At 43.0% G+C, this 72,089-nt stretch overlaps 4 protein-coding genes and 2 long non-coding RNA genes across 7 annotated transcripts; 2 read left to right on the plus strand and 4 right to left on the minus strand.

The window, feature by feature from the left end:
• The first annotated feature begins 5,832 nt into the window (after positions 1–5,832).
• Positions 5,833–21,953, plus strand: LOC311143273. Of its 2 annotated transcripts, XR_014614403.1 has the most exons (4): positions 5,833–5,912; positions 6,146–6,211; positions 21,303–21,435; positions 21,888–21,953. It is a non-coding gene; the product is annotated as an uncharacterized lncRNA (long non-coding RNA). The 2 variants fall into 2 exon arrangements; XR_014614404.1 differs by lacking the exons at positions 21,303–21,435; positions 21,888–21,953 and adding an exon at positions 6,326–6,455.
• On the minus strand, positions 10,864–12,219 carry LOC311144049 (histone H2A-like; the record flags this gene model as incomplete). The annotated part of the gene is made up of 2 exons (XM_084179985.1): positions 10,864–11,245; positions 11,837–12,219. 2 exons carry the CDS (start codon positions 12,217–12,219, stop codon positions 10,888–10,890), a joined length of 741 nt encoding a protein of 246 aa, XP_084036111.1. The 3' UTR covers positions 10,864–10,887.
• On the minus strand, positions 13,027–13,650 carry LOC311143508 (histone H1-like; the record flags this gene model as incomplete). Its single annotated transcript, XM_084179334.1, has 1 exon — positions 13,027–13,650. One exon carries the CDS (start codon positions 13,648–13,650, stop codon positions 13,027–13,029), a length of 624 nt encoding a protein of 207 aa, XP_084035460.1.
• Positions 17,716–18,090, minus strand: LOC311143569 (histone H2B; the record flags this gene model as incomplete). The annotated part of the gene is made up of 1 exon (XM_084179421.1): positions 17,716–18,090. The coding sequence occupies one exon, from the start codon at positions 18,088–18,090 to the stop codon at positions 17,716–17,718; it is 375 nt and encodes a 124-aa protein (XP_084035547.1).
• Positions 18,738–19,028, minus strand: LOC311143360 (histone H4-like; the record flags this gene model as incomplete). Its single annotated transcript, XM_084179201.1, has 1 exon — positions 18,738–19,028. The coding sequence occupies one exon, from the start codon at positions 19,026–19,028 to the stop codon at positions 18,738–18,740; it is 291 nt and encodes a 96-aa protein (XP_084035327.1).
• Positions 21,954–46,269: 24,316 nt separating the features above from the next.
• LOC311143697 lies at positions 46,270–50,099 on the plus strand. The gene is made up of 3 exons (XR_014614436.1): positions 46,270–46,353; positions 46,730–46,785; positions 48,357–50,099. It is a non-coding gene; the product is annotated as an uncharacterized lncRNA (long non-coding RNA).
• The last annotated feature ends 21,990 nt before the right edge of the window (positions 50,100–72,089 follow it).

The raw sequence follows: 72,089 nt of genomic DNA on the forward strand, positions 1-72,089 counted from the left end.
CTGTACTTCCAGTGCTGCATGAAAACCCATGATTTTGGACCCTGTTTTCATGCGAAATGGCTAAAAGAAATGTTTCACGTTTGTTACACTCAAACAGTGTCTCCTGTCATATGCTGAACTGGTCGCATTGTGGATTTGGGTTAAAACATGATTTTGGACAATGTTCATGGAACTCAGCTTAAAACGTACTTACAGACTTTAAAACCCTTGCATATTGTGGATCGCGCCTATACTTCCAGTGCTGCATGAAAACCCATGATTTTGGACCCTGTTTTCATGCGAAATGGCTAAAAGAAATGTTTCACGTTTGTTACACTCAAACAGTGTCTCCTGTCATATGCTGAACTGGTCGCATTGTGGATTTGGGTTAAAACATGATTTTGGACAATGTTCATGGAACTCAGCTTAAAACGTACTTGCAGACTTGAAAACCCTTGCATATTGTAGATCGCGCCTGTACTTCCAGTGCTGCATGAAAACCCATGATTTTGGACCCTGTTTTCATGCGAAATGGCTAAAAGAAATGTTTCACGTTTGTTACACTCAAACAGTGTCTCCTGTCATATGCTGAACTGGTCGCATTGTGGATTTGGCCTAAAACATGATTTTGGACAATGTTCATGGAACTCAGCTTAAAACGTACTTGCAGACTTGAAAACCCTTGCCTATTGTAGAGCGCGCCTGTCCTTGCAGTGCTGAACGAAAACCCATGATTTTGGACCCTGTTTTCATGCGAAATGCCTAAAATAATTGATTCACGTTTGTTACACTCCAACAGTGTCTCCTGTCATATGCTGAACTGGTCGCATTGTGGATTTGGCCTAAAACATGATTTTGGACAATGCTCATGGAACTCAGCTTAAAACGTACTTGCAGACTTGAAAACCCTTGCCTATTGTACAGCGCGCCTGTACTTCCAGTGCTGAACGAAAACCAATGATTTTGGACCCTGTTTTCATGCGAAATGGCTAAAATAATTGTTTCACGTTTGTTACACTCAAACAGTGTCTCCTGTCATATGCTGAACTGGTCGCATTGTGGATTTGGGTTAAAACATGATTTTGGACAATGTTAATGGAACTCAGCTTAAAACGTACTTGCAGACTTGAAAACCCTTGCCCTCCTGTCATATGCTGAACTGGTCGCATTGTGGATTTGGCCTATAACATGATTTTAGAAAATATTCATTGAAAAAAGCTTTTAAAAAAATCACATTTGAAAACTCTTGTATGTTGTATTCTACATATGTCCTACTAGTGCTGAACGTAAAAAAAATTGTTTAGACCCTTTTCATGCAAAATGTATAAAAATATTTTTCTTGTTTGTTATAAAGAACTTTGTATCCCTTCATATGCCGTACTAGTTGCATTGTGGATTTTGCCTAAAACATGATTTTAGACAATATTCATTGAAAAAAGCTTTTAAAACAATCACATTTGAAAAAAATATTTTAGACCCTTTTCATGCAAAATGTATAAAAAAATATTTTTCTTGTTTGTTATAAAGAACTTTGTATCCCTTCATATGCCGAACTAGTTGCATTGTGGATTTTGCCTAAAACATGATTTTAGAAAATATTCATTGAAAAAAGCTTTTTTTAAAATTACATTTGAAAACCCTTGTATGTTGAATTCTACATATGTCCTTCTAGTGCTGAACGATCAAAAAATATTTTAGACCCTTTTCATGCAAAATGTATAATAAATATTTTTCTCTTTTGTTATAAAGAACTTTGTATCCCTTCATATGCCGAACTAGTTGCATTGTGGATTTTGCATAAAACATGATTTAAAAAAATATTCATTGAAAAAAGCTTTTTAAAAAATCACATTTAAAAAAAATATTTTAGACCCTTTTCATGCAAAATGTATAAAAAATATTTTTCTTGTTTGTTATAAAGAACTTTGTATCCCTTCATATGCCAAACTAGTTCCATTTTGGATTTTGACTAAAACATGATTTTAGACAATGTTCATTGAAAAAAGCTTTTTAAAAAATTACATTTGAAAACCCTTGTATGTTGTATTCTACATATGTCCTTCTAGTGCTGAACGTTAAAAAATATTTTAGACCCTTTTCATGCAAAATGTATGAAAAAATTGTTCTTGTTTGTTATAAAGAACTTTGTATCCCTTCATATGCCGAACTAGTTGCATTGTGGATTTTGCCTAAAACATGATTTTAGACAATATTCATTGAAAAAAGCTTTAAAAAAAATCACATAAAAAAAATATTTTAGATCCTTTTCATGCAAAATGTATAATAAATATTTTTCTTGTTTGTTATAAAGAACTTTTTATCCCTTCATGTGCCGAACTAGTTGCATTGTGGATTTTGCCTAAAACATGATTTTAGAAAATATTCATTGAAAAAAGCATTTAAAAAAATCACATTTGAAAACTCTTGTATGTTGTATTCTACATATGTCCTTCTAGTGCTGAACGTTAAAAAAATATTTTAGACCCTTTTCATGCAAAATGTATAAAAAATATTTTTCTCGTTTTTTATAAAAAAAACGTTGTATCCCTTCATATGCCGAACTAGTTGCATTGTGGATTTTGCCTAAAACATGATTTTAGAAAATATTCATTGAAAAAAGCTTTTTAAAAAATCACATTTGAAAACCCTTGTATGTTGTACTCTACATCTGTCCTTATAGTGCTGAACGTTAAATAAATATTTTAGACCCTTTTCATGCAAAATGTATAATAAATATTTTTCTCTTTTGTTATAAAGAACTTTGTATCCCTTCATATGCCGAACTAGTTGCATTGTGGATTTTGCCTAAAACATGATTTTAGAAAATGTTAATGGAAAAAAACATTTTTTTTAAAATTACATTTGAAAACCCTTGTATGTTGAATTCTACATATGTCCTTCTAGTGCTGAACGATCAAAAAATATTTTAGACCCTTTTCATGCAAAATGTATAATAAATATTTTTCTCTTTTGTTATAAAGAACTTTGTATCCCTTCATATGCCGAACTAGTTGCATTGTGGATTTTGCATAAAACATGATTTAAAAAAATATTCATTGAAAAAAGCTTTAAAAAAAATCACATTTAAAAAAAATATTTTTGACCCTTTTCATGCAAAATGTATAAAAAATATTTTTCTTGTTTGTTATAAAGAACTTTGTATCCCTTCATATGCCGAAGTAGTTCCATTGTGGATTTTGACTAAAACATGATTTTAGACAATATTCATTGAAAAATGCTTTTAAAAAAATCGACTGGTGGACTGACTGTTCTCAATGTGTGTGATGTAAATGTGGATGTGTATGATGATGCCAAAACAAACATTTTCATCCTGGATGGACAATGATAGTGGGGAAAAAAAGTATTTAGTCAGCCACCAATTGTGCAAGTTCTCCCACTTAAAAAGATGAGTGAGGCCAGTAATTTTCATCATAGGTACACGTCAACTATGACAGACAAATTGAGGAGAAAAAAATCCAGAAAATCACATTGTAGGATTTTTAATGAATTTATTTGCAAATTATGGTTGAAAATAAGTATTTGGTCACCTACAAACAAGCAAGATTTCTGGTTCTCACAGACCTGTAACTTCTTCTTTAAGAGGCTCCTCTGTCCTCCACTCGTTACCTGTATTAATGGCACCTGTTTGAACTTGTTGTCAGTATAAAAGACCTGTCCACAACCTCAAACAGTCACACTCCAAACTCCACTATGGCCAAGACCAAAGAGCTGTCAAAGGACACCAGAAACAAAATTGTAGACCTGCACCAGGCTGGGAAGACTGAATCTGCAATAGGTAAGCAGCTTGTTTTGAAGAAATCAACTGTGGGAGCAATTATTAGGAAATGGAAGACATACAAGACCACTGATAATCTCCCTCGATCTGGGGCTCCACGCAAGACCTCACCCCGTGGGGTCAAAATGATCACAAGAACGGTGAGCAAAAATCCCAGAACCACACGGGGGGACCTAGTGAATGACCTGCAGAGAGCTGGGACCAAAGTAACAAAGCCTACCATCAGTAACACACTACGCCGCCAGGGACTCAAATCCTGCAGTGCCAGATGTTTGACCTGTGTCATTGCCAACAAAGGGTATATAACAAAGTATTGAGTAACTTTTGTAATTGACCAAATACTTGTTTTCCACCATAATTTGCAAATAAATTCATTAAAAATCCCACAATGTGATTTTCTGGAAAAAAAAATCTCATTTTGTCTGTCATAGTTGACGTGTACCTATGATGAAAATTACAGGCCTCTCATCTTTTTAAGTGGGAGAACTTGCACAATTGGTGGCTGACTAAATACGTTTCCCCCCCCACTGTATATATTCTATTCTATTCTATTGTAGGTTTCGGCACCCAGGGGAAACAATCCCGCCACTGGGGAAGCGATGGTGGGAAATGTTCAGGAGGAGGCACATGATCCTGAGCATGAGGAGGCCGGACACCCAGGACAGGGGGAGTGCTGAGTGTGCCACACGTCCGACGACGGACACCTTCTTCGCTTCTTATGAGAAGCACTTGGAGGAGAGTGGGTTGAGGGAGAAACCCAGACAAATCTATAACTGCGATGAGTCTGGGTTTCGTAGCGACCAGAGCAGGCACAAAGTGCTGGCTCCCCGGGGCGCAAAACACGTGTACCAGCAGGCTCCTGGGACCAAGGAGCACATCACAGTGCTGGCCTGCTTCAACGCAGCTGGGGAGGACGTTTCCCCGGTGGCCACTACACACTGGGAGGCCCCCCCCCAAGCCTTGGCTAGCAGTGGCTACATTGACGGGGACCTGTTCAGGAAGAGGTTTCTGCACTTCTTTAAGCATGCAGTGAAGGAGCGCCTTCTCCTCTTCGATGGGCACAAGAGCCACATGGACCCGGAGGTGCTCGCGGCGGCACTAAGGGAAGGGGTTATACTTCTTTGTCTTCCACCACACTGCACCCGTGTCCTGCAGCCGCTGGACGTGGCATACTTTGGCCCTTTAAAGGCTGAGTTCTCCGAGGTAGCTGGAGACCTTAGCCATTTTGACCACTCCTACATGGTAAACAAATCAGACTTTGCCAGAGTATTCCGCTACTCGTACCAGCGATGCAAGGACATGCGCTATGTGGTGGAAGGGTTTAAGAAGTGTGCCCTCTTCCCTTCTTGACCCTTCAGCCATTAAAGGGTCCCGTTTAATGTTGTCTCGGTCCCTACTGAGTCCCACCACCGCCTCTCCTGGAACCAGCAGCACTGTGCCATCTGTCAGCGCCTCCTCCCCAGCGACCGCAGGAGGACCCTCAGCCGCATCTCCAGTCCCAGTCCCTGCTCCAGTCCCAGGCCTAGCTCTAGAAGAGCACCCCCTAATAGAGGGTGGGCTGATAGCGAAGGACCTGGGGCACATCCTTACTGTCCTGAAGTATCGGCTGGACCGATACAGAAGAGTCGCTGTGGTCGCCACGTGCCTCACCGGGGAGGAATACACGCGCCGGTGGCAGGAGAGGGGTGAGAAGGAGAGGGGAAAGAGCGTCGGGCAGCCCTCAGAACACAGAGGGCACAGGAGAGGGCTGCCGTGGATGAGACCATTGGCGCCATCGCCTCTGCAGGACCCCCTGCTGGAACCACTCCTGACAGCTGTATCACCACTGCCAGTGCCTCCCGGTGTGCAACACCTGTAGGAGCCGCCGGAGTCCCCAGCTGCAGAAGGCCACGTGCCTACTCTCCCGGCCACACCGTCGTCGGCCCCTCAACCCCACCGTTACAAACACCGGCTCCTCCAAGCCATCGTCGGCGGTTTTGTCCACCGCCACCGCGATGCACACCCCCACCCTGTCTGTCACCACCAACACGGCCTCCTCTGGACCAACTGCCTCCTCAGACTCCCCTGGTCACACCACCGTAGCGGCCTCGTCTGGTGTCCCTGGCCCCCTGCAATTTGAATACCGCCACCTCCACAGGTAAACGCGTGTTAAATTACGTAAAAATGACTGTTTGTTATCTGTTTTATACAACAGCAATGTAAACAACAGAATCTATCTTTACATATCTACAGTGCATAGCACCAGCCCTCAAGTCATCTCCACCTCCTCCAAAACCTCTGCGGCTTCCTCCAGAGGTGTTGGTGTAAAAAAGTGGAAAAGGGTTTTCATGAAACATGCTCTGTCTAACAGTACTTTTTCTCAAACTGCAGCACAGAAAAGGAAGAGAAAAGCTCCACCGGTCACGTCGGTCACGCCACCCATGGCACCGCTCTCAGGTACTTCATCTGTTTTTCTCTCTCTCTCTCAGTTGTATCAATTACTATTGTTGCTGAAGAACTTCTACATTTTGTAAAACCATATTAATCCATTTGTATTATTTGGTATAAAAGAAGACCACCTGCTGTGCTCGCTGCGGGGAGCGTGATCCGCCTGCAAGCTCCTCTCAGGAGTGTAGATCCGAGGTGCCATGGTTGTGCTGTGACTTCTGTCAGCACTGGTTCCACTGCAGGTGTGTGCAGTGGGATCAAGAGGTAGCGGTGTAGCTGGAATATTATTGTGATTTTTGTGACAATATAGGGATGGAGGTCGAGATTTAATTGTTTGTGTTCATATGAAATTATTTATTTGTACAAAAAAAGAAAAGTCTAAAATGTAATATATATATATATATATATATATATATATATATATATATATATATATATATATATTTATGGAACCACTCTTGTGTAGTTCTTCCTTTACTCTCCAAGTGCATCTCTGCAACAAACTCCAAGTGTTTTCATTGTTTATGTCAATGCACATAACTGAAAATAAAGGTTTATTTGATGTAAATTATTAATACTCATATTTTAGAATTCAACTGTTATCTACTTTCTCAAAACATAAGATGAATCTGTAAAACAAATGATGAGACATTATTTGGTTATAACACTGAATATGTAGGTGATGGACCATTTTTTAATCGTCCTCAAGAGGGCGCACCGGGCCACGCAATGAAAAGTGGACAGGAAAATCATTCTTTTTTACTGGAAGCCTAGCCAACTAGTCAAACACTTCCGGTACGCGGGCGGTGTGTCTCTTGAACAAAATTGAACGGATATATCTTGTAATGGAACTGAATAGTAAGGTGGCCAACAACTGGGGCCCGAATGGCGATAATACGTGACGTTTTTTTTCTCAAAACCGCTCATCAAAAAGCTGAAAATAGTATTTCCACTGAAATGTCAAACTTGCTAATTGCTAACCCGTTAGCTAACATTTTGACACCACCAAAAATCACCTAACATTGATGGCTTGATCACAAGATAACACTGTTGAAGGTAATGCATTATTTAAACGCTGTTGAATATGCCGATAATACGGCATCCCACGCTACGTTTCCTCGTCCTCTTTTTTGTGTCATACTACCTTTAGCTAGTAGGTAGCTAGCTAACATAAGGGCGCTTGTGCTAGCTAGGTTACTTTCTAAGCTAAGCTAACGTTAGCTAATTTAGGTTTGTCTGCCCATGTTTATTAGCGCAAACTAGCTAGTAGCGTATCAACCGTGTGTCAGCCCTTGATTGCTAACGTACGTTAGCTAAAAGCTAGCTGCTGTAATGGCTATGGAAATAATCAATTTTGTCACAATTCGTAGCCACTTGTTGTAGTTGCAGGGTCTTGGGTTAAAGGGAAAATGACCAAAGTAATATAGGTGGCGTCCATCAGCAGTGCTCGTGAACAGAGAAATGTTATAGGAACAAACGAGTAAAAGTGTTTAGATTATTGGGATTGTTCAATGTTTTGGCATTGTAGTTTGAAAAATATCTCACAGTGCAAACACAAGCTATTTGAGCCTCCATTTCCGTAGGTATCCATGGTCCAGGTATTCAGGACTGGTCATTCAACTGAGACTGCTCTTCTCTGTGTCACGGAGGCTCTCCGCACTGCTAAAGCTAACTCTCTCTCCTCTGCTCTTGTCCTTCTAGACCTGTCTGCTGCCTTTGATACTGTGAACCATCAGATCCTCCTCTCCACCCTCTCCGAGCTGGGCATCTCCGGCGCGGCTCACTCCTGGATTGCGTCCTACCTGACCGGTCGCTCCTACCAAGTGGCGTGGCGAGAAGCTGTCTCCGCACCACGTGCTCTCACCACTGGTGTCCCCCAGGGCTCAGTTCTAGGCCCTCTCCTTTTCTCCCTATACACCAAGTCACTTGGCTCTGTCATATCCTCACATGGCCTCTCCTATCATTGCTACGCTGACGATACACAACTAATCTTCTCCTTTCCCCCTTCTGATAACCAGGTGGCGAATCGCATCTCTGCATGTCTGGCAGACATATCAGTATGGATGACGGATCACCACCTCAAGCTGAACCCTGGCAAGACGGAGCTGCTCTTCCTCCCGGGGAAGGACTGCCCGTTCCATGATCTCGCCATCACGGTTGACAACTCCGCTGTGTCCTCCTCCCAGAGTGCGAAGAGCCTAGGCGTGACCCTGGACAACACCCTGTCGTTCTCCGCCAACATCAAGGCGGTGACCCGCTCCTGCAGGTTCATGCTCTACAACATTCGGAGAGTACGACCCTGCCTTACACAGGAAGCGGCACAGGTCCTAATCCAGGCACTTGTCATCTCCCGTCTGGAATACTGCAACTCGCTGTTGGCTGGCCTCCCTGCCTGTGCCATTAAACCCCTACAACTCATCCAGAATGCCGCAGCCCGTCTGGTGTTCAACCTTCCCAAGTTCTCTCACGTCACCCCCCTCCTCCGCACACTCCACTGGCTTCCAGTTGAAGCTCGCATCCGCTACAAGACCATGGTGCTTGCCTATGGAGCAGTGAGGGGAACGGCACCTCTGTACCTTCGGGCTCTGATCAGTCCCTACACCCAAACGAGGGCACTGCGTTCATCCACCTCTGGCCTGCTGGCTCCCCTACCTCTGCGGAAGCATAGTTCCCGCTCAGCCCAGTCAAAACTGTTCGCTGCTCTGGCACCCCAATGGTGGAACAAGCTCCCTCACGACGCCAGGACAGCAGAGTCACTCACCACCTTCCGGAGACATTTGAAACCCCACCTCTTTAAGGAATACCTGGGATAGGATAAAGTAATCCTTCTACCCCCCCCCCCCCCCCAAAAAAAATTTTGTAAAGTGGTTATCCCACTGGCTATAGGGTGAACGCACCAATTGGTGAGTCGCTCTGGATAAGAGCGTCTGCTAAATGACGTAAATGTGCCCTTGAGCAAGGCACTTAACCCTAATTGCTCCTGTAAGTCGCTCTGGATAAGAGCGTCTGCTAAATGACTAAAATGTAAATGTAAAAATGTTACTATGAGAATATTTTGTTCCCCGTGACGTCTATGGGGTTGAAGCTCCATTGTATCTCTCGTAAGTAATGGTTCTGCCCACAGAGATCCTATACTAGTTAGTGTTGTAGTTCCTATTTCTACGGTTTTGCCTACCTGCAGCAATCAGGATTTACCTGCAGTGTTGATTGCAAATCCGTAATTTCTCATCTCATAATAACAGATGTTTTGCAAACCGTTGATGTTTAAATAAATGGATTCCCGGTGTCCGGATAACTTTTCTCTTAAGGGATCTGATTGAGTGAATCCAAAGTAAAAATGTGAACATTTTTCTGACTTGGTCTAAATACATAATAGTGATAATGAATCATTCAGGTAAAACAACACAATGTCTATTTGAGTTGAATCAACGTAATATAATAATTTTTTACCTCTATCATCTTTACTCTATGTATTGGACCACATCTAAACAACTTACTCAAGCTTATCTACTCATAAAAACAAGCAAAAAGATCTACTCAATAATATGACGTGTGCTTTTGTTGACTGTAATAGCTTGAGTACATTCCACAAAGTCATTTTTTACAGTGTATCTAAAGACACGTTTGTTGTGGTGATGCACTTTTTCTTTGACGTTGAACTTGCATTGAACAGACAAATCCATTTCGTTACAACCCTTTTGTAGTATGACTTAGGAATATTTGTTGATGATCCTAATGTCTATGCTTGAATAGTGATTGGTTGTTGGTGAAATATTGCTGAGAACCCATCGTTTCCTGCCCTTTTTTCACTATTGAGCAATTTTGAAAAATTTGCTTTGCTATTGGATTCATAATGGTGACCTGGGACAAGTAATTAGTGAAAACCAGAGTTCAGCAGTTGCCATTAAAGCGATCGAACCAAGTCATCCAAATAGGCTAGTATTAGCCTAAAGCAGGGTTTCCCAAACTCGGGGGACGTTTTGGGAGTTTTTGCCCTAGCACTACACAGCTGCTTCAAATAATCAACTCATCATCATCAAGCTGGAGTATTAGAATCAGCTGTGGAGTGCTAGGGTAAAACGCAACAACGCGCACCCCTTGGGGACCCCAGGACCGCGTTTGGGAAACGCTGGCCTAAAGAGCAAATACAGAAAGGGAATCACCATGATGTGCAGTACCCACATTTAACCACAAGATGGCCTCCGTGCTCCACTGTAAAGTTTTGGCCTCTGCATGAGTCTCTCAGCAGCACTGCAACATGGGACTTTCAAAGTAAGTTGGCATGCAATGTTTTTTTCTGGACTGCATGCAAGGCTATTATTACACACAACTAATAGTGTCAATTATTCATCTGAACACAATTCTTGTTACTATTCGGCCTATATTATCACTCGTTTCTTTTCCCCCTCCTTTGTAAAGCATTTTACTGTGCTACTATAGTTCAAAGGAAGTGGATGATGCCAGATGGTTGTGTATATACACACACACACACACAAACATTGAAGCTAGACTTCAGGCAACTAAAAGGTGCAATACGTAGCTTTTAGACGTGTTAGTGAACAACATACATGGTGGCTAATGTAGAGGTGCGTGTATACATGGAACAATTGTGCCTTTTTGATGGAAATATGGAGGTGGCTCTTAAAAGAGCCTTTGGGGGATTTTCGAGTTCAGGTCATCCTCATTTATGCGCGCTCTCCGCGAATACGGCGGGCCAGCTGGATGTCCTTGGGCATGATGGTCACCCGCTTGGCGTGGATGGCGCACAGGTTGGTGTCCTCGAACAGGCCGACCAGGTAAGCCTCGCTAGCCTCCTGCAGGGCCATCACGGCGGAGCTCTGGAAGCGCAGGTCGGTCTTGAAGTCCTGGGCGATTTCTCGCACCAGTCGCTGTAAGGGCAGCTTGCGGATGAGTAGCTCAGTGGACTTCTGGTAACGACGGATCTCTCTCAGAGCCACGGTGCCGGGCCTGTAACGGTGAGGCTTCTTCACACCGCCGGTGGCCGGGGCACTCTTGCGAGCAGCCTTAGTGGCGAGCTGCTTCCTGGGGGCTTTGCCACCGGTGGATTTGCGAGCGGTTTGCTTGGTTCTGGCCATGGCGCTGCTCTGACAGTCGGGAGTATAGCCTCGAAATGCCTATGTGAAGTTTATAAAGCCGGCAGTGGCGCCTGCTGATTGGACACCATCTCCCCACCACCCCGATTGGCCCGTTGCGCAGGCCTCCTCCGTTGGCCATTGGACGGGAGGCCCGGCCTCTCCAAAATTCAAACTCCCGGTGCGCGCGCAATAGGATGCCGCCGGCCCTTTACGCGCAATAGGACGCCGCCGGCCCTTTATGCGCAATAGGACGCCGCCGGCCCTTTACGCAGAATAATAGTCGCCAAAGTCAAGAGTGACATCTTATAGGCACGTGTAATCTAATGCTAGCCTGCTATGGCAAACGAGGCCTAGTAGGTGTTGTTGTTCATGCAAGGCCTCATGTGGGCACAGAATGTCGAAATAGTTGTGTATACACCCACTCAATGTATTGCGGTCATAGAAAGGTACTTTGCGCTTTTGGAGAGCTAGGTGGTTGGCTCTTAAAAGAGCCTTTGGGGGTTGAGTAGTCAAGTTGAAGTCGCAGTAGCGATTTTACTTGGCTTTGACTGCCTTCTCGGTCTTCTTGGGGAGTAGCACTGCCTGGATGTTGGGCAGCACACCACCCTGAGCGATGGTCACACCGCCGAGCAGTTTGTTCAGCTCCTCGTCGTTACGGACGGCCAGCTGCAGATGACGGGAGATGATACGAGTCTTCTTGTTGTCACGGGCAGCGTTGCCGGCCAACTCCAGGATCTCAGCAGTCAGGTACTCGAGCACGGCGGCCAGGTAGACTTGTGCGCCAGCGCCCACACGCTCGGCGTAGTTGCCTTTGCGCAGCAGCCTGTGCACACGGCCCACGGGGAACTGGAGGCCGGCACGGGATGAACGGGTCTTTGCCTTCGCCCTGGCCTTGCCTCCGGTTTTGCCTCTTCCGCTCATATTGGTAGCTTGAGAAAGTCACAGAAAGTCTGAATGAGCCGCTCGCCACTCCGAGAGCCGTACTTATACCTCGCCACAAGAGGCAACGATTGGCCACCGGGCCAGTGTGGCCTTATCCAATTGGAGCGAGGGACAGACAGACAGCCCTAAGCCGGTTCCCACCCACAGGCAGCGAGTGAGAGGCTACTTTGTTTCCCTCCGACTTTGTTACTTTGTGTCATTTCGCGTGAGCGCCAAAATGTCCGAAATGAAATCCTCACATTATTTCTCTCCAAATGGGAAACAAACAGCTGGTGAGGGTGCACTCTTGAGTTTGAAATCGAAGCCACTATAGTATTGTTATTGTTATTACATGACACTTGTAACTCATCACAGCAGCCTGCCTCTGAACGGGAAAAGCCCAGTGGCTCATATATAAAAATGGCTGTTGAGGGTGCACTCGTGAGTTTGAATTCGAAGCCACTATAGTATTGTTATTTTTATTACATGGCACTTGTAACACATCACAGCAGCCTGCCTCTGAACGGGAATAGCCCAGTGGCTCATATATAAAAATGGCTGGTGAGGGTGCACTCGTGAGGTCGAATTTCTAAGCCATTTTGGCCCTCTATTAAATGCCTCTCCCTTCGCACACACCCAGAGTGGGACAATGTTGTGTGTGTAAAAGTAGCCTAGTGTGCGTAATTTCTTTTTCACGACAGGTAGTACATGGAAATCAATGCGCTTTCTATGGAAAGAGGTGGGTGGCTCTTAAAAGAGCCTTTTGTGGTACAACATGTGTCGAGTAGAACACTGTTTGTAATAGGTTTACTTCTTCTTGGGGGCTGCCTTCTTGGCCTTGGCTGCCTTGGGCTTGGCGGCTTTGGGCTTGGCTGCCTTTGTAGCCTTCTTGGGACTCTTGGCTGCCTTCTTGGCCGCTGCGGCGGGCTTCTTCACCTTCTTGGGGCTCTTGGCGGCCTTTGTGGGTGTAGCGGGCTTCTTGGCCTTCTTGGGGGACTTCTTTGCGGCGACGGCTTTCTTGGCTGCTACCTTCTTGGGCTTCTTCGCCGCGGCGGGCTTCTTGGCGGCCAACTTCTTTACTTTGGGGACTGCGGCTTTCTTGGCGGGCTTCTTCGCCTCGACGGCTTTCTTGTTGATCTTGAAGGAGCCGGATGCACCGGTGCCCTTGGTCTGGACCAGGGTGCCCTTGGTGACGAGGCTCTTGACTGCGATCTTGACGCGGGAGTTGTTCTTCTCCACGTCGTAGCCGCCTGCCGCCAGCGTCTTCTTGATCGCGGCCAGGGACACGCCGCTCCTCTCCTTGGAAGCGGTCACAGCCTTGACGATGAGCTTGCCTACGCTGGGTCCCACTTTCTTGGGCTTGGCTGCTGCCTTCTTCTTGGGTGCCTTGGCCGGCGCGGCGGCGGCGGGTGCTGGTGCGACGTCTGCCATGTCTATCTGTCGTTTGGTCCGGTACACACACACACACACACACACACACACACACACGGTCTGCGAGGAGTAGTTTGCTGTAGACGCTGCTCTGCGCTATTGAAGCTCCACACCGAGCAGGGGGCTGGCCTTAAACGCGACATGAGAACCATGTAGACTCAAGCCACCCAGCTCGGCTTCTCTGGGCTGGCCAAATGCTTTTTCACTTGTGTTTTCTGGTCGCCTATATCGGGCCAAAAGTCACCGACGGAGCCGTGTTTTTGGTCCAAAAGCGAACGGCCCAGCGAGCAAACTTGTCTCCGTTCAGAATAAAGTCAAGTGGGCCGCGGAAGGGCCGTGCATTTTGTTGCGACTCGCTCAAAACCTCACCGCTGGACTGTCGGGTGGAGCGGTGCGCACTGGTTTTCCTGTGCTATTTGTCTCCTAAATGGGCTAAAAGTGCATCCGATTGCGAGCAGCACTTGTTGTGAAGTGAGCCGAGATGTCTGGCAAGGGAATCAAATGGTTTGGGGTCCCCTGATTACATTTACATTTACATTTTAGTCATTTAGCAGACGCTCTTATCCAGAGCGACTTACAGGAGCAATTAGGGTTAAGTGCCTTGCTCAAGGGCACATTTACGTCATTTAGCAGACGCTCTTATCCAGAGCGACTTACAAATTCGTGAATTCACCCTATAGCCTGTGGGATAACCACCTTACAATTCATTTTTTATTTTTTATTTTTTATTTTTAATGTTTTTATTTTTATTTTATTTTTATATATATATATATATATATATATATATATATATTTTTTTTGGGGGGGGGGGGGGGGGGGTAGAAGGATTAATTTATCCTATCCCAGGTATTCCTTAAAGAGGTGGGGTTTCAAATGTCTCCGGAAGGTGGTGAGTGACTCCGCTGTCCTGGCGTCGTGAGGGAGCTTGTTCCACCATTGGGGTGCCAGAGCAGCGAACAGTTTTGACTGGGCTGAGCGGGAACTATGCTTCCGCAGAGGAAGGGGAGCCAGCAGGCCAGAGGTGGATGAACGCAATGCCCTCGGTTGGGTGTAGGGACTGATCAGAGCCTGAAGGTACGGAGGTGCCGTTCCCCTCACTGCTCCATAGGCAAGCACCATGGTCTTGTAACGGATGCGAGCTTCAACTGGAAGCCAGTGGAGTGTGCGGAGGAGGGGGGTGACGTGAGAGAACTTGGGAAGGTTGAACACCAGACGGGCTGCGGCATTCTGGATGAGTTGTAGGGGTTTAATGGCACAGGCAGGGAGGCCAGCCAACAGCGAGTTGCAGTAATCCAGACGGGAGATGACAAGTGCCTGGATTAGGACCTGTGCCGCTTCCTGTGTAAGGCAGGGTCGTACTCTCCGAATGTTGTAGAGCATGAACCTGCAGGATCGGGTCACCGCCTTGATGTTAGCGGAGAACGACAGGGTGTTGTCCAGGGTCACGCCAAGGCTCTTCGCACTCTGGGAGGAGGACACAACGGAGTTGTCAACCGTGATGGCGAGATCATGGAACGGGCAGTCCTTCCCCGGGAGGAAGAGCAGCTCCGTCTTGCCAGGGTTCAGCTTGAGGTGGTGATCCGTCATCCATACTGATATGTCTGCCAGACATGCAGAGATACGATTCGCCACCTGGTTATCAGAAGGGGGAAAGGAGAAGATTAGTTGTGTATCGTCAGCGTAGCAATGATAGGAGAGGCCATGTGAGGATATGACAGAGCCAAGTGACTTGGTGTATAGGGAGAATAGGAGAGGGCCTAGAACTGAGCCCTGGGGGACACCAGTGGTGAGAGCACGTGGTGCGGAGACAGCTTCTCGCCACGCCACTTGGTAGGAGCGACCGGTCAGGTAGGACGCAATCCAGGAGTGAGCCGCGCCGGAGATGCCCAGCTCGGAGAGGGTGGAGAGGAGGATCTGATGGTTCACAGTATCAAAGGCAGCAGACAGGTCTAGAAGGACAAGAGCAGAGGAGAGAGAGTTAGCTTTAGCAGTGCGGAGAGCCTCCGTGACACAGAGAAGAGCAGTCTCAGTTGAATGACCAGTCCTGAAACCTGACTGGTTTGGATCAAGAAGGTCATTCTGAGAGAGATAGCAAGAGAGTTGGCTAAAGACGGCACGCTCAATAGTTTTGGAAAGAAAAGAAAGAAGGGATACTGGTCTGTAGTTGTTGACATCAGTGGGATCGAGTGTTGGTTTTTTGAGAAGGGGTGCAACTCTCGCTCTCTTGAAGACGGAAGGGACATAGCCAGCGGTCAAGGATGAGTTGATCAGCGAGGTGAGGTAGGGGAGAAGGTCACCGGAGATGGTCTGGAGAAGAGAGGAGGGGATGGGGTCAAGCGGGCAGGTTGTTGGGCGGCCTGCAGTCACAAGTCGCAGGATTTTATCTGATGTGGACCAGGGTGTTTTAAAGAAGTGCTCTTTTGGGGACCTTAAAACACATGCACCCGTGAGGCCTGGCTGAGACTAGTGTTGTACTTCAAGTTTCAAGTTGTATTCGTCGTATGTACAGGATCCACATGGTATGAACTGTCCTACGACATGATTACTTGCACTGTGTGTGTATTAGTACTTTTTGTGCACTGGCAGTGTGTGTGTTGTTGTTGTATTTGTAGCCTACTATTTCTACACAGTGAGATTGTGTGTTGTCTTCCCCTCCCTTCTGGTAGGTAGGTAGGTTGGCTGTCTCTACTAATATATTGTTCACCTGCTTGACTCGGCAGCGTGACTCGGCTCGGTCTTTGTGTCTGTGGGTCTTGGTGTCTGGCTGGCGCTATGGAGGCTGGCGCCCCATGGGCTATGGCGCGTTGATATAGGCCTAGATAGAGGGAGTCTCTCTCTCTCTCTCTCTCTCTCTCAGTCTCTCTCTCTATCTCTCTCTCTCTCAGTCTCTCTCTCTCTCTATCTCTCTCTCTCTCAGTCTCTCTATCTCTCTCTTTCTCTCTCAGTCTCTCTCTGTCTCTCTCTCTCCGAGTGGGACAAGTGCTGCATATGTGGTTGGACTGGGAGAAGAATCACAGCAGGTGCATGTGGGTCAGAAGGCTGATTGCGGCCTCTTTTCTTTTCCCTGTTGTATAGGCTATCCCCAAGGTAGTCATTGGAATCCACTACTGCTCCAACGACTATCACACTCACTCACTCACTCACTTTGTTATACTGTGACTTGGCCTACAGACACATTCATATCCCCACTTTGTCACGTGGAAGCCACTGCCTTTTATCCTGTTGCCTCGTGAGTGTAGTAGGAAGGAAAATACACTACTTGACTCAAATGTACTACACTTCACATGGTCATTTTGAGTCATGTAGCAGACGCTCTTATCCAGAGCCACTTACAGTTAAGTGAGTGCGTACATTTTCATACTGGCCCCCCGTGGGAAACGAACCCGCAACCCTGGCGTTGCAAGCGCTGTGCTCTACCAACTGAGCTACAGGGGACTATATGGATGATGCGACCTTGACCGGAAATGACCCGTAGGCCAAAAGGGCTACGTTCATATAAATATATATATATATATAATTATATACATTCATTCATATTATTCACCACCTTTTTATTCTTGCCATTATCATTCTCGTTCACATCATTAGGGTATAGTCCAATGATGGAGCATCCATTCACTCCATCCGTGTCCTACCGATTCAGGAAGTCAACTCAAAATGACTATCCGCTCATTAGACGACAAAAGGCATTTCTTTCCAATCAAACCCAACAGACTGCCTTTTTGATTGATTTATTTACACCCTTTGTCAAATGGTGCCATTTTACATTGCCTTCACCTGGAATGGAGCCCGACAAACATGGGTTACTATTCAGCGCGCAAAGACACCAAAAAAGGCGCGCTAAACCCCTACGCTGGAACGGGCAGGGGAAATGATACAATGTAGCCGCTCTCCGAGCCGGCGCGCGCCGCCCATTAAACAATGATACAATGTAACAGCGGTCATACAATGTAATGCAGCCTACCTACGCATTCATTTGGTGGCGATGGAATTGCTTTTTTTACTGACAGAGTGGGTGGCTCTTAAAAGAGCCTTTGGGTTAGTAGAGCAGTCCAAATGCGCTGTTTACTTGGAGCTGGTGTACTTGGTTACGGCCTTGGTGCCCTCGGACACGGCGTGTTTGGCAAGTTCACCGGGGAGCAGCAGGCGCACTGCGGTCTGGATCTCCCTGGAGGTGATGGTAGAACGCTTGTTGTAGTGGGCCAGGCGAGAGGACTCTCCGGCGATACGCTCGAAGATGTCGTTCACAAAGGAGTTCATGATACCCATGGCCTTGGAGGAGATGCCGGTGTCGGGGTGGACCTGCTTCAGGACTTTGTACACGTAGATGGCGTAACTCTCCTTCCTGGACTTTCTGCGCTTCTTGCCGCCCTTCCCTGCGGTCTTGGTGACGGCTTTCTTGGAGCCCTTCTTGGGTGCTGACTTTGCTGGCTCGGGCATGATGATGTCTCGTTGCTTCTCAGAAACGAATGAGGGGGTGAAGGGCGCTTACCCGTCTTATGAAGAGGAAGCTAAGCAAAGTCAGCGGCCGTAGACACTCCCCTGCTTGCTCCCTCCCTCCCTCCCTCCTTCCCTCCTCTCTATAGCCTATGCTCTGTGACCGATGGGGAATTGTGTGTTTCAAAAGGGGGGCTTTAATAGGTGTCCAAATGGCACGATTGTTGTGCCAAATAATGCTGGTGATAGAATTGCCCACTTTGGCACCGTCAGACATAGGGCTCCCATTTTGGACTGTGTGTGTGTGTGCGCGCTGTCCCCCTCTTTTCGAGCCACGTCTACCGACTCGTGGTGGCTTTATGTTGTCCAAATTCCACCATTGCTTGACCCAAAATAATAACGTTCTTACACTTTGTCACTGTCAGATATAGGCCTCCCTCTGTGCGCTAAAACTGGACGGGACAATAGAATCCTCTAATTAATACTCCCTGTCCACTCGAAGTGGCTCATACTTTCTTACTAAATAGCATTACATTTAAAAAAATATATATAACACTATATGGAATGGGCCCATTTGAAGCGGATGTGGGTGGCTCTTAAAAGAGCCTTTGGGTTTGAGTCGGGGTGTTGAGGTTCCGAAGAGAGTGGGTTTAACCGCCAAAACCGTACAGGGTGCGTCCCACATCCATGGCGGTAATGGTCTTCCTCTTGGCGTGCTCGGTGTAGGTGACTGCGTCACGGATCACATTCTCCAGGAACACCTTCAGGACACCGCGGGTCTCCTCGTAGATCAGACCGGAAATACGCTTCACGCCGCCGCGGCGAGCCAGACGGCGGATAGTGGGTTTGGTGATTCCCTGGATGTTATCGCGGAGAACTTTGCGGTGACGCTTGGCGCCTCCTTTTCCGAGTCCCTTGCCGCCTTTGCCTCTTCCGTACATGGTGTGTTCGCTAGTTGAGTTCAAGTGAATGAATGACTTCAGCGCCGGTGCGCGGTGCGCTATTATCTGCGTTTGGTCGACCTGATTGAGGCCGGCGGCACAGAAAGCGCGCCTCTGTTATATGTTCGGAGGCGTTGCAAAGGGGAGGGCGCTCGTTCTAGGGGACTAGGGAGGAGCGATTTCAAAGATGACGTGAAAGCAACTAACGTGCGTGGGAAACATACTCAAATACTGATATAGGCTATGTGGAACACAAGGCCAAACTGTGACAACTGGGAGATCAGCTAGTACACTGTGTCCCTCTCCTCATATTGTTGTTGTTGTTGTTGTTGTTGTTGTTGTTGCACCTGATTCTATTATTTAGGTGACAGGTTGTTCAATCAGCTGTGGCTGTCCAGGCCTACAAGAAAAATGGGTCCTGTTGGGGGTAGGCTACTCTACCGCTGGAGTTGGGAAACACTGAACTAGTAGGATCAGTCTGTTTAGCTATGGAAGGACGTGTCGTATTGACTGTCATTAATAACATCGCTCTTCTTCTTTCTTCCATAGACAGCACTTGGCCTGACAGTAAGGGGGCCAAGAGGACCTGGGGTGCGGATGGGAGGGGTGGTGATCCCTCTGCAAGCTGGAGCATTTAGAAAATAGTTGCCATCATCCTTATGCCTAATGTGTGTTGCAGCCAAACAGCACACACTGTTTGTGTGACTCCCTGACATTACGCTATGATGTAAGCACATTTGGGAATGTCTTCTATTTTGTTGCATAAAGACGACCGTATGCATAAACGGTGAGGCCGAGAGTGGCGTACCTTTACACACACACCCACACACACACAATGAAGGGATTGATTTCCTACCCATACAGAGGTGATAGTGATGTGCCAATATTGTATTGTACCTTTCTTTGCAAACCAATAATAAAGCTTCTTATAATGGGGATTATTGTTATGATGTTGATAATTTGTATTCCCGCAGGATAGCCTCAGATGTGTCGTCAAAGGACGGCCACAGAAAGAGGGCCCATCTCAACTGTTCATTTCAAAAGGGACAAATTGGAGGGGGGCACTGATGCCATAAGGGCCCAAGAGCACAGACTGCCACTTTATCATTCAGGGCAGTTTAACATCTCAGATGTGACTAGCTTTCATAGGACAACTTATTGTTGCCATAATTGTCACTTACCTGTACTTACTGGCTGCCGGCCCTCGGTGGAGTATATCGAGGAACAGAGGGTGCCTTTTAGGATAAGGACTAACAAGGTTTTGACTAGGTGGGATACAGCTACGACCGGAAGTGACTTTTCCCTAGCGGGTTAGGCGAATTAGGCTAGAGTGCAGATACTTGACATGTACAGTACAACAACAAATCACAGAGGGCCTGTTACCGCACCCTATAGCCTTGAAAATAATAATATAATAACATATCGTAATAATAATCATATATAATAATCCAAAATCACCTTTGACTACAGCTCATCAAAAAGCTGAAAATAGTATTTCCACTGAAATGTCAAACTTGCTAATTGCTAACCCGTTAGCTAACATTTTGACACCACCAAAAATCACCTAACATTGATGGCTTGATCACAAGATAACACTGTTGAAGGTAATGCATTATTTAAATGCTGTTGAATATGCCGAGAATACGGCGTCCCACGCTACGTTTCCTCGTCCTCTTTTTTGTGTCATACTACCTTTAGCTAGTAGGTAGCTAGCTAACATAAGGGCGCTTGTGCTAGCTAGGTTACTTTCTAAGCTAAGCTAACGTTAGCTAATTTAGGTTTGTCTGCCCATGTGTATTAGCGCGAACTCGCTAGTAGCGTATCAACCGTGTGTCAGCCCTTGATTGCTAACGTACGTTAGCTAAAAGCTAGCTGCTGTAATGGCTATGGAAATAATCAATTTTGTCACAATTCGTAGCCACTTGTTGTAGTTGTATAGGGTCTTGATAAAATGGGTTAATGGTTATGTTTAGTCGTCTAGATTCTTCTTTTAACAGATGTGGCCGCTCAGAGAATAGAATTAGTAACATGCAAAGAAGGACCACACAAGGGTGATTTCAGGAAATATGACCAAGACATTTGCACGCCAAAAGACAGGAAGTGATCAACCAGTGTCCCAGTGTTGAAGACATGAAAGACAGATAGCCTGCTCTGTTTAGAAGCCTCTCAGGTGAGTCGGCAGGCAAAAAAAGAAAATGCCAAATGATGTCTTCACTATGACAAACCTCTTTGTTATGAGCCTTGCTTGATGATATTTCAATATTTGTCTTTCAGATCAATGAACAATTCCACAGGCTCACCGCAAAGCATCTTGAGGCAAGGTTTATGCAGGACACCCCTAAGCTGCTGTCCTTATTCCATTCCAAGGGAGGAGTACTTTCAGACAGATTGCGGGTCATGCTGGATGGTAAAGTATCCTCAGGAAAAATGCACTGTTTTGTATTTAGCTGGCTGATGTTCGGTGCTGCAATTTAAGCCACGGGCCCCGCTGTGCTATTGTACACCTTTTGCTAATATAGGATAATTGGGTCGGTGATTTCATAGATTTCACATGCACAGATTGAATCCAATGAGATCAGTGATTTTATTCTATATCAGGGTCATGATGTGAGTTCAGTGAGGAATTATTGTTCAGCTTTACTGGAGGTGGCCTCATTAAAGACTACCGTGTGGGGGCAATAAAGCATTTTCATCCATGAATATTCGATCACGTGTGTGTGTGTGTGTGTGTGTGAGAGAGAGGGAGAGAATGTTCACTGCAATCTGATAACAAATAAGGGCATGTCGTAATCCAGGTGGAATAAAATGTGTTCCCCACATTGACAGAATGTCTGTATTTGTGTGTTATTTATTTTACAGGAAGCTGAGGGGGGTCATTTCCTGCAAGACCTTGCGCAACATGTAAAGCAAATCTATGCGATCAACAAGGAGGGTGCCGTGGCGAGTGATGGTCCAGAGGAGGTAGGCGTCATCCTTAGGTGATCACCGGTCTGAGTTTTGCAAAGGCTTCTGCCATTCTTCTTGGCATGACATACAGTGAGGGGAAAAAAGTATTTGATCCCCTGCTGATTCTGTACGTTTGCCCACTGACAAAGAAATGATCAGTCTATAATTTGAATGGTAGGTTTATTTGAACAGTGAAATACAGAATAACAGCAAAAACTTCCAGAAAAAAACGCATGTCCAAAATGTTATAAATTGATTAGCATTTTAATGAGGGAAATAAGTATTTGACCCCCTCTCAATCAGAAAGATGTCTGGCTCCCAGGTATCTTTTATACAGGTAACGAGCTGAGATTAGGAGCACACTCATAAAGGGAATGCTCCTAATCTCAGCGTGTTACCTGTATAAAAGACACTGGTCCACAGAAGCAATCAATCAATCAGATTCCATACTCTCCGCCGTGGCCAAGACCAAAGACCTCTCCAAGGATGTCAGGGACAAGATACTTATTTCCCTCATTAAAATGCAAATGAATTTATAACATTTTGGACATGCGTTTTTCTGGATTGTTTTGTTGTTATTCTGTCTCTCACTGTTCAAATAAACCTACCATTACAATTATAGACTGATCATGTCTTTGTCAGTGGGCAAACGTACAAAATAAGCAGGGGATCAAATACTTTTTCCCCTCACTGTATGCTCTGAATCTCAGCCACCCCTAAAAGCCGGAGTACATGTTCAAGGCATTCCAGAAAGTGTTTGTGGAGCTGGACTGCTCAAAGCTCACAGTCAAGATGACAGGCCTCAAGAACAAATGACTGTCTTAAGCAGAATGCCAGGCCAGAGGACAATTGTCATAGACTGAATGTCAGGGTTACTTTGTAACACCTTCGTAGTTAAACGCTGAGGTGCCTTTTGGAACTCTTCTCTCCCTTCATTTTTTCTGGTAGCAGGTCAGGAACGGTGTCCTCTACCACAGGCCCGCTTGTTGTTGGTGAAGCCGCCTGGGGCACAGAATCTGTGCTGGGACCAACCTCTGCCTACCGGGGGATGGTCACCGAGAGGCGGGGCTCGAGCACATTGCGGTCTGGGACCCCGTCCCCGATGGGCGGTCATCTAGGCTAAAGAGGTTAGAGGGTAAGGAAGACACGTTTATTCTGCAAGGTGTGTTTTAAAGGGTCACTGCCACGGTATTTTCCATTGTGTTTTTGTATACAAGAGATACCAAATAGGTGTTTTTAATGAAGGATGTCATTGTAAAATGTAATGTCCATTTTGTTCCCATACAGTTGCGGTTTGAAATGTCCATTTTTGAATCCGTTGTACGTACCATTTTGAGGTTTCATCAAGGTACACACCTTTTACCACTGGTATTTTGACAATTCTACCATCAATCAATCAATCAATGAAGTGGATCTATAAAGCCCTTTTTACATCAACAGATGTCACAAAGTGCTATGCAGAAACCCAGCCTAAAACCCCAAACGGCAAGCGATGCAGATGTAGAAACGCGGTGGCTAGGAAAAACTCCCTAGAAAGGCACAAACCTAGAGAACAACCAGGCTCTGAGGGGTGCCCAGTGCCCTTCTGCCTGTGCCGGGTGGAGATTACAACAGTACGTGGCCATTAAGGGCACATTTCTCTCCAAGATGTTCAAACGTTCATAGATGACCAGCAGGGTCAAATAATAAGCACAGTGGTTGTAGAGGTTGCAACAGGTCAGTCGGTACAGTCGGTACATCAGGAGTAAATGTCACTTGGCTTTTCATAGGCGGCCATTTAGAGGTTGAAATAGCAGCAGGTGTGGTACTGTTGAAAAAAGGCGCACCTACAACATTAATGGGTTAAAGGAAAAATGACCAAAGTAATATAGGTGGCATCCATCAGCAGTGCTCGTGAACAGAGAAATGTTATAGGAACAAACGAGTAAAAGTGTTTAGATTATTGGGGTTGTTCAATGTTTTGGCATTGTAGTTTGAAAAATATCCCACAGTGCAAACACGAGCTATTTGAGCCTCCATTTCCGTAGGTATCCATGGTTACTATGAGAATATTTTGTTCCCTGTGACGTCTATGGGGTTGAAGCGCCATTGTATCTCTCGTATGTAATGGTTCTGCCCACAGAGATCCTATACTAGTTAGTGTTGTAGTTCCTATTTCTACGGTTTTGCCTACCTGCAGCAATCAGGATTTACCTGCAGTGTTGATTGCAAATCCGTAATTTCTCATCTCATAATAACAGATGTTTTGCAAACCGTTGATGTTTAAATAAATGGATTCCCGGTGTCCGGATACCTTTTCTCTTAAGGGATCTGATTGAGTGAATCCAAAGTAAAAATGTGAAAATTTTTCTGACTTGGTCTAAATACATAATAGGATGAATCATTCAGGTAAAATAACACAATGTCTATTTGAGTTGAATCAACGTAATATAATCCTTTTTTACCTCTATCATCTTTACTCTATGTATTGGACCACATCTAAACAACTTACTCAAGCTTATCTACTCATAAAAACAAGCAAAAAGATCTACTCAATAATATGACGTGTGCTTTTGTTGACTGTAATAGCTTGAGTACATTCCACAAAGTCATTTTTTATAGTGTATCTAAAGACACGTTTGTTGTGGTGATGATCTTTTTCTTTGACGTTGAACTTGCATTGAACGGACAAATCCATTTCGTTACAACCCTTTTGTAGTATGATTTAGGAATATTTGTTGATGATCCTAATGTCTATGCTTGAATAGTGATTGGTTGTTGGTGAAATATTGCTGAGAACCCATCGTTTCCTGCCCTTTTTTCACTATTGAGCAATTTTGAAAAATTTGCTTTGCTATTGGATTCATAATGGTGACCTGGGACAAGTAATTAGTGAAAACCAGAGTTCAGCAGTTGCCATTAAAGCGATCGAACCAAGTCATCCTAATAGGCTAGTATTAGCCTAAAGCAGGGTTTCCCAAACTCGGGGCACGTTTTGGGAGTTTTTGCCCTAGCACTACACAGCTGCTTCAAATAATCAACTCATCATCATCAAGCTGGAGTATTAGAATCAGCTGTGGAGTGCTAGGGCAAAACGCAACAACGCGCACCCCTTGGGGACCCCAGGACCACGTTTGGGAAACGCTGGCCTAAAGAGCAAATACTGAAAGGGAATCACCATGATGTGCAGTACCCACATTTAACCACAAGATGGCCTCCGTGCTCCACTGTAAAGTTTTGGCCTCTGCATGAGTCTCTCAGCAGCACTGCAACATGGGACTTTCAAAGTAAGTTGGCATGCAATGTTTTTTCTGGACTGCATGCAAGGCTATTATTACACACAACTAATAGTGTCAGTTATTCATCTGAACACAATTCTTGTTCCTATTCGGCCTATATTATCACTCGTTTCTTTTCCCCCTCCTTTGTAAAGCATTTTACTGTGCTACTATAGTTCAAAGGAAGTGGATGATGCCAGAGTATATACACACACACACACACACACAAACATTGAAGCTAGACTTCAGGCAACTAAAAGGTGCAATACGTAGCTTTTAGACGTGTTAGTGAACAACATACATGGTGGCTAATGTAGAGGTGCGTGTATACATGGAACAATTGTGCCTTTTTGATGGAAATATGGAGGTGGCTCTTAAAAGAGCCTTTGGGGGATTTTCGAGTTCAGGTCATCCTAATTTATGCGCGCTCTCCTCGAATACAGCGGGCCAGCTGGATGTCCTTGGGCATGATGGTCACCCGTTTGGCGTGGATGGCGCACAGGTTGGTGTCCTCGAACAGGCCGACCAGGTAAGCCTCGCTAGCCTCCTGCAGGGCCATCACGGCGGAGCTCTGGAAGCGCAGGTCGGTCTTGAAGTCCTGGGCGATTTCTCTCACCAGGCGCTGTAAGGGCAGCTTGCGGATGAACAGTTCAGTGGACTTCTGGTAACGACGGATCTCTCTCAGAGCCACGGTGCCGGGCCTGTAACGGTGAGGCTTCTTCACACCGCCGGTGGCCGGGGCGCTCTTGCGAGCAGCCTTAGTGGCGAGCTGCTTCCTGGGGGCTTTGCCACCGGTGGATTTGCGAGCGGTTTGCTTGGTTCTGGCCATGGCGCGTCTCTGCATTTCGAGGCTATACTCCCGACTGTCAGTGTGCTTTTGCCAGCGCGCAGTGTGTAGTTGTGTGCAGGCAGTGTACTATTGGCCTCGTTTGCGATAACAGGCTAGCATTAAAATATAACACAAGATTTCACTCTTGACTTTGACGACTATTATTGCGCGCAAAGGGCCAGCAGTGTGCTATTGTACTCACGCGCTTAGTGTACTATTGTTTTTGGCGCGCAGTGTATTGTGATGGGCGCGCGGTCCTAAAAAAAAAAGAAGCAAAGCATCCTTTCCAGTAACCGACAGAGGAGTCCTCCGCAACGGGCCAATCGGGGTAGTGGGGAGATGGTGTCCAATCAGCAGATGCCACTGCCGGCTTTATACATTTCACATGGGCATTTCGAGGCTATACTCCAACTGTCTAAGAAGGAAGCAAGCGCCATGGCCAGAACCAAGCAAACCGCTCGCAAATCCACCCGTGGCAAAGCCTACAGGAAGCAGCTAGCCGCCAAGTCTGCGCGCAGGAGCGCCTCCCCGTTACGAGCCCTGCCAGCGCCTGGGGAGAAAAATCGCCCAGTTCTTCAAGATCGACCTGCGCTTCTAGAGCTCCGCCGTGATAGCCCTGCAGGAGGCAGCGAGGCTTACCTGGTCGGTCTGTTCGAGGACACCAAACTGTGTGCCATCCACGCAAAGAGGGTGTCCATCGTGCCCTAGGACATCCTGATGGCCCACTGTATTCGCGGAGAGCGCGCGTAAATGATGACCTGATCTCCAAAATCCCACCTCCATATTTCCATCAAAAAGGCACAATTGCTCCATTTATACGCGCACCTCTACATTTCTCACCATGTATGTTGTTAACTAACCCGTCTTAAAGCTACGTATTGCACGTTTTACTTGCCTGAGGCGTTGAAATAAAACGCATAAATCCAAAGGGATTATCTACAATAGTCAAAGACGCGCGGCAGGCCGAAATACTCCAACCAAATAATTGGCCAAATCAGGAAGGACAAAGGAAGACTCGGTGCATGCGTTGCTTTATTCAGCACAGTTGAATGGACAGCGCTTCTGCTTCATCTCCACTCACGAGACGGGTAATAGAGGAGCTCCGTGGTGCTGAAATGTACAAAGTTGTCCACTATCGGTATATCTATTTATTATGGCCATCGAAATGTTAGCTATTCAAATCAGATCCAACAATTATATCAAGGGATTAGAAATCCAAGGTTTAAAAACAAACGTGTCATTGTACTCAGAGGATCTAGATACATTTTCTAACCTCTCTGGAATACAACCACATTATGATAAATGTACTATATAAGGTATTGACCCTCCTGTAGCTCAGTTGGTAGAGCATGGCGCTTGCAACGCAAGGGTTGTGGGTTCGATTCCCACGGGGGCCAGAATGAAAAATGTATGCACTCTGCTAAATGACTAAACTGTAAATTGGATCACTGACAATACAACTTGTAGTTTACCAATTAAATGGTCTGATGGTGATGTGGATACATACCCCAAAATAAATAAAATGATCTCACTCTATTAAATGTTAATAGAAAGTTAGCAAAAAATTATGAGATCTTGCTACCAAGGAAAGGTAAAAATACCTGTCTATTTGTGGAAAAAAACTAATAGAAAAAAAAATATATTTATTGATATTGTATAGCCTTACTTGTTGATATCTCAGACGACCAGAACCTTAATAATAATCACCATACTTACTTCACATAGCACGGACATATAGTAGACTACTGACACTCACTCCTATGGAATGGGTATGGGGAATGGACACGCCAGGACCCAGACCCTACTGTCGTCGATCACACATATTAATGTCGCGTTCAGGGTGCTATCAGAGTTATCGGAAATACCTAGTTCCGACTGGGAAGTTTCACTTGAATGACCCTCCAAGTTCGAATTACAAGTGAGAAATTGTGAAAATGTTGTTGCCAATCTTATTGGTTTAAGAATTGTTCCGACTTCAAAACCACTTTAACACAATCATGTCGGAGTTACAACTTCCCATTTTCCACGAGAATGTGAAGTTGGCATAATACAGCATTCAAGTGCTAGTCGGTACTTGGAAACGGACATTTCTGACTTGCTAACTGGTTGAACGTGTTACAACAAGTATATAATATGATTGACATAACCATAATAGAAAGGCCTTAGAAGTGCCATAAGTGAAAGCCGACATTTCATTATTTTACATTAACCTCTTTAACATGTATTAAATGAATTATGAAGAAAATTGTGTAATTTAGGCTCTACGAAATATGAAATGCATTATGAAGAAAATCGTGTACTGATGCCTACACGAAAAAGGGGCCTTTCTGACCAAAAGTGCACCTGTATCCCAAAGTATTAAAGTATTAATCGAAATCAAGCATAGAAAACAGCGTTAACATTAATAAGGGTGGCAGGTAGCTTAGTGGGTAAGAGCGTTGTGTCAATAACCGAAAGGTAGCTGGTTCTAATCCCCCGGCCGACTAGATGAAAAATCTGTCGATGTGCCCTTAAGCAAGGCACATAACCCTAAATGCTCCTGTAAGTCGCTCTGGATAAGAGCGTCTGCTAAATGACTAAAATGTAAATGAATATGAAAAATAAAAACACAACTCTACTTCTGGGCATTTTGTTTATACTTTAAGATGAACTATGTAATAGTAGAACATATTCAAACTCAGAAAAGCTAAAATTACATTAAGAAAATAACAGTTTATAAGCTATTTGTGATATAATGACAGCGTCGTCCAGGGTAGGGGAGGGAATGGCCGGCAGGGATGTAGCTCAGTTGATAGAGCATGGCGTTTGCAACGCCAGGGTTGTGGGTTTGATTCCCACGGGGGGCCAGTATAAAAAAAAAATATGTATTCACTAACTGTAAGTCGCTCTGGATAAGAGCGTCTGCTAAATGACTAAATTTTTAAGTAAGATTTTCTGTGTGAACTCAAAAGTGTTTGTCAGTCCCTTGGGATAGCTGAGATGTAGTGCATAAATCAGGCCGAACATTACCAGGAAGGCATCAGCAAGCCTGGGGAGATTGACAACCACATCACCCTCTAGGACGACAGAGACTCTCACTGGGTGGTAGTGAACTGGGCTTGTGGCATCATCACTGACTGTTGTAAGGAGGACCACTGATGCATCCCACAGGTCTGGCTCATCCATATCATCCTTTAAAAAATGAAAGGGAGAACATATACTAATCACATTTACTGAAACTATGGCTGTGGCAATTTTGATTACAGTTGGATGTAGGGGTGGAACGGTACGTGTATTTGTATTGAACCGAAATGTTACGGGCGTCTCGGTACGGTACATGAATTTACACGGAGAATACACAGTATAAAAATAAATAAAACTTGAGTGCAAATTAATGAATGTAATGCGGAACTACTGTTAGACAAGCGGTTCTTAGGGACACCTAATCTGTAGCCCTGCCCTTAGCTCTGAAGCTCCCGAGCCCCGCCTACATGTCGAGTCAGTCAGTCCAGTCCAAATGAAGAGTCCACATGAAGCGAACTAGTCCCTTCCAAATACAACCAAACACGGACGTAGCTGTATCCCTTCTCGCCTCGACCACAAATGGCCTCCAGGCCCGTTTGATTCGCTGTTTGCTCCGGTATTAGCTGTTAGCTCTGCCGTTAGCTTCGCCGTTAGCGTGTGAAGCTAACACCAAAACTCGTCAACTTCTCTGTGTAACCGAAGCTGCTCTTTTAACATCCCTGCTCTGTGCATTCACATATGAGAGCAGCGCTTGTCTCCCATATCACACTTCTAGCTGATTGTCTTATTTTGTTTACAAGTTACAGATGGAGTCTGGAGATGATGCAGGGTACTTCTTGTTTACATCTTACTTTATACACTTCAAGCTGTTACAGCTAGCTCAGTGGACAGCCTGAGACATGCACAATAACAAAATGTGCCCTCTGCATTTTTGTTTTGCTTTCCCCTCCATTGTACCAAACCGAACCGTGATGTCTGAACCGAGGTATGAACCGAACCGTGACTTCTGTGTACTGTTCCACCCCTAGTTGGATGTCATATAAATAACAATAAATACACAAGTCTGAAATACTCCTGTTCATTCTGCTGCGTTGTGCTCTCGTTGCTGAGAAAGTGAGATTACTTTTATGTGTTCCACTGTGAGGCTAATGACGGCTACTTGATTTTCTTTGCAGTTTATTTTTTTGATGCTGTAATGGGCTCAAAATGACACTTCACACTTATAAACATCTTGCCAGAGGTTTGTAGTTGAAACACTGGTACATATACAGAAATTCTAGTGTGTTGGAAATGAAATGAAGATATGAATTTGTTAATTTACAGTACAATAGGCCTGATATCTCTTTACTGGGACTTACCACACATGTTCTGAAAAATCCAGAGACTTCCTCTAGTAGATAATCAGGAAGGGCATGGAGAACAGTGGTACGCCTTGTGTGGACATCATGTAATTCCTAAGAAGATTAAAATAGTGTTGTGACAAGTTTACTTATCAAACCCAATGACAAACAGTCCCAGCTAATTATTAATTAATTAATTAATTAATTGCCAATATCTGCACATAAATCCACTAATAACCTGCTGACTGGTGCAATTGTGGAATTAAAAAGCTTATTTGAAGCATTAAACTCCCAACATTACACTAAGACTACCTGTGAAATGTATAATCACCTGTGTATCATGGACTTTGAAAATGTTTGCCAAAGCATCTGCAGTCTTTTCAGTTTTGGAAGCTTTCTGTCTAAATAAGGCCATCAAACGAGGAGTGTGGCGATCAAGCTCGGCATAGAAAGTGTTAGGTAGGTTCTGGTTAGTTATCCGTTGGAACTCTGCATATACCTCCATTGAGGAAAGGACAGTAACAGCAATTATTTATTTTGGGATGAATGAAATTAGGCAACAGTACACACAATGTGACATACAGTAGCAAAGATAAAAACAGAAAAAATAACCTACAAAATGAATTTATTTATTAAATTGATGATGATTTTACCTCAGACTGCATATGAAGAGCAGGCCAGAGGTCCATTAGCTCTTTCACCGGTGGGCAGGACATTACAATAGTCTGTCGTCGCAAGGCAAACGTGTTCTGCATCATCTTACAAATAAGGGGTAGGTTTCTCTCAGTCTTCTTTACTTCCTCAACAATAGCCTGCCTCAAAAGGTCAAGGCTTGAGGGATCCTCTCCTTGAGGAAAGTTAGGCAGAAAGTTGACCTCTGCACACTTAGGCCTTTTGATGTTGGAGTGTGAAGGTTCATTCTCAGGGTTTTTTCGGCTTCTTTTCCCAGCATTTACAGCGACCTCCTGACATCCAGCCCTTCTCATCTTGGTCCTGTAATTGCCCATTTTAAACTTGATGCTGTTCTTCCAGCCATTCCATCCATTGTCAGATCCTGCTTCTTTTAAACAGGGGTGTTTCCTCACAAGAGCTTCAGCCACCATTGCTATATCTTTATCACTGGGGTAAGCCTTAAAACCATATATGGTAGATGCCAGTTTGTCTAAAATATTGTGCTTTTGGTCCCTTGACAACTGAAGAGGTCTCTCATTCTTTTCAAATTCAGCATTCCCATCTCTAAGTGTCAGCTCAACGTCAAATGCAAATGTGGGAATTTGTAAAGGACCTGGAGGCCATCTGCTCAGACGTTCTGGGGATGACACATCTGAAAGGGTATCAGTTGATGCAAGAGAACTGGAATCCTGTCTAACTGAAATATGAACACAGGCTTTTTGTGGTAACTCCTCGATGTAAACAAGGCAAGTGAGTTTTCCATTAAAGTCTGGATCTTTGTATTGCAAACTGAAGTCACAGTCCAATTCCAGTTGTTCTTTTAAAATCTCAATCACTGCATCAACAGAGGCTGGACGGGAGCTGAGTTTTAATTTTCTAACACGGTCTGCCTCGATGACACGAAAGATCATGTTTTGTGGGGCTTCAGCTTCCATCACTTTAATAAAAGAAGAGATTTGGAGGTTAAAAACACATCAGCACACTGACATTATAGTGCATTTATAAGGCTTTCTAAATGTTTATAATCATTAATGACAACCTCCAACGTGTTCAGCATTCATAATGCTTTATACCTCCATGCCAACTTGCAGAGAATAGCTTTCAGTTAGCCTAAGTCACAACACGTGGAGTTAGCTTCTGCTTTCTTTCACAACACTGACACAGCTCCAGCACAGATTTCGAGTTTTTATTGAGCAGTACATGATACCTTACTATCCACCGCTGCACGTTGGGCTCGACCAGTTTTTTACAACTACATTAGCCTAGCCATGTAGCCTATACAGCTAGCTAACTGGCGGGATGACTTTGCATGTTAGCTTGCTAACCTAACAGATAACCGTTTTACATTGCTAACGTGACTCACTTTGTCCGTCTTAAAAACACGTTGAACCTCCAGAAACAAACATACAAACATTCAAGAAAGTTTTATGTTGACTACTTACATTCACAACTCATTTGTGCAGAGCTGAGTGTTACCCTCCGGTCTCCTGCCCTTCTCCTCGGCTCCGGTCTGCTGCCTGAAGAGGAAGTGCACGCAAATACTACAAAATAAAATATGTGAGCGCATATATGTAATTTATTAACTAGCCAACCTTGTAACAAGCAAACTATTAACAATTAATTATTTATAAACGTATATACACGTGTGTGTGTGTGTGTGTGATATTTTATATATATACAAATCTATCTGATGCAATTGATTTATTCTCAATTCGTTCTTGATTTGATTCATTTGTTCTTTCAAAATAAGACATAAATTCATGTTTAATCCATATAGTTTTAAGTAAAAAAAAATATGTTAAGTAGCAGTTACATAAAAATGAAAAATGTTCATATTATTATTATTATTATTATTATAAGTTCAATAAACTCAAAAAGAAGAAAATTGCTACTGGCACTCAACATTTTTAAGTAAGTACAACTTTTAAGAACATTTTAAGTTTACACTACGTATTACAATTAATTATTTTGAACATTCGGGTTTACAGTGTAGTAGACTACTGACACTCACTCGTATGGAATGGGTATGGGGACTACATTATGCTACCTGTGGCTTTCTCATGCACGGTTATACGTCAGACATTTAAACGGCTAGGGATAGCGGAAAGTAAACCCCGTATTGAGTCAATACTGACATCTATTGGTAAACATAATCCTTAACATAAATATCCCAGGTTAGTACACAACGATTTTCCTTACATGTTGTGCTAGGTCCTGCAGGACATCACCCCCTTCATCTTCCTGTAAAAAAAAAAAACACAAACACAAACATTCTTTCAATGTTGGGAACAAATGTTACATGAACATTTAAATCAAGCTGGATTACAAGATGCCCTTATTTTTTAAAATCAGAATGTAGTGAACAGGCTGATGCGCAAAGGCAACTACGCTGAGCGTGTGGGCGCTGTCGCACCAGTCTACCTGGCCGCCGGGCTTGAATACCTGACTGCTGAGACCCTGGAGTTGGCCGGAGACACTGCCTGTGCAAACAAGAAGACTCACATCATCCCCTGTCACCTGCAGCTGGCCTTCCGTAACGACGAGGACCCAACATCCGGGCGGTGCTACTCCCCAAGAAGACCGAGAATGCCGTCAAAGCCAAGTAAATTCGCTACTGCGGCATCAACTTGACTACTCAACCCCCAAAGGCTATTTTAAGTGCCAACCAATTGAGTGGGTGTATACACAAAGAACCAGACACCTGGATAGTTCTCGTTAAGGTTCCCCCAGGAAGAGAAATTGTTTCTGACTGCAACAGTGAGTCCTACAACATCTTAATTATATCAACCCCCTCTCCACTAAGCACCCCAGTTATTTTAGGGACACATATCACTTCTTAGAAAATATCAAACACATAGCTGTTCCCTCCCAAACATATACACATATATACAGTCTCTCACAAAAGTGAGTACACCCCTCACATTTTTGTAAATATTTGAGTATATCTTTTCATGTGACAACACTGAAGAAATTACACTTTGCTACATTGTAGAGTAGTGAATGTACAGCTTGTATAACAGTGTACATTTGCTGTCCCCTCAAAATAACTCAACACACAGCCATTAATATCTAAACCGCTGGCAACAAAAGTGAGTACACCCCTAAGTGAAAATGTTCACTCGTTAGTGTTACAAGGTCTCAGGTGTGAATGGGGAGCAGGTGTGTTAAAATTTGGTGTCATCGCTCTCACACTCCCTCATACTGGTCACTGGAAGTTCAACATGGCACCTCATGGCAAAGAACTCTGAGGATCTGAAAAAAAGAATTGTTGCTCTACATAAAGATGGCCTGGGCTATAAGAAGATTGCCAAGACCCTGAAACTGAGCTGCAGCACGGTGGCCAAGACCATACAGCGGTTTAACAGGACAGGTTCCACTCAGAACAGGCCTCGCCATGGTCGACCAAAGAAGTTGAGTGAACGTGCTCAGCGTCATATCCAGAGGTTGTCTTTGGGAAATAGACGTGTGAGTGCTGCCAGCATTGCTGCAGCGGTTGAAGGGGTGGGGGGTCAGCCTGTCAGTGCTCAGACCATACACTGCACCAAATTGGTCTGCATGGCTGTCGTCCCAGAAGGAAGCCTCTTCTAAAGATGATGCACAAGAAAGACCGCAAACAGTTTGCTGAAGACAAGCAGACTAAGGACATGGATTACTGGAACCATGTCCTGTGGTCTGATGAGACCAAGATAAACTTATTTGGTTCAGATGGTGTCAAGCGTGTGTGGCGGCAACCAGGTGAGGAGTACAAAGACAAGTGTCTTGCCTACAGTCAAACATGGTGGTGGGAGTGTCATGGTCTGGGGCTGCATGAGTACTGGGGAGCTACAGTTCATTGAGGGAACTATTAATGCCAACATGTACTGTGACATACTGAAGCAGAGCATGATCTCCTTCCTTCGGAGACTGAGCCGCAGGGCAGTATTCCAACATGATAACGACCCCAAACACACCTCAAAGACGACCACTGCCTTGCTAAAGAAGCTGAGGGTAAAGGTGATGGACTGGCCAAGCATGTCTCCAGACCTAAACCCTATTGAGTATCTGTGGGGCATCCTCAAATGGAAGGTGAAGGAGTGCAAGGTCTCTAACATCCACCAGCTCCGTGATGTCGTCATGGCAGAGTGGAAGAGGACTCCAGTGGCAACCTGTGAAGCTCTGGTGAACTCCATGCCTAAGAGGGTTAAGGCAGTGCTGGAAAATGATGGTGGCCACACAAAATATTGACACTTTGGGCCCAATTTGGACATTTTCACTTAGGGGTGTACTCACTTTTGTTGCCAGCGATTTAGACATGAATGGCTGTGTGTTGTGTTATTTTGAGGGGACAGCAAATTTACACTGTTATACAAGCTGTACACTCACTACTTTACATTGTAGCAAAGTGTCATTTCTTCAGTGATGTCACATGAAAAGATATACTCAAATATTTACAAAAATGTGAGGGGTGTACTCACTTTTGTGAGATACTGTGTGTGTGTGTGTATACACACAGTGTTGATATTGGTGTATAAGCTATCTATATCAATGGTGAATATATATATATATATATATATATATATATATATATATATATATATATATATATATATATTCACCATTGATATAGATAGCTTATACACCAATATCAACACAGTAGTAGGGATAGAGGCAGTTAGAACACTTTTCAATAGGTTTCCAGATAGGGATAGACCGGACAACGACATATTAGAACTATTAGAGATCAGCCTGACGAGCAATGACTTCATGTTTAATGGTTGGCACTACTTACAGGTGGAGGGAACAACTATGGCTAAGAAATTTGCACCTGCATATGCACACGTATCACAGATTTCATTAATATTCTCAATAATCACCACGCATCAATTCAAGTAAAATACACAATAGATCCAATGGAAGTACATTTCTTGGATACAACAGCCTTCTTCAACCAAAACAATGCAACACAGAAAACATTACTCACCAAAGTATACTTTAAACCTACAGATACACATGCTCTACTCCATAAACACAGCTACCATCCAAAACACACTTTCAAAAGGTATAGCGGAATCACAATTAATTCGCTTCAATAGAATCTCCTCCCGTTAACAGGACTTGGACCATGCCATCTCAGTGGCAGACTGGAACTTCATAGGCACAGCATCCACACTGATACTAGGAGATTCCAACCTCAACAGAATACCCTCATTCAATAACCCAAACATACAAATCGACAGCTACCCAGGTGCAAATATTTATCATTTTGCCAAGGTTCTGAAAAAGACACCTGCCAGGTGTTTCTCTAGGTGGGTATAACCAACAAGTACCATGATCCCTACCAGACCTCCCTCAAACAGCTGGCAGACATGTATAAAGAAGCAAAAAACACTTTTCCAAATGCTATTATTTATATCCCTATCCTTAACCATTCAGTTCCTCACCCCAGTGCAGAAACGCAACCTGAAAATCATGAATGGATACATCACCACACAATTCCCAACCCTCCAATTCCATACGTCTCCAGATCTGATACACTGGACAACAACCACAGCAAGACTGATATTCAATAACTGGTGCCAGCATTACATTTACATTGACTTCCATCCACAGCTTGGACAATCATAGCCACACCAACAGAATATTTTCACAGCTCTTTCCCTCTTCCCTCACTGTTGCTGCCACAGCCACTACCTCAGATCCCCCAGCAGAGGGCAGAACTACACCTGGTTTATCAAACATCAGACAGACACAAAAGACAATCTCACCCACATAGAAAGAGAGGCCATAAAACAACTTAAAAACAACCCACAAAATATACCGAAACCAGCAGACAAAGGATCAAAAATAGTTATAATAGATAAACACCAATACACATACGAAGCAAACAGACAATTATCCAACACTAAACACTATCAACCAATAGACAACCGTATACAACTACAGACACAAATACAATTAAGGCAAATCATTCAAACCCTCTATGAAAAACATATCACTGCTAAACAACGGAACTTTCTCTTTGTACCAGACACCCCACGACCTAGACTGTTTCACCTACTCCCGCAAATACACAAAGAACCAGACACCTGGATAGTTCCCTTTGAGGTTCCCCCCCGGATACCAATTGCTTCTGACTGCAACAGTGAGTCCTACAACATCTCAGAATACATTGACTATTATATCAACTTGAAAGCACCCCAGTTATCTTAGGGACACATCACTTCATGGAGAGGATTGGACCAATAGTTGTTCCCTCCCAAACCCACATATTAACAATAGATATTGATGGCCTATACACTAATATAAATACAGCAACAGGAATACAAGCAGTTAGAAACATTTTCAAGAGATATCCAGTTAACACTAGACCGGACAAAGAAATACTACAACTATTAGAAATCAGCCTTACTAGCAATAACTTTTTATTCAACGATCACTATTACCTACAGGTGGCGGGAACAGCTATGGGTAAAAATGTGCACCTGCATACGCAAATATACACATGGCTGAATGGGAGAGAGACGCTGAATGGGAGAGAGAGGCACTGGCCAAGTGTCCATACCAACCCACCTTTTATTACCGATTCTTAGACGATATAATAGGAGCCTGGCCTCACGACATTCAACTATTTACATATTTCCTAAACATTCTCAACAATCATCCATCCATCCATTAAGGTTAAATACACAATTCATCAGCAAGAAGTCAACTTCCTAGACACAGCAGTTTTTTTCAGTAATAACAATCCATCACAGAAAAAAAAGTATGTCACTTCACAATGATACATCATTTGACAATACAAAACAGGTTAAAAAATCCACATTGTGGACCACTCAAATAGTTTTGAGACACTAAAAGCAGTAATAGCAACATAGTACATTATTTAATTTGGAGTCCACTATAATCTATAATACATGTAGGCCTACCTGTACGTGGCACAGAAAGTGTAGAGGCCCTTAGCAGTTGGGCCTTGGCGGCGAGCTGCATCCTGTAGGCTTTGCCACGGGTGGATTTGCGAGCAGTTTGCTTGGTTCTGATTTACGGGTTTTATAAAAATCGTACAAAAACCATACATCATAAATCATTTCATTTTCATACAATATTTGCATCACGCCACACCATACTCACTCCAGTATCCTCTCACCCTCCTCTTTCCACCACCCCATCACTATTAACAAACCAACAACCCCATCATAATAAGAAAACACTATGCCATTTAGCAGACGCTGTACTTACTGTCATGCTTGCATACATTTTACATGTGAGCGGCCCCAGGGACCGAACCCACTACCCTGGCGTTACAAGCGCCGTGCTCTACACACTGAGCCACATAGGACTACGAAAAAAACAAGAAAAATTCACATGATATATACCGACCCAACCATAATAATCGAAATGCTATGCCCTTTAGCAGACGCTTTACTTACCGTCATCCGTGATTACATTTTACGTGGGCAGCCTCGGGGACCGAACCCGCTTCCATGGGGTTACAAGCGCTACGCTCAACCCACTGAGCCACATAGGACTACGAAAAAAACAAGAAAAATTCACATCATATATACCGACCCAACCATAATAATGAAATACTTATTTTCCACCATAATTTGCAAATAAATTCATTAGAAATCCTACAATGTGATTTACAGGATTTTTCTCATTTTGACTTGCACAATTGGTGGCTGACTAAATACTTGAAGTGTTCCGTAGTTACAAGAGCTAGCCAAATCCCTCAGATTAGCCACGTAGCTTTGAATGGACTCACCCGGCCGTTGGTGTCTCTTCCATAGCCGGTAGCGTCGCTCTTTCCCGGCGAAGTGGTTCCGTAGGAGGCTGACTGCAGCAGTGAATGTAGGAGCCGATCCAAGCGCTCTGAAAATCCTCTGTCCCTCTGTACCAAGGCAGTGACGGAGCAGTGCTGTCCTCCGCTTGTCGGAGATTGTAGAAAAGTCCATAGCTTCGAGATAAGTGTTAAAACTTTCAAGCCAGTTATTCCACGGGACTGGAGGTTCGCCAGGCACGGCAAGGAATGGTGCTGGCGGTGGTAAACTGAATTCAGCCATCTTCGTCGCCAATGTTATATCTAGCCTAGCTGTAGAAGAACGGACATCTGCACAGTTTCACATTGTACATCACTCTGTCGTTTAATGACATGTGCCACACATTCTGACAACCCATTCATCCGTAAAGCAGCACACTGTCGTAAACCATAACAACGTACAGTACGACGTACAGCACGTCGTACCATACATAACAATATTATTCTGAAGTAACAGTACTTTTACTTGAGTACAATTTTTGGCTCCTCTACCCACCTCTGTATGTATATAAGCCAAGCTTACCTCCCGCCAGAGAGACAAAACTTCAACCTCTGACTCTGAATGCATTCAACCGTGCTGAATACAGCAACGCATGCGCAGAGCCTTCCTGATTTGGCCATGCGACTTTGACTATTGTAGATAATCCATTTGGATTGATGCCTTTTATTTCAACTCCTCAGGCAAGTAAAACGTGCAATACGTAGCTTTTAGACATGTTAGTTAACAACATACATGGTGAGAAATGTAGACGTGCGCGTATATAATAAGAATATGCCATTTAACAGAAGCTTTTATCCAAAGCGATTTACAGTTAGTGAATACATATATATTTTTTATACTGGCCCCCCGTGGCAATCAAACCCACAACCCTGGCGTTGCAAATGCCATGCTCTATCAACTGAACTACATCCCTGCCGGCCATTCCCTCCCCTACCCTGGACGACTTGTGCACCGCTCATGAGTCTCCAGGTCGCGGCCGGCTGCAACAGAGCCTGGATTCGAACCAGGATCTCCAGTGGCACAGTTAGCACTGCAAAGCAGTGCCTTAGACCACTGTGCCACTCAGGAGCTACAGCGGTAGGGGAGGGAATGGCCGGCAGGGAGGTAGCTCAGTTGGTAGAGCATGGCGTTTGCAACGCCAGGGTTGTGGGTTCGATTCCCACGGGGGGCCAGTATGAAAAAAATAATGAATAATGTATGCACTAACTGTAAGTCGCTCTGGATAAGAGCGTCTGCTAAATAATATAAAATGTAAATGTTGTTCTGTCACCGTGGAGACACACACATACACAGTTTATGGGCTGCCTCATTCTAGTTCTGCCTGGTAAAAAAAAGTATAAACGTTTGGAAATGTGTGTAACTTGTGCTTAGTTATTTATTATTATTATTTTAATTGATAAGTACTTGAATTTACCTGAATTATTTTAATTTAAGCTATTTTGTAATTCATTTTCATTTATTTAATTAATTGGATGAACTATAATTTGCCTAAAGATGATTATTTTGGATTTTTGTCTGTCTGATTGTTGTCTTGTGTTAAAAAATAAACTCAAGTAACTCAGTACTTGAGTAGTTTTTTCACCAAGTACTTTTTTACTCTTACTCAAGTAATTATTTGGATGACTACTTTTTACTTTTACTTGAGTCATATTATTCTGAAGTAACAGTATTTTTACTTGAGTACAATTTTTGGCTACTCTACCCACCTCTGTATGTATATAAGCCAAGCTTACCTCCCGCCAGAGAGACACATCCTCAACCTCTGACTCTGAATGCATTCAACCGTGCTGAATACAGAAACGCATGCGCGAAGCCTTCCTGATTTGGCCATGCGACTTTGACTATTGTAGATAATCCATTTGGATTGATGCCTTTTATTTCAACGCCTCAGGCAAGTAAAACGTGCAACACGTAGCTTTTAGACAGGTTAGTTAACAACATACATGGTGAGAAATGTAGACGTGCGCGTATATAATAATAATATGCCATTTAGCAGACGCTTTTATCCAAAGCGACGTACAGTCATGTACGCATACATGTTTAAGTATGGGTGGTCCCAGGGATGGAACCCACTACCCTGTTGTTACAAGCGCCATGCTCTACCAATTGAGCTACAGAGGACCACGTATAAATAGATCAATTGTGCCTTTTTGATGGAAATATTGAGGTGGGATTTTGGAGATCAGGTCATAATTTACGCGCGCTCTCTGCAAATAAGGCGGGCCAGCTGGATGTCCTAGGGCACGATATGCACCCTCTTTGCGTGGATGGCACACAGTTTGGTGTCCTCGAACAGACCGACCAGGTAAGCCTCGCTGGCCTCCTGCAGGGCCATCACGGCGGAGCTCTGGAAGCGCAGGTTGGTCTTGAAGAACAGGGCGATTTTTCTCCCCAGGCGCTGGAAGGGCACATTGCGGATGAGCAGCTCAGTGGAGCTTTGGTAACGACAGATCTCTCTGAGACACGGTGCCGGGCCTGTAACGGGGAGGCTCTCCTGCGCAGCCTTGGTGGCGAGCTGCATCCTGTAGGCTTTGCCACGGGTGGATTTGCGAGCGGTTTGCTTGGTTCTGGCCATGGCGCTAGCTTCCTTCTTAGACAGTCGGAATATAGCCTCAAAATGCCCATGTGAAATGTATAACGCCGGCAGTGGCATCTGCTGATTGGACACCATCTCCCCACCACCCCGATTGGCCCGTTGCGGAGGCCTCCTCTGTTGGCTATCGGAAGGGATGCTTTGCTTCTTTTTTTTTTTGACCGCGCACCCAAAACAGTACACTGCGCGCCCAAAACAATACACTGCGCGCCCAAAAAACACACTGTACGCCAAAAAACAATACACTTTGCGTGCGCCCGCAATAATACACTGCGCGCCCAAAACAATAGAACACTGCCGGCCTTTACACGCAATAATAAAGTCAAGAGTGAAATCTTGTGTTATAATTTAATGCTAGCCTGCTATGGCAAACGAGGCCAATAGTACACAGCGCGGATGCAACTGCACACTGCGCGCAGGCAAAAGCACAATGTGCGCGCAACAGTACACTGCCGGCCCTTTATGCGCAATAATAGTCGCTGAAGTCAAGAGTGAAATCTTATGTTCTAATCTATGGCAAACGATGCCAATAGTCCACTGCGCGCAGGCATTAGGACAGTGCCGCGCGATAATATTCGCCAAAGTCAAGAGTGAAATCTTTTGTTCTAATCACCACATGTTCAATAATGGCATTTCCCCCCTTTATTCAAATTACAACCTCTCACTTTCAGTTATTTGAAATGAAATAATCTCTCAAATATCACTATATCTAAAACAAGCCATAGAAAGTTGGTTGCAATTTCAATTAAATCATCCAGAAACGACAGAACAAACTCAAATACACTAATAGGAGAAAATATATATTTATTGATATTGTATGTTGTATAGCCTTACTTGTTGGTATCTCAGACGACCAGAACCTTAATAATAATCACCATACTTACTTCACATAGCACGGACATATAGTAGACTACTGACACTCACTCCTATGGAATGGGTATGGGGACTGGACACGCCGGGACCCAGACTCTACTGTTGTCGATGACACATATTAATGTCGCGTTCAGGGTGCTATCAGAGTTATCGGAAATACCTAGTTCCGACTGGGAAGTTTCACTTGAATGACCCTCCAAGTAGGAATTACAAGTGAGAAATAGTGAAAATGTTGTTGCAAATCTTATTGGTTTAAGAATTGTTCCGACTTCAAAACCACTTGAACACAATCATGTGGGAGTTACAACTTCCCATTTTCCACGAGAATGTGAAGTTGGCATAATACAGCATTCAAGTGCTAGTCGGTACTAGGAAACGGACATTTCTGACTTGCTAACTGGTTGAACGCGTTACAATAGCCTAAGTATATAATATGATTGACATAACCACAATAGAAAGGCCTTGGAAGTGCCATAAGTGAAAGCCGACATATTTCATTATTTTTACATTAACCTCTTTAACATGTATTAAATGAATAATGAAGAAAATGGTGTAATTTAGACTCTACGAAATATGAAATGCATTATGAAGAAAATCGTGTACTGTTGCCTACACGGAAAAGGGGCCTTTCTGACCAAAAGTGCACCAGTATCCCAAAGAATTAATCGAAATCGAGCATAGAAAACAGCGTTAGCATTAATAAAACAATTTTTCCCACGAATTAAGTTGTACGTAAATGTGTGTATTTTCTCACAAATGATGTTCAGAAAATCTCAAACAGTACATAGGCATACAACTACAATGTTTGAAATATTATTAAATAAAGACAACATTTCTGTATATTCATAACGTTTAATTAGCCATAATAAAGAAAATAAAGAAAAATAGGCTATCCGTTTATGGTTGTTGTGTGTAGCCTACTGGTTAAATTGGTGTCTTTTCGCACGAATTAAGTAGCATATAAATTTGTGTCTTTTCACACAGAAATGCACGAAATCTGCTGAAATACATTATGCTACCTGTGGTTTTCTCGAGCACGGTTATATGTCAGACATTTAAACCGCGACGGATAGCGGAAAGCAAACCCCGTATTGAGTCAATACTGTCATCGATTGGTAAACATAATCCTTAACGTAAATATCCCAGGTTAATACACAACGATTTTCCTTACATGTTGTGCTAGGTCCTGCAGGACATCACCCCCTTCATCTTGCTGGAAAAAAAATAACACACAAACACAGACATTTTTCAATGTTGGGAACAAATTTTACATGAACATTTAAATCAAGATGGATTAAGAGATGCCCAGGCTGATGCGCAAAGGCAACTACGCCGAGCGTGTGGGTGCTGTCGCACCAGTCTACCTGGCTGCCGTGCTCGAGTGCCTGACTGCTGAGATCCTGGAGTTGGCCGGAGACATTGCCCGTGCAAACAAGAAGCCTCACATCATTCCCCATTACCTACTCCCCAAGAAGACCGTCAAAGCCAAGTAAATTCGCTACTGAGGCTTCAACTTGACAACTCAACCTCCAAAGGCTATTTTAAGAGCCAACCAATTGAGTGGGTGTATACACAATTATGTCGACTATTTCTTACATACATGCCACTATATCATGTTCCCACATGAGGCCATGAATGAACAATAACACCTACTAGGCCTCGTTTGCCATAGCAGGCAAGCATTAGATTAGAACACAAGATTTCACTCTGGACTTTGGAGACTATTATTCCGCATAAAGGGCCGTCAGTGTGCTGTTGCGCGCGCACAGTGTGCTTTTGCCGGCGCGCAGTGTGTAGTTGTGTGCAGGCAGTGTACCATTGGCCTCGTTTGCCATAACAGGCTACCATTAAAATATAACACAAGATTTCACTCTTGACTTTGACGACTATTATTGTGCGCAAAGGGCCAGCAGTGTGCTATTGTACGCACGCGCTTAGTGGACTATTGTTTTGGGCGCCCAGTGTATTGTGTTGGGCGCGCGGTCCTAAAAAAAAGAAGCAAAGCATCCCTTCCAGTAACCGACAGAGGAGTCCTCCGCAATGGGCCAATCGGGGTGGTGGGGAGATGGTGTCCAATCAGCAGATGCCACTGCCGGCTTTATACATTTCACATGGGCATTTCGAGGCTATACTCCGACTGCAAATCCAGCCTTGGCAAAGCCTACAGGAAGCAGCTCAACGCCAAGTCTGCGCGCAGGAGCGCCTCCCAGTTACAGGCCCGGCACCGTGTCTCAGAGAGATCCGTCGTTACCAAAGGGCCACTGAGCTGCTCATCCGCATTGTGCCCTTCCAGCGCCTGTGGAGAAAAATCGCCGACCTGCGTTTCCAGAGCTCCACCGTGATGGCCCTGCAGGAGGCTAGCGAGACTTACCTGATCGGTCTGTTCGAGGACACCAAACTGTGTGCCATCCACGCAAAGAGGGTGACCATCGTGTCCTAGGACATCCAGCTGGCCTGCCTTATTCACAGAGAGCGCGCGTAAATTATGACTTGATCTCCAAAATCCCACCTCCATATTTCCATCAAAAAGGCACAATTGATATATTTATTCGTGGTCCTCTGTAGCTAAATTGGTAGAGCATAGCGCTTGTAATGCCAGGGTAGTGGGTTCGATCCCCGGGACGTAAAAATGTATGCGCACATGACTGTATGTCGCTTTGGATAAAAGCGTCTGTTAAATGGCTTATTATATACGCGCACCTCTACATTTCTCACCATGTATGTTGTTAACTAACCCGTCTAAAAGCTACGTATTGCATGTTTTACTTGCCTGAGGCGTTGAAATAAAAGGCACCTGCTGGACCAGAAGTCATGTGGCCAACACTCTGCTTAAAATCATTAAGAGCTGTAAGGAGTCCATCAACTAACTGGTCAGTCAAGTCATATAGGGAGGGATTTCATGGCCACCTGCTGGAGCAGAAGTAATGTCTGCCAACACTGGCCTTAAAATCATTAGGAGCTATAAGGAATAAGTCAACTCATCATTCAAGTAATATAGGGAGGGATCTTAGCACCACCTGCTGGATCAGAAGTACTCTTCACCGTAGGCTCAGAGAGCCATCATCTCTCAACTGGTGCAATTTTCATAAGTATTTGGTTAAAAAAAATACAACAACAGCTCATCATATAGGCAGTGGTTTCAAAACTCTAAGCACATGTTCAAGTAGAGCACACCAAATCATACAGGTACTTGTTCACCACACTGAATCAGTGTTTAATCTAGAAATACATGCTTTGCATTGCAATACATGTTCTTGTAAAGTCATTGCTTTCCACAATGCAATGCTCACATCACTTTCCTTGTGATATTGTTGTTCATTTGTTCAAATGTATTTGACTATGACCTAATCCGACTGCTCTGAATTCATAATCACTTCACGGTTTGGTGTTAACCTACCGATTTTCAACTGCTTTGCCTATTGCAGATTAGGAACACTGTCATGAAAATGTATGGTTGGGAAGTCTAAAATGAGGGTAACTCCCCTTAAGGTAAATGTCTGTGTTCTGAGTGGCAAAAAAAACAACAATGTTTTATAACATTTAGATATGTGCATACTGGCTGTCCTTAGGCAAACGCATTTAGAAGGGAAAGAAGTGGAACCAATTAATACTTTTCTTGCTCTTCAATCAAAACAAAACCTTCACAAAGTGGTGCGTTTTGCCCCAAAATGACCCCTGAGGATTAGTGTGTTCTCATTTGCCAGTAATTGACCCTGACATACTCCCTTTAAATTGTACTATTTTACTCAAATATATACTGTAATGTACTACTATTATGATGATGACTATTATGATTTTACTTCATGGTAAGTAGAGCAAAATGCTGAAATTGACAAGATCAGAGACTCGTTCGTTCCTTTTTTCAAACTCCCCGATGGTAGATGGCGCTGATGAGTGCCACTGAACCATATGCTCTGCACCCCGAAGTTAGTGACAGAAGAAGAGATACTGTTGCTGCGAAAGACAAAAACGGTCACTACCTCAAGAAGTCTGATAATAAGCTGAGCTGAGACTAGGTATGTAACAATGAAATGTCGTCCAATTGAGTACTCACTCTCTTAAACTTTAAATCTTGAAGCAAATTATTTGTTTGTGCGTGTGAACATGATTTAGTGTGGTGAATGTATTCCAAATAATTTAACATAAATACAGTAAATGATGCGCAAAAATCAGCCGCTTTTGCAAGTCAAATCTATGCTGGACAAATGCGCATTATTTTAATGACAGTTTTTTGATTACATGTTTTGTCTGCGCATTTGTTGGGTCGCATGTGACCGATGGTAAGCGAGCTCTCGTTTGGTCATGTGTTACTAGCTAACGTAGCCTAGACTAGCTAGCTAGCTAGCTAGCTAACTTGTAGCTAATTTCCCCCTAACCTCTGACACTCTCTAGCGGTTGGAGGACTAAATCACCTCGAGCTCAACATTTTAAAATGGAACTGGAAAATGGTACGTTTTGCTGTTAACGACACCCTTCTAGCTAGCTGACCACCGATTTGAGGTGAAAGCTAGTGCGACTTTCATTTGGTGACGTCACTTGCTCTATGAACTGGAAGTAGTTACTTTGAGAGCATCGCAGATGGTGTGGAATGCCTGGCGAGGTATGTAGAGGGTTCCTGGTTCGAAAACAGGTAGGGACAGTGAGTAAAGCTTTCGCAGTGGGGCTATATACCTAGATTACTATGTGGATTGAGAAATGTGAAAGGTTGAATTAGATAGCTTAAATAGAAGTATTCTGGAAAGGTCTATGAAACTATGTTATAAGGACACCATGCGCCTCCCCCATAATGTAGGAAGGAGCAGGAGAGGGGGGGGGGGGGATGTGAGAGACAGTACATAGTTCAGATGGTAGGAATGTCATTAAGTGTATACTGATCAACAATATCAAGCATTTGTTTTATTAATTAGGGCCTAATCAGAGAGAACAGTTAAAGAAATTGAATAGCGAACTGAAATGGGTTAGCGGGAAAATATAAATAGTTGGTACAACAATAATTTGGTTACGGGGAAGCAAGTGGCATTGGCTGTTGTGCTGGGGAAATAGCGCCAGCCTGTGGTGGGTTCTGGATTTGTTATAAATACATTTATATTTTAAACTAAAGTGATGGAATAGACTACAATTATAACATCAGAAAAAGGGCACAATATAATTTGTAAGTTATTATAATTATTATTGATAGTTATTGCAGTTATTATCATTGATTCAGTAATGATAGAAGGGTAGAGAGGAAATAGGCAGGAAGAGCTAGAGAAAGTAAACACAGAGAGTTTTAGCACAGGGAGTTGAAGAGATTAGAAGACTATAATAAGCCAGGGAGAGTGGTTAGATGATGAGGAATGGGATGACCAGTACCCTTTGATAGCCTTGCCGAACCCAAGGGCTGGGGAGGAGCATGCACCAGACACACTGGATGTATATAGGGCGTGGACACAGCGAGATGTAGTAAGAGCAATAGAGGGTGTAGTGCACCCTAAGAGAGGAGAGGGGTCAGAGGAACCCATTGATACGGGGTGGGAAGTGTTTGAATTGGAAACAATTGAATTGGCTCTGCAGCAAGAACAGAAACCATACCTCACCTTAACAATATTAGGGAAAAATATTAAATTCTTTTGTGACACAGGGGCATGTCGAACAGCAATCTGTGTAGCCGACATACCCAAAATAATTAGAATTAAGGGGGAGAAAAATCATGGTACACTCGGCCTCGGGCTATCAATTTATGGAGCGATTATCAGCCCCTGTGACTTTACAACATGAAGATTCAGGGGGAGAGGTATGCATACCTGTACTGGTATCAAGCCGGTGGCCTCATTAAAGACTACCATGTGGGGCCAATAAAGCATTTTCACCCATGAATATTCGATCACGTGTGTGTGTGTGTGTGTGTGTGTGTGAGAGAGAGGGAGAGAATGTTCACTGCAATCTGATAACAAATAAGGGCATGTCGTAATCCAGGTGGAATAAAATGTGTTCCCCACATTGACAGAATGTCTGTATTTGTGTCTTATTTATTTTACAGGAAGCTGAGTGGGGTCATTTCCTGCAAGACCTTGCGTAACATGTAAAGGAAATCTATGCGATCAACAAGGAGGGTGCCGTGGCGAGTGACAGCCCTCAAGAACAAATGACTGTCTTAAGCAGAATGACAGGCCTGAGGACAATTGTCATAGACTGAATGTCAGGGTTACTTTGTAACACCTTCGTAGTTAAACGCTGAGGTGCCTTTGGAACTCTTCTCTCCCTTCATTTTTTCTGGTAGCAGGTCAGGAACGGTGTCCTCTACCACAGGCCCGCTTGTTGTTGGTGAAGCCGCCTGGGGCACAGAATCTGTGCTGGGACCAACCTCTGCCTACTGGGGGATGGTCACCGAGAGGCGGGGCTCGAGCACATTGCGGTCTGGGAACCCGTCCCCGATGGGCCCGTGGCGGTTCTATAGGCTAAAGAGGTTAGAGGGTAAGGAAGACACGTTTATTCTGCAAGGTGTGTTTTAAAGGGTCACTGCCACGGTATTTTCCATTGTGTTTTGTATACAAAAGATACAAAATAGGTGTTTTTAATGAAGGATGTCATTGTAAAATGTAATGTCTATTTTGTTCCCATACAGTTGCGGTTTGAAATTCCGATTTTTGAATCCGTTGTACCATTTTAAGGTTTCATCAAGGTACACACCTTTCACCACTGGTATTTTGACAATTCTACCATCAATCAATCAATGAAGTGGATTTATAAAGCCCTTTCTACATCAAAAGATGTCACAAAGTGCTATACAGAAACCCAGCCTAAAACCCCACACAGCAAGCGATGCAGATGTAGAAGCGCGGTGGCTAGGAAAAACTCCCTAGAAAGGCACAAACCTAGAGAACAACCAGGCTCTGAGGGGTGGCCGGTGCCCTTCTGCCTGTTCCGGGTGGAGATTATAACAGTACGTGGCCATTAAGGGCACATTTTTCTCCAAGATGTTAAAACGTTCATAGATGACCAGCAGGGTCAAATAATAAGCACAGTGGTTGTAGAGGTTGCAACAGGTCAGTCAGTTAATCACGAGTAAATGTCACTTGGCTTTTCATAGGCGGCCATTTAGAGGTTGAAATAGCAGCAGGTGCGGTACCAGGGTCTGTCTGCACAGTATGGTTGTTATGACATCACAATGCTACCTGCATCACTGATGGTCTACTGCAAAACCTTTTTCACCTATTTTAAACAGATTTCTATTGGGAACTGTTGAAAAAAGGCGCAACTACAACATTAATGGGTTAAAGGAAAAATGACCAAAGTAATATAGGTGGCATCCATCAGCAGTGCTCGTGAACAGAGAAATGTTATAGGAACAAACAAGTAAAAGTGTTTCGATTATTGGGGTTGTCACGTCTTTAATTATTTTGGCCTTGTAGGCAACATTGTAGTTTGAAAAATATCCCACAGTGCAAACACAAGCTATTTGAGCCTCCATTTCAGTAGTTATCCATGGTTACTATGAGAATATTTTGTTCCCCATGACGTCTATGGGGTTGAAGCTCCATTGTATCTCTCGTAAGTAAATGTTCTGCCCACAGAGATCTTATACTAGTTAGTGTTCTAGGTCCTATTTCTACGGTTTTGCCTACCTACAGCAATCAGGACTTACCTGCAGTGTTGTTTGCAATTCCGTAATTTGTCAACTCGTAATAACACATGTTTTGCAAACCGTTGATGTTTAAATAAATGGATTCCCGGTGTCCGGATACCTTTTCTCTTAAGGGATCTGATTGAGTGAATCCAAAGTAAAAATGTGAACCTTTTCTGAGTTGGTCTAAATGAATATATCATGTAACATTGAGTACATAATAGGATGAATCATTCAGGTAAAAGAACACAATGTCATGGATCTATTTGAGTTGAATCAACGTAATATAATCCTTTTTACTTCTATCATCTTTACTCAATGTATTTGACCACATCTAAACAACTTACTCAAGCTTATCTACTCATAAAAACAAGCAAAAATATCTAATCAATAATATGACGTGTGCTTTTGTTGACTGTAATAGTTTGAGTACATTCCACAAAGTCATTTTTTACAGTGTATCTAAAGACACGTTTGTTGTGGTGATGCACTTTCTCTTTGACGTTGAACTTGCATTGAACAGACAATTCCATTTCGTTACAACCCTTTTGTAGTATGACTTAGGAATATTTGTTGATGATCCTAATGTCTATGCTTGAATAGTGATTGGTTGTTGGTGAAATATTGCTGAGAACCCATTGTTTCCTGCCCTTTTTTCACTCCCTTTAGGGTCCATGGGTGAAAGCAAAACTTTGCAACATCCAATAAATGTTTGGGTAGCTCTATTTGAATAGTCAACTTCTCCTTCGGGGGGCGGGGTTCACACTGCTTTTCGGAAATGGCATTGGCCAATGCCCTACCTTCATATCCTATAGCTTTGATATAGCTGGCGCTTTTATCCCAAGTGACAACAGTGAGTCCATACCTTTTAGCATGTGACCCCAGTGGGGATCCAACCCACAACTATGGTGTTGCTAGTGACATGCGCTGAATACCTGAGCCACACAATACTGTGAAATGCAATACAAAAAAAAAAAAGTGAAAAGTGTGTGTGATTGCCATCCCCATGAGCGTGCCACCCTCCTCCAGGCCACGGATGAGGCATGCAATGACATCAAATCCACACCTATGGCAAAATGCTCAAGACAGGCTTGATGCAAACTAGTGCCTGCTAAACGTTCGGTTTGTTTCATTCATTCCATTTGTGTCGTTTGATTACAGGACATCTATGTTGTAATTATCTAAAGAATACATGGACTTTTTCCTTCAATGATTGTGACATGTCTTCAATGACGACACAGGGGATAAGAAATATGTAAATGTGATTTCCACGGTGTAATTGACAGACTGTAGCATGTTACATTCAAAGAGCAATTTAGAAACATTTGTTTTGCTATTAGATTCATAATGGTCACCTGGGACAAGTAATTAGTTAAAACCAGAGTTCAGCGGTTGGCATTAAAGCGATAGAACCAAGTCATCCTAATAGGCTAGTATTAGCCTAAAGCAGGGTTTCCCAAACTCAGGCCACGTTTTGGGAGTTTTTGCCCTAGCACTACACAGCTGATTCAAATAATCAACTCATCACCATCAAGCTGGGAGTATTAGAATCAGCTGTGGAGTGCTAGGGCAAAACGCGCACCCCTTGGGGACCCCAGGACCAGGTTTGGGAAACGCTGGGCTAAAGAGCTAATACTAAAAGGACACATATGGGCAGTACCCGAGTTGAACCACAAGATATTCTCCGTGCTCCACTGTAAAGTTTTGGCCTCTGCATGAGTCTCTCAGCAGCACTGCAACATGGGACTTTCAAAGTCAGTTGGCATGCAATGTTTTGTCTTGACTGCATGCAAGGCTATTACACACAGCTAATAGTGTCAATTATTCATCTGAACATTTCTTTTTCCCCTCCTTTGTAAAGCATTTTACTGTGCTACTATAGTCCAAAGGAAGTGGATGATGCCAGATGGTTGTGTATACACACACAAACATTGAAGCTAGACTTCAGGCAACTAAAAGGTGCAATACGTAGCTTTTAGACGTGTTAGTGAACAACATACATGGTGGGTAATGTAGAGGTGCGTGTATACATGGAACAATTGTGCCTTTTTGTTGGAAATATGGAGGTGGCTCTTAAAAGAGCATTTGGGGAATTTTGGAGATCAGGTCATCCTCATTTATGCGCGCTCTCCACGAATTTGGCGAGCCAGCTGGATGTCCTTGGGCATGATGGTCACCCGCTTGGCGTGGATGGCGCACAGGTTGCTGTCCTCGAACAGGCCGACCAGGTAAGCCTCGCTAGCCTCCTGCAGGGCCATCACGACGGAGCTCTGGAAGCGCAGGTCGGTCTTGAAGTCCTGGGCGATTTCTCTCACCATGCGCTGTAAGGGCAGCTTGCGGATGAACAGTTCAGTGGACTTCTGGTAACGACGGATCTCTCTCAGAGCCACGGTGCCGGGCCTGTAACGGTGAGGCTTCTTCACACCGCCGGTGGCCGGGGCGCTCTTGCGAGCAGCCTTAGTGGCGAGCTGCTTCCTGGGGGCTTTGCCACCGGTGGATTTGCGAGCGGTTTGCTTGGTTCTGGCAATGGCGCGTCTCTGCATTTCGAGGCTATACTCCCGACTGTCAGTGTGCTTTTGCCAGCGCGCAGTGTGTAGTTGTGTGCAGGCAGTGTACTATTGGCCTCGTTTGCGATAACAGGCTAGCATTAAAATATAACACAAGATTTCACTCTTGACTTTGACGACTATTATTGCGCGCAAAGGGCCAGCAGTGTGCTATTGTACGCACGCGCTTAGTGTACTATTGTTTTTGGCGCGCAGTGTATTGTGATGGGCGCGCGGTCCTAAAAAAAAAGAAGCAAAGCATCCTTTCCAGTAACCGACAGAGGAGTCCTCCGCAACGGGCCAATCGGGGTAGTGGGGAGATGGTGTCCAATCAGCAGATGCCACTCCTGGCTTTATACATTTCACATGGGCATTTCGAGGCTATACTCCGACTGTCTAAGAAGGAAGCAAGCGCCATGGCCAGAACCAAGCAAACCGCTCGCAAATCCACCCGTGGCAAAGCCTACAGGAAGCAGCTAGCCGCCAAGTCTGCGCGCAGGAGCGCCTCCCCGTTACGAGCCCTGCCAGCGCCTGGGGAGAAAAATCGCCCAGTTCTTCAAGATCTACCTGCGCTTCTAGAGCTCCGCCGTGATAGCCCTGTAGGAGGCTAGCGATGCTTACCTGGTCGGTCTGTTCGAGGACACCAAACTGTGTGCCATCCACGCAAAGAGGGTGTCCATCGTGCCCTAGGACATCCTGATGGCCCACTGTATTCGCGGAGAGCGCGCGTAAATGATGACCTGATCTCCAAAATCCCACCTCCATATTTCCATCAAAAAGGCACAATTGCTCCATTTATACGCGCACCTCTACATTTCTCACCATGTATGTTGTTAACTAACCCGTCTTAAAGCTACGTATTGCACGTTTTACTTGCCTGAGGCGTTGAAATAAAACACATAAATCCAAAGGGATTATCTACAATGGTCAAAGACGCGCGGCAGGCCGAAATACTCCAACCAAATAATTGGCCAAATCAGGAAGGACGAAGGAAGACTCGGTGCATGCGTTGCTTTATTCAGCACAGTTGAATGGACAGCGCTTCTGCTTCATCTCCACTCACGAGACGGGTAATAGAGGAGCTCCGTGGTGCTGAAATGTACAAAGTTGTCCACTATCGGTATATCTATTTATTATGGCCATCGAAATGTTAGCTATTCAAATCAGATCCAACAATTATATCAAGGGATTAGAAATCCAAGGTTTAAAAACAAACGTGTCATTGTACTCAGAGGATCTAGATACATTTTCTAACCTCTCTGGAATACAACCACATTATGATAAATGTACTATATAAGGTATTGACCCTCCTGTAGCTCAGTTGGTAGAGCATGGCGCTTGCAACGCAAGGGTTGTGGGTTCGATTCCCACGAGGACCAGAATGAAAAATGTATGCACTCTGGATAAGAGCGTCTGCTAAATGACTAAACTGTAAATTGGATCACTGACAATACAACTTGTAGTTTACCAATTAAATGGTCTGATGGTGATGTGGATACATACCCCAAAATAAATAAAATGATCTCACTCTATTAAATGTTAATAGAAAGTTAGCAAAAAATTATAAGATCTTGCTACCAAGGAAAGGTAAAAATACCTGTCTATTTGTGGAAAAAAACTAATAGAAAAAAATATATATTTATTGTATAGCCTTACTTGTTGATATCTCAGACGACCAGAACCTTAATAATAATCACCATACTTACTTCACATAGCACGGACATATAGTAGACTACTGACACTCACTCCTATGGAATGGGTATGGGGACTGGACACGCCAGGACCCAGACCCTACTTTTGTCGATCACACATATTAATGTCGCGTTCAGGGTGCTATCAGAGTTATCGGAAATACCTAGTTCCGACTAGGAAGTTTCACTTGAATGACCCTCCAAGTTCGAATTACAAGTGAGAAATTGTGAAAATGTTGTTGCCAATCTTATTGGTTTAAGAATTGTTCCGACTTCAAAACCACTTTAACACAATCATGTCGGAGTTACAACTTCCCATTTTCCACGAGAATGTGAAGTTGGCATAATACAGCATTCAAGTACTAGTCGGTACTTGGAAACGAACATTTCTGACTTGCTAACTGGTTGAACGTGTTACAACAAGTATATAATATGATTGACATAACCATAATAGAAAGGCCTTGGAAGTGCCATAAGTGAAAGCCGACATTTCATTATTTCACATTAACCTCTTTAACATGTATTAAATGAATTATGAAGAAAATTGTGTAATTTAGGCTCTACGAAATATGAAATGCATTATGAAGAAAATCGTGTACTGTTGCCTACACGAAAAAGGGGCCTTTCTGACCAAAAGTGCACCAGTATCCCAAAGTATTAAAGTATTAATCGAAATCAAGCATAGAAAACAGCGTTAACATTAATAAGGGTGGCAGGTAGCTTAGTGGGTAAGAGCGTTGTGCCAGTAACCGAAAGGTCGGTGGTTCTAATCCCCGGGCCGACTAGGTGAAAAATCTGTCGATGTGCCCTTAAGCAAGGCACTTAACCCTAAATGCTCCTGTAAGTCGCTCTGGATAAGAGCGTCTGCTAAATTAAGTTGCACGTAAATGTGTGTATTATGTTCAGAAAATCTCAAACAGTACATAGGCATACAACTACAATGTTTGAAACATCATTAAATAAAGACAACTTTTCTGTATATTCACAACTATAATAAAGAAAATAAAGGAAAATAGGCTATCCGTTTATGGTTGCTGTGTGTAGCCTACTGGTTAAATTGGTGTCTTTTCGCACGAATTAAGTAGCACATAAATTAGTGTCTTTTCACACAGAAACGCACGAAATCTGCTGAAATACATTACGCTACCTGTGGCTTTCTCGAGAACGGTTATATGTCAGACATTTGAACGGCTACGGATAGCGGAAAGCAAACCCTGTATTGAGTCAATACTGTCATCTATTGGTAAACATAATCCTTAACGTAAATATCCCAGGTTAGTACACAACGATTTTCCTTGCATGTTTTGCTAGGTCCTGCAGGACATCACCCCCTTCATCTTCCTGGAATAAAAAAATCACACACAAACACAGACATTCTTTCAATGTTGGGAACACATTTTACATGAACATTTAAATCAAGATGGATTACGAGATGCCCAGGCTGATGCGCAAAGGCAACAATGCCGAGCGTGTGGGCGCTGTCGCACCAGTCTACCTGGCTGCCGTGCTCGAGTGCCTGACTGCTGAGATCCTGGAGTTGGCCGGAGACATTGCCCGTGCAAACAAGAAGCCTCACATCACACTGATTAACTCTATAGTATTATCCCAGTTTACGGTCTTGCCTACACCTAGCGAACAGTTTTTTAATTGATATGAAAAATAAATATTCCATTTGATTTGGAACAGCAAGCCAGACAAAATTAAACGGGCCTATTTATAAAATGAATATCAATAGAGAGGACAGAATTGATTAAATATTTTAAGCTTGGACCTACCACTAAAAGCTTCAGTCATACAAAAGTTATACTTAAATCCGAACTGGTTCTCTAGAAATGTGTAAGACTGTCTCACCACGTTCAATAAATGGCATTTTCCCCCTTTATTCAGATTACAACCTCTCACTTTCAGTTATTTGAAATGAAATCAATTCTCAAATATCACTATATCTAAAACAAGCCATATAAAGTTGGATGCAATTTCTATTTAATCATCCAGAAACTACAGAACAAACTCAAATACACTAATAGAAAAATACATATATGTCTTGATATTGTATAGCCTACTTGTTGGTATCTCAGACGACCAGAACCTTAATAATAATCACCATACTTACTTTACAAACAATAATTATACTAGCTGCCTGCACATAGCACAGACATATACACTGTAAACCCGAATAAGTAAGCAGAACTTTAAGAAAGTGAGGCAATCAGTTACCACAGTTTTTTTGAGTTCATAAACTCAAACATTTGAGTATATCATTGCTTATATATTTGGAGTTCATGTTAAATGTATTTTTAAATTATAATTCAATAAAATTTACTGATTAAGCCAACTCAAACATTTTCAGTTTATGCTACTCAGAATATTTATTCATCTTTCTCATTGCAATATCTCAAGAGAACTTAATAATTTCAAGCATGAAAATGAAACATAAATATCCTGATTTAACTTAACATTTATTCGTTTTTTCAATCAATCTTCTGATTACCCATAAGTCAAAAACATAGACTTGTTACAACTCAAAATAATTTACCACCAAACTTAAAATATTTGTGGCAACTGATTGCCTTAAAAATAATGGGTACTCTTGACTTAAAGGTCAAACAAAAAAACATCATCTATTCAGATGTTTAGTATAAACTTTTCTTGCCCAGTCTTTTAGCAAAAAAATATGAAATAAAAAAACATAAATAAAAAATAACAGTTAACAAGTCTACTTCTGGGCATTTTGTTTATACTTTCAGATGAACTATGTAATAGTAGAACATATTCAAACTCAGAAAAGCTAAAATTACATTAAGAAAATATCATTATATCACAAATAAACTGTTAATACAACATTACCAGGAGGGCATCAGCAAGTCTTGGGTGGTGACCAAACATTTGTGTAGAAAGATGATTTGCCCACACCTGTGCCTTTTAGCAAAAAATGAAACAATCTATTTAATAATAATAGTAATATAACAATAATAGTAATACAAATAATTAAGAATTAAAAAGAGAATTAAATAAACAATTACAAAGGCACACTTTTGGCCATCTGGTTGTAAACTTGCAGTGCAGCAATGTATAAACAAATTGCTTGTAAATTCTTCACAACTAAAACTGCTAAAATTTCAAAACGGTACATTAACATGTACAAAGGCAGTGTTTAGCCTTCCTTTGGCTATCTGGTTCAAATCTAGCAACTTCAGGGTGCACTGTATAGTTTTAGAAAATTAATTCAAACTTGAAAAGCAAAATTAACAATATTAATAAGACAATAAAAGTTATTTAACCATTTCCATAACTGAATAAACATCCCATCCTCAGAAGAAAATAAAGTCCCTATAACACTGTTTCCAACTAGAACGGTGGCTACTTTACTAAAGTAAAGTAGCCTGAAACTTTGAGGACAAAATGTATCAATGAAGAGCTTTCCTTTCTGATAAAAATGTACTTCCCAAAGCTATATAGTACACCTTTTAAAAACAAAATGCCATAGTGTATAAATATGGAGGATATATTTATTCATAATTCAAATTGAAAGTCCAAAGAGAAAACGAAGCAAGATCAAATTAATAGTATTATTTTACTACGCTACTAGGAAAAATCATGCCATAATTAAATGTATGATGTAAAAGCTTAAAATGGAAATACTTCAATTAAAATCTAAAATATAATTGTTTTATTTTAGCCTTTCCCCTTTATAATTTTCTATTTGACATTTTATCTTTTGAATTTTACATTTTACATTTGACATTGACATTTTCAGATTCACCTTTTACATTTTGATTTAAGCTTTTCATTTAGAAGTGACAGGTGTCAATTTAAATGAGGAGGCATGGCCCAACGGCTGGTGGGAGGGTCTGAAACGACTTCCAGCTGACAGTTGAAGCTTTGTATTTTAAATTTGACTTTTTAAATTTAATTATGGCATGATTTTTCCTAGTAGTGTAGTAAAATAATAATATTTTTAATTTGATTTCGCTTCGTTTTCCCTTTGGCCTTTCAATTTGAATTATGAATAAAAATATCCTCCATATAAACACTTAATTCAAACCTGAATTTCAGTTTAACAACAATAAAATGTACATTAAAACGCTAAAGCTCATTTTTAAGAGTCTGCAGCTTGGGTGAAAGTTTAGAGTCATCAAGACCAAGTAAGATTTTCTGTGTGAACTCAAAAGTGTTTGTCAGTCCCTTGGGATAGCTGAGATGTAGTGCATAAATCAGGCCGAACATTACCAGGAAGGCATCAGCAAGCCTGGGGAGATTGACAACCACATCACCCTCTAGGACGACAGAGACTCTCACTGGGTGGTAGTGAACTGGGCTTGTGGCATCATCACTGACTGTTGTAAGGAGGACCACTGATGCATCCCACAGGTCTGGCTCATCCATATCATCCTTTAAAAAATGAAAGGGAGAACATATACTAATCACATTTACTGAAACTATGGCTGTGGCAATTTTGATTACAGTTGGATGTAGGGGTGGAACGGTACATGTATTTGTATTGAACTGAAATGGTACGGGCGTCTCGGTACGGTACATGAATTTACACGGAGAATACACAGTATAAAAATAAATAAAACTTGAGTGCAAATTAATGAATGTAATGCGGAACTACTGTTAGACAAGCGGTTCTTTAGGGACACCTAATCTGTAGCCCTGCCCTTAGCTCTGAAGCTCCCAAGCCCCGCCTACATGTCGAGTCAGTCAGTCCAGTCCAAATGAAGAGTCCACATGAAGCGAACTAGTCCCTTCCAAATACAACCAAACACGGACGTAGCTGTATCCCTTCTCGCCTCGACCACAAATGGCCTCCAGGCCCGTTTGATTCGCTGTTTGCTCCGGTATTAGCTGTTAGCTCCGCCGTTAGCTGTTAGATTCGCCGTTAGCGTGTGAAGCTAACACCAAAACTCGTCAACTGCTCTGTGTAACCGAAGCTGCTCTTTTAACATCACTGCTCTGTGCATTCACATATGAGAGCAGCGCTTGTCTCCCATATCACACTACTAGCTGATTGTCTTATTTTGTTTACAAGTTACAGATGGAGTCTGGAGATGATGCAGGGTACTTCTTGTTTACTGTTTACATCTTACTTTATACACTTCAAGCTGTTACAGCTAGCTCAGTGGACAGCCTGAGACATGCACAATAAAAAAATGTGCCTTCTGCATTTTTGTTTTGCTTTCCCCTCCATTGTACCAAACCGAACCGTGATGTCTGAACCGAGGTATGAACCGAACCGTGACTTCTGTGTACTGTTCCACCCCTAGTTGGATGTCATTTAAATAACAATAAATACACACGTCTGAAAGACTCCTGTTCATTCTGCTGCGTTGTGCTCTCGTTGCTGAGAAAGTGAGATTACTTTTATGTGTTCCACTGTGAGGCTAATGACTGCTACTTGATTTTCTTTGCAGTTTATTTTTTTGATGCTGTAATGGAATCAAAATGACACTTCACACTTATAAACATCTTGCCAGAGGTTTGTAGTTGAAACACTGGTACATATACAGAAATTCTAGTGTGTTGGAAATGAAATGAAGATATGAATTTGTTAATTTACAGTACAATAGGCCTGATATCTCTTTACTGGGACTTACCACACATGTTCTGAAAAATCCAGAGACTTCCTCTAGTAGATAATCAGGAAGGGCATGGAGAACAGTGGTACGCCTTGTGTGGACATCATGTAATTCCTAAGAAGATTAAAATAGTGTTGTGACAAGTTTACTTATCAAACCCAATGACAAACAGTCCCAGCTAATTATTAATTAATTAATTAATTAATTGCCAATATCTGCACATAAATCCACTAATAACCTGCTGACTGGTGCAATTGTGGAATTAAAAAGCTTATTTGAAGCATTAAACTCCCAACATTACACTAAGACTACCTGTGAAATGTATAATCACCTGTGTATCATGGACTTTGAAAATGTTTGCCAAAGCATCTGCAGTCTTTTCAGTTTTGGAAGCTTTCTGTCTAAATAAGGCCATCAAACGAGGAGTGTGGCGATCAAGCTCGGCATAGAAAGTGTTAGGTAGGTTCTGGTTAGTTATCCGTTGGAACTCTGCATATACCTCCATTGAGGAAAGGACAGTAACAGCAATTATTTATTTTAGGATGAATGAAATTAGGCAACATTACACACAATGTGACATACAGTAGCAAAGATAAAAACAGAAAAAATAACCTACAAAATGAATTTATTTATTAAATTGATGATGATTTTACCTCAGACTGCATATGAAGAGCAGGCCAGAGGTCCATTAGCTCTTTCACCGGTGGGCAGGACATTACAATAGTCTGTCGTCGCAAGGCAAACGTGTTCTGCATCATCTTACTAATAAGGGGTAGGTTTCTCTTAGTCTTCTTTACTTCCTCGACAATAGCCTGCCTCAAAAGGTCAAGGCTTGAGGGATCCTCTCCTTGAGGAAAGTTAGGCAGAAAGTTGACCTCTGCACACTTAGGCCTTTTGATGTTGGAGTGTGAAGGTTCATTCTCAGGGTTTTTTCGACTTCTTTTCCCAGCATTTACAGCGACCTCCTGACATCCAGCCCTTCTCATCTTGGTCCTGTAATTGCCCATTTTAAACTTGATGCTGTTCTTCCAGCCATTCCATCCATTGTCAGATCCTGCTTCTTTTAAACAGGGGTGTTTCCTCACAAGAGCTTCAGCCACCATTGCTATCTCTTTATCACTGGGGTAAGCCTTAAAACCATATATGGTAGATGCCAGTTTGTCTAAAATATTGTGCTTTTGGTCCCTTGACAACTGAAGAGGTCTCTCATTCTTTTCAAATTCAGCATTCCCATCTCTAAGTGTCAGCTCAACGTCAAATGCAAATGTGGGAATTTGTAAAGGACCTGGAGGCCATCTGCTCAGACGTTCTGGGGATGACACATCTGAAAGGGTATCAGTTGATGCAAGAGAACTGGAATCCTGTCTAACTGAAATATGAACACAGGCTTTTTGTGGTAACTCCTCGATGTCAACAAGGCAAGTGAGTTTTCCATCAAAGTCTGGATCTTTGTATTGCAAACTGAAGTCACAGTCCAATTCCAGTTGTTCTTTTAAAATCTCAATCACTGCATCAACAGAGGCTGGACGGGAGCTGAGTTTTAATTTTCTAACACGGTCTGCCTCAATGACACGAAGGATCATGTTTTGTGGGGCTTCAGCTGCCATCACTTTAATAAAAGAAGAGATTTGGAGGTTAAAAACACATCAGCACACAGACATTATAGTGCATTTATAAGGATTTCTAAATGTTTATAATCATTAATGACAACCTCCAACGTGTTCAGCATTCATAATGCTTTATACCTCCATGCCAAAGTGACAGTGTTTGAAAGAAAAATCTGAGACCTGGGTTCCACAGTACATTATAACTACCATAACATTAGCCAGATATATTTGTGCTTTTAATGCATTATAGACATGTTCTTTAGAATGTGTTACCAAAGAGTGCAATTCCAAAATGCAGGTCATGTATGTTGATTAGGGCTGTCCCGATTACCATATTTAGACAATCGATTATTATTATCCTGGCGGACATAATGAATGTATGGCAAAACAAACACTGCATGTCTCCAAAACTTATCAGGCAGGTTTGTTGTTTGCAGGTTTGTTTATTTATATAACGATTGATTATATGGAGCACATTTTCCAATAAATGAACAATGAATGATTTTATGAAGAATTACTTACCATAGAGTGGTCTTAATTTTGTCTCACTTGTATGAACCTCTTGGGAGTCAACAGCAGCAAGCCATCAATCTTGTATGCAGAGAGTGGGATTGTATCATTGAAGTCAGATTGCAGGTGGATAGACAGGCTTCCCTGTATGGCTGACAGCTCATAGGATCGAAGATGCTCTACATACCAGGAGTCATAATCACAACAGAGAAAATAAACATTGTGATTCACAAGGTAGATCTGTGTTAGTCTGCAAAATTTTGACAGTCCCCCACTGATTCCAACTGACACAAACATGCCACTGGTATAGTCTGTGCCATCAATGGTCACCTTTGATGTACGATAGACAGTGTCACTAGTTGTTTGTCCTCTAATGTGAGCCTGAGCTACTTCTGGTAGAGCTGAAACCAAAACAGAGTCAACCCTGGATGTTTGCGTTTTTGGTTTGAAAAACTATGGTGAACCAAGGTGATATGCCATCATGTGTTGGTGTCTGATTGCCAGTGTCTTCAAGACATTTTTGAAGTTTTGAGCATCATGCACCACTCTCTTGAAGAAGCGATGTTTAGCTTCAAATCGCATGGTCCAAACATACACCAGAGGCCCAAAACACTTAACTAAGGTGGGGTAATGCTCCACATAGTGATGTTTAGGACGAAGCCTAAACTCAGGGAAAGCCTCTTGTAGGATCTGTCTGTGGTCACTGATTTTGCAAACAAAATAGTCCAATGTTTCATCAGAAAATGATGGGCACAATGCTAATTCCATCAACTCTTTCAAGTCCATCAAAACCTCCCATGCAACATTACCCTCTGGTACTTTACTGCCTACAAGTAACGGAAGTAGTCTGAGCAGCGTGGCATTTTCATGCCCGTTGCCTCCAATTGTTTTCCGGGTCATGAATGTTTTGGGAACTGGATGAGGTTTATTTACTTTATCAGTGTGCTGATATGGGAATGATGTGATCCTTTGGTTCAAATACTCTAAAGTGAAGTGCTTAAGCCGAATCATTTCTCTAATGCAAGTGCAAGTTCAACTGGAACGATTCCTTCCAAAAGATTGTGTAGTAGATCTGGAGGAAAACCTGTGATAGGGTGGAAGTGCTCAAGTGACTGATGTGCCGAGAGGGTTAGTGATTTCAAGATCGTCCATATATAGCTGTATTGCCAGGTGTAGATCTTCTGTTGAGAGTAACTCATTTTCCTGGAAATGAGAGCCATCACGATATGACACATAATAACCAGGCTCAGTGCTTGGTTCTCTGATCTTGCTCAGGATATCTGTGTTTTTAAACAGCTCCTGAATCATTTGAAGGATTGGAACATACATGATGGTATGACCAGGTGCTTCTAAATGGTACTCTACTGGCATTACCAATGGATAGTTGTGCTCTATAAATGTCTTCCTTTGCTTATAAGAGGACAACTCTGCACCTTTGGAGGTTGCACTAAATACAACATTAGAGTCCATGACAGCACTGACAACTTCATTGAGTGTGGAATCTGTGATATTGTGACCATGTCTCTGCAATATATCATTAATTGCATCCTTGATCAATGGCTGAGATGAAGAGAAGATCTGATTCAAGTGATCAACTATTTCTTGTGAAGCTGTGTTTGACACATGAAGGATAGCCTGCATCTTTAGAAATAAAGATGCTGCATTAAGTTTGAGCTGATTTTTTAGTTTTGAAGTATCACACTGCTCATCATCCTGCATTTCTGTGCTCTGAACTGGACACTCTTCATCCACATCAATAGTGACGTTAGAGTTGGTGGCTTGGAGATTCTGAGTATGTTCATAGACAATGTCACTACCAAAGTCTGATGCAAGACTCGCTTTATGCACTCTACTTTTATGGGAATTAAAAGAAGCGTATACATTTGTGCTATAGTTACAACCTTTGTATGGGCATACCACTGTCTCATGCTTTTTTAAGTGTGTTCTTATGTGACTGAGGAGTACAGACTCAGAAAAAGGTTGCTGAAATGTGCATAAAGGACACTTGAAAGTCACAAGTTCCTGAATCTCCTTTGCATTGCTGTTATGTTCTTGAGTATGATATCTTGACAGATGAGTACTCAGGGCACTAAGTGTCTGAAATGTGCACATGCAATCATCATGGAGGCATGGGAGCGGGCTCATTTTTGAAAAGTGGCTGTGCTGCAGTCTGCAGTGTTTAAATAAATATTTTCTAGTGGTAAAAGAAGCTGAACACAACTTACAGTGCCAAGTCATATTTGTTGCAGCAACCTGAAAACACACAAAAAAATATTATTTTACAGGACACCTGTCATGAAGTTTAAACCTCCATCAGAACTATCAAAAACTGCAGTCATATTCCTCATACTAAAAGTGTACAACAATATAGCTACACCAACATTGATTAAAACAAAGTAGATGTGTAAAATGCCTGTTAGACTATTCAAAACATTTTATTACACAAATAAGTCAAAGTTAGGTAACGTTGGGCTAGTAGCATCCATAAATTCTTATCGTAGCAATAACAAAAATATGAATACAAAATAAGTAACCAGCTAATTCAACTTGCAGAGAATAGCTTTCAGTTAGCCTAAGTCACAACACGTGGAGTTAGCTTCTGCTTTCATTCACAACACTGACACAGCTCCAGCACAGATTTCGAGTTTTTATTGAGCAGTACATGATACCTTACTATCCACCGCTGCACGTTGGGCTCAACCAGTTTTTTACAACTACATTAGCCTAGCCATGTAGCCTATACAGCTAGCTAACTGGCGGGATGACTTTGCATGTTAGCTTGCTAACCTAACAGATAACCGTTTTACATTGCTAACGTGACTCACTTTGTCCATCTTAAAAACACGTTGAACCTCCAGAAACAAACATACAAACATTCAAGAAAGTTTTATGTTGACTACTTACATTCACAACTCATTTGTGCAGAGCTGAGTGTTACCCTCCGGTCTCCTGCCCTTCTCCTCGGCTCCGGTCTGCTGCCTGAAGAGGATGTACACGCAAATACTACAAAATAAAATATGTGAGCGCATATATGTAATTTATTAACTAGCCAACCTTGTAACAAGCAAACTATTAACAATTAATTATTTATAAATGTATATACACGTGTGTGTGTGTGTGTGTGTGTGATATTTTATATATATACAAATCTATCTGATGCAATTGATTTATTCTCAATTCGTTCTTGATTTGATTCATTTGTTCTTTCAAAATAAGACATAAATTCATGTTTAATCCATATAGTTTTAAGTAAAAAAAAAAATGTTAAGTAGCAGTTACATAAAAATGAAAAATGTTCATATTATTATTATAAGTTCAATAAACTCAAAAAGAAGAAAATTGCTACTGGCACTCAACATTTTTAAGTAAGTATAACTTTTAAGAACATTTTAAGTTTACACTACGTATTACAATTAATTATTTTGAACATTCGGGTTTACAGTGTAGTAGACTACTGACACTCACTCGTATGGAATGGGTATGGGGACTACATTATGCTATCTGTGGCTTTCTCATGCACGGTTATACGTCAGACATTTAAACGGCTAGGGATAGCGGAAAGTAAACCCCGTATTGAGTCAATACTGACATCTATTGGTAAACATAATCCTTAACATAAATATCCCAGGTTAGTACACAACGATTTTCCTTACATGTTGTGCTAGGTCCTGCAGGACATCACCCCCTTCAGCTTCCTGTAAAAAAAAAAAAAACCCACAAACATTCTTTCAATGTTGGGAACAAATGTTACATGAACATTTAAATCAAACTGGATTACAAGATGCCCTTATTTTTTAAAATCAGAATGTAGTGAACAGGCTGATGCGCAAAGGCAACTACGCTGAGCGTGTGGGCGCTGTCGCACCAGTCTACCTGGCCGCCGTGCTTGAATACCTGACTGCTGAGACCCTGGAGTTGGCCGGAGACACTGCCTGTGCAAACAAGAAGACTCACATCATCCCCTGTCACCTGCAGCTGGCCTTCCGTAACGACGAGGACCCAACATCCGGGCGGTGCTACTCCCCAAGAAGACAGAGAATGCCGTCAAAGCCAAGTAAATTCGCTACTGCGGCATCAACTTGACTACTCAACCCCCAAAGGCTATTTTAAGTGCCAACCAATTGAGTGGGTGTATACACAAAGAACCAGACACCTGGATAGTTCCCGTTAAGGTTCCCCCCGGAAGAGAAATTGTTTCTGACTGCAACAGTGAGTCCTACAACATCTTAATTATATCAACCCCCTCTCCACTAAGCACCCCAGTTATTTTAGGGACACATATCACTTCTTAGAAAATATCAAACACATAGCTGTTCCCTCCCAAACATATACACATATATACAGTATCTCACAAAAGTGAGTACACCCCTCACATTTTTGTAAATATTTGAGTATATCTTTTCATGTGACAACACTGAAGAAATGACACTTTGCTACATTGTAGAGTAGTGAATGTACAGCTTGTATAACAGTGTACATTTGCTGTCCCCTCAAAATAACTCAACACACAGCCATTAATGTCTAAACCGCTGGCAACAAAAGTGAGTACACCCCTAAGTGAAAATGTTCACTCGTTAGTGTTACAAGGTCTCAGGTGTGAATGGGGAGCAGGTGTGTTAAAATTTGGTGTCATCGCTCTCACACTCCCTCATACTGGTCACTGGAAGTTCAACATGGCACCTCATGGCAAAGAACTCTGAGGATCTGAAAAAAAGAATTGTTGCTCTACATAAAGATGGCCTGGGCTATAAGAAGATTGCCAAGACCCTGAAACTGAGCTGCAGCATGGTGGCCAAGACCATAAAGCGGTTTAACATTACTGGAACCATGTCCTGTGGTCTGATGAGACCAAGATAAACTTATTTGGTTCAGATGGTGTCAAGTGTGTGTGGCGGCAACCAGGTGAGGAGTACAAAGACAAGTGTCTTGCCTACAGTCAAACATGGTGGTGGGAGTGTCATGGTCTGGGGCTGCATGAGTGCTGCCGGCACTGGGGAGCTACAGTTCATTGAGGGAACCATTACTGCCAACATGTACTGTGACATACTGAAGCAGAGCATGATCCCCTCCCTTCGGAGACTGAGCCGCAGGGCAGTATTCCAACATGATAACAACCCCAAACACACCTCAAAGACGACCACTGCCTTGCTAAAGAAGCTGAGGGTAAAGGTGATGGACTGGCCAAGCATGTCTCCAGACCTAAACCCTATTGAGTATCTGTGGGGCATCCTCAAACGGAAGGTGAAGGAGTGCAAGGTCTCTAACATCCATCAGCTCCGTGATGTCGTCATGGCGGAGTAGAAGAGGACTCCAGTGGCAACCTGTGAAGCTCTGGTGAACTCCATGCCCAAGAGGGTTAAGGCAGTGCTGGAAAATGATGGTGGCCACACAAAATATTGACACTTTGGGCCCAATTTGGACATTTTCACTTAGGGGTGTACTCACTTTTGTTGCCAGCGATTTAGACATTAATGGCTGTGTGTTGTGTTATTTTGAGGGGACAGCAAATTTACACTGTTATACAAGCTGTACACTCACTACTTTACATTGTAGCAAAGTGTCATTTCTTCAGTGATGTCGCATGAAAAGATATACTCAAATATTTACAAAAATGTGAGGGGTGTACTCACTTTTGTGAGATACTGTGTGTGTGTGTGTATATATACAGTGGGGGAAAAAAGTATTTAGTCAGCCACCAACTGTGCAAGTTCTCCCACTTAAAAAGATGAGAGAGGCCTGTAATTTTCATCATAGGTCAACTATGACAGAGAAAATGAGAAGAAAAAAAATCCAGAAAATCACATTGTAGGATTTTTAATGAATTTATTTGCAAATTATGGTGGAAAATAAGTATTTGGTCAATAACAAAAGTTACTCAATACTTTGTTATATACCCTTTGTTGGCAATGACACAGGTCAAACGTTTTCTGTAAGTCTTCACAAGGTTTTCACACACTGTTGCTGGTATTTTGGCCCATTCCTCCATGCAGATCTCCTCTAGAGCAGTGATGTTTTGGGGCTGTCGCTGGGCAACACGGACTTTCAACTCCCTCCAAAGATTTTCTATGGGGTTGAGATCTGGAGACTGGCTAGGCCACTCCAGGACCTTGAAATGCTTCTTACGAAGCCACTCCTTTGTTGCCTGGGCAGTGTGTTTGGGATCATTGTCATGCTGAAAGACCCAGCCACGTTTCATCTTCAATGCCCTTGCTGATGGAAGGAGGTTTTCACTCAAAATCTCACGATACATGGCCTCATTCATTCTTTCCTTTACACGGATCAGTCGTCCTGGTCCCTTTGCAGAAAAACAGCCCCAAAGCATGATGTTTCCACCCCCATGCTTCACAGTAGGTATGGTGTTCTTTGGATGCAACTCAGCATTCTTTGTCCTCCAAACACGACGAGTTGAGTTTTTACCAAAAAGTTATATTTTGGTTTCATCTGACCATATGACATTCTCCCAATCCTCTTCTGGATAATCCAAATGCACTCTAGCAAACTTCAGACGGGCCTGGACATGTACTGGCTTAAGCAGGGGGACATGTCTGGCACTGCAGGATTTGAGTCCCCGGCGGCGTAGTGTGTTACTGATGGTAGGCTTTGTTACTTTGGTCCCAGCTCTCTGCAGGTCATTCACTAGGTCCCCCCGTGTGGTTCTGGGATTTTTGCTCACCATTCTTGTGATCATTTTGACCCCACGGGGTGAGATCTTGCGTGGAGCCCCAGATCGAGGGAGATTATCAGTGGTCTTGTATGTCTTCCATTTCATAATAATTGCTCCCACAGTTGATTTCTTCAAACCAAGCTGCTTACCTATTGCAGATTCAGTCTTCCCAGCCTGGTGCAGGTCTACAATTTTGTTTCTGATTCCTTTGACAGCTCTTTGGTCTTGGCCATAGTGGAGTTTGGAGTGTGATTGTTTGAGGTTGTGGACAGGTGTCTTTTATACTGATAACAAGTTCAAACAGGTGCCATTAATACAGGTAACGAGTGGAGGACAGGGGAGCCTCTTAAAGAAGAAGTTACAGGTCTGTGAGAGCCAGAAATCTTGCTTGTTTGTAGGTGACCAAATACTTATTTTCCACCATAATTTGCAAATAAATTCATAAAATATCCTACAATGTGATTTTCTGTAAACAAATTTCTCAATTTGTCTGTCATAGTTGACGTGTATGATGAAAATTACAGATTTTTTTTATCCACAGAGGGTTCTCCCCAACAAAACAAAGAGAACCACAGAAAGCGTAAGTCCTCCTCTTCCAGTCATACTCTTGTGAAAAATGCAAAAATCACAACCTTCGCTGCCCCAGGACGGGTAACACAAGCAACGCTTGACAAGCTGGTGCTAAATTTTGTATGTGAGGCCAACCAACCATTTTCTGTGGTTGAGACGCCATCCTTCAAGACTTTGATAGAAACCTTGCAACCTCAAACAGTAATGACAAGGAAAACGTTATGCACAAGAATACAAGAAGCTGCAAAACACAAGAAGAGCATAATCATCAAAAAGCTGAGTGCTGTGAACTATGTTGCTACCACAACAGACTGCTGGTCTGCCAGACAACGTAGCTACTTAGGTGTCACCTGTCACTGGATAGACAACACCTCACTGGAGAGGCACTCCGCTGCATTGGCTTGTAGACCTGTCAAAGGCTCGCACACGTTTGATGTCCGTGCTGCTGCATTAGAGGAAATACATTCTGAGTACCACATCAGGGAAAAAGTGACCAGGGCGACAACAGACAGTGGCTCAAACTTCCTGAAGGCCTTTCGATTATATGGTGAGGAGAAAAAGGAGGAAGCCATCAATGTACAAGAGGAGAGTGACTCCACCCTTGATGATGCAACAGAAGATCAGAGTGAGTCAGAGGTGGAGTGTCAAGATGTGTCTGCTATTCTGGATGACAACACAGGCCTTGAGTACCAACTTCCAAGGCACCAAAAGTGTGCATGCCATCTCCTCAATCTTATATCCACAGTTGATGCCACTGCTGCAGGAGGAGCTGCAAACGAAACCTACAAGAGGCTGTCTCGGTCTGCTTTTGCAAAATGTCATGCTCTTTGGAATAAAACCAGCAGGTCAACCATGGCTCATGAAACAGTGGAACGTGAATGCAAGCTGCTGTTTCTCCGACCCAATCAGACACGCTGGAGCTCCCTGTTCCTCGCTGTAGAAAGGATTGTGCGCATTCACCGAGAGCAAGGAGAACAAGCAATTCGCAATGTCTGCACAGCATTAAAGATAAAGTTTTAAAAGAATAATAAAAATAAATAAGCCTTGCTGATTAATGGGTGAATCCACTTGTCTCAAGTAACTAAGTTTTCTTTGCATGGTGGTGTGACAATTGTGGATGACTTGAATGAAATAATTTAACTAATTTATTTTATTTTTATTTATTTGTGTATTTAACATGTACAATGCATAATAAAGACATTGTACCAGAAATAGCTATAAGTAATTTTTTTATAGTTACATCTTTTATAGGTTCAATCCAGCTGAAATTTGGTTTTTGGTCGAGTATGCTGCTGTGATGAAGCCTGTTGCCATGGTCCTTAATATCCTCCAAGGGGAATCATCTGTGCATATGGGCCTCCTGCTGCCAACACCTTACCAGTTGCGGGACAAGCTGAAGAGGTTGGAGTCAACTTGCAAAATGTGTACACCTCTTGTTCACGCCCTGCAGCAAGGGATCCAGAAACGTTTTGGAGACGTTATGAAAGAGCCTGAGCTGATTGCAGCAGCAATACTCCTACCAAGATTCAGAACATCCTGGACCACAGAGGAGAACATCTTAAATGCTGGTAAATATACTTGTTTATCAATTCAAATATGAACCAGTAGACATTGACCTATATAACTCTGTATAATATTACTGTAATTTAGGATTATAGTGTGTCAGTGACAAACCACAGGGTGGCAATATAGTTAGAAGCTCAGGTAGCTTTTAATGTCAAACATCAGCAGCTTGACAGCCTATACAGTAGAAGGGTAAGAATAATGTGCAGACTTCATTCGTTTGAAAAACGATTTATCTTGCCCTAAAACCCACAGGCCTTGACTACATCAGAAATCACCTCAACACCGACTTGGATGAAGACGACTTCTTTGCATCCATGGAGTTGGGAAAATCACAAGTAGGAGAGCTGGAGAGGTACCTTTCATGTCTGTCCCCTGCAGGTATGGATCTACTCCACACCTTTCCTCGCATCAAGAAGCTGTCACTCAAAGTCAACACAGGTCTTCCTGCATCTGCAGCCTGTGAGAGACTTTTCAGTCATGCAGGACTCCTGTTCACTGCTAAACGATCACAGCTTCACAGCAAGAACCTTGAGAGCCAGCTACTGTTGAAGCTTAATAGTGACATCACTGAGCGATTCTTTGGTGAAATAGTTTGTTTCTGCATGTTTTGACGCACATACACAAACTCCCAGTGGGGCCTTCAATATAAAAGGGTTTTCATGTTACTGTGCCAAAGAGTTCCTGGAGTGTTGACTGAAGTCAACCAGTCAAAGGGCCAGTGTCAGCCTAAAGGTTAGAATATTGCCAAATCTGTTGTCTGTCTGTGGGAGTCTAGATGGGGGAAGCTGCTCCTCTCTCAGCTGCTTTTGAGCAAAGCGTTTAATCCCCTTAACTGTGTAATGGTTGTGCTAGAGAGCACAGAGCTATTAATGTATAACTCCATTGTAAAGACACATCATACATGCTTTATGCTGCTTATCTTGGGGGGGTGGGGACAAGTGTGACTTTTTTTTTGCTGACTTTTCTTGTTAGATATTGGAGCTGGAAGTAAACATAATGCCCCATCTACAACTACATCACTCTCCTCTGATGCCTTTTAGAGAACATGCATTCAGCTTAATTTGTGTTCTGGGATACTAGGCCTGCAATATTGTTTTATTTGGCAATCTATCATGGACTGGTGCTTTTTCAGTTGATGTGTATTGCTGCTCTTTTCCTCTGCTCAGTGAGATGTGCAGTGTGGCCTAATCACAGATCAGAGTATTAATTTCTAGGCACACAGAAAAAGGGCTGTTGCTTGCCATGCAATACAAAGGTACTGAGTAGGCCTAATCAACACCTATTGATTATTTTATGTTGACCGCTTCCTTCTGGTGTGCAGTTTTCTGTTCAGCATGCCTGGTATGAAATGTTTGTGTGTTTCCTTCTGTTGTTCTGTCACTGTGGAGACACACACATACACAGTTTATGAGAGTT

The sequence above is a fragment of the Coregonus lavaretus genome (assembly GCF_964263955.1).
Source record: "Coregonus lavaretus genome assembly, chromosome: 16".
Classification (NCBI taxonomy): Eukaryota; Metazoa; Chordata; class Actinopteri; order Salmoniformes; family Salmonidae; genus Coregonus; species Coregonus lavaretus.